Here is a 72,089-nt window from a genome sequence, read left to right on the forward strand (position 1 = left end):
GCAAAGGCATCTAAAGGGTTTGGCCTGGGTAAACATCAGTTCACTTCATTAAACCTCTGCACAATTCAACATGAAGACACTTCCAGTGTGGGAGAGTTGGAAAATCAGAAAAATGGGAGGGCTGGAGGTAGGAGGTGACACAGAAAGCTGAATTGAAAACCTGAAGACCAGTTTGTGCTATCAGTAATTTTACCTTGGGCTGGCAGTTTCTCACTTTGGTGAGAACTCAGAGTTACCTTAGACTTAAAAAGAAAATGGAATCTCTACTCAGCGAGCCAGCACTCTTTTCTGTTTTCCCTAACCACCACCTATGTGGGTTAGACCACACAGCTTGTGCACGACTCTGAATAGAAACAGTAGATGGGCTCCTACCCATTGTTAAGCCAACAAATAACTGTAAATCCAGGAACAGCACACAGAAGCAGTGGATGCTTTGTCTCATTAAGTTTATACATTACTAAATAAAGTGTATTTTTCACAACTTTTTAAAATGCTCTTTAATGAGGTATACATATGACTGTGTATATCTGCGCATTGTTGCACACAAATGGTAATACAAAACCACACATACAGGCAGAAATAGACACATAGAGTTCCTTTTAACTGAAAAACGCATGAAAATTTCAGAGCTTGAGAACAGAACTTCTTTTTTTGGATTGGGCTGGACACTCTAGTTCAGTGTTTTGGTTCAGCAGAAGACAGAAGTGAGAGTCTGAAGGTCCATTGAACTACTATCCAACAGAAACAAATACAATGTCATGATCTGTGAGTTTGGTAGAGCATATCTTAATGTGGTGTGCATAATACCCCAGCAGATGATGTGGCTCCATCCTTGGCCTTTTGCTGGTCTCTGCAGCCTCACACAGAAGTATAATTCTCATTACATGGCTGACATCTAAGAAAAACCTCTTGCATCCCTTAATAAAATAATCTGACCATTTTAAACGTGCAGGCTCTGTCATGAACATACCTCAGTCAAATATGCAAAGCAATAGCATTTGATGAAAGGTCATCTCTTTTCCAGGCTATTTCAAGACTACCAAAGATGACTGCTAGAGCCAGCTACAGTGCTGAATGATGCAAGTGTTGACACAATTCCTTACACCTCTCAAGATTATTTGAGATGGTTGTCCAAAGAATAAGAATGCTAACATTTACCACAAACCTGAGCTCACTGTGGTTTTTGCTTGCCTAAACTCTATTTCTGATATGAGGCTTCCTGTGCTAGTCTTGTAACTTACTGCTGCTGAGTCTTGCTTGCAGTACTGTTCTTACTAATTGTGTACTGCAAAGTCATTCCTAACAATTGCCCATTTTAAGTGGCACCTTCTAATTCAAACTCCTAAACTTTGCACAACTAAGCACTGCAGATTGCTGAATTAGTGAAAGGTTGTAGATTTGCCTATCTCTGTGAGATAATGAAACCTCAAAATAGTGCTTGTAAAATAACAGCTCACTAGCTGTTTATGAGATACGTAAATTACCACTTACGGTTCATTCTGCAGATTAGCACATTCTTCATGTTATTTGTTTCAGCTTTTGCTAGGAGGCCTGTAAGAATTCAGTACTTTAGAAGTACAAGTAGTATATTAACTACATCACTAATCTGGTGTTTCTGTTTTCAAATCCTCCCTACAGCACAAAGACCAAATTTTGAGGAAGCCCTGCATGTGCTGGAACTGAAGGAGTGAGAGCTTGACTTCAGTATTCCTACGTGTGATGAACCATAACTGTACAACCCCACAAACAGATTTTGGTGCCAGTCATTAAGCATTTAGGGTGAGGCTTTTTGAGTAAGCATCATGATTAGGTCACCTAAGTAGGAAATCAGCTAGGGCACTAGATTTCCTAGAGCAGGTTATCAGCATGACTGCTGAGGACCACAACAAGCAGGCAGGGAGCTGCTAACAGCAGACATGAGCCTGCTATCTCTTACCATTTTGTTTAGTTACAAGAAATTGAAATTTGCTGTATTAAGGGGCCCATATGTTTCCAGTACTAATGTCTGGATTAAAAATAATCTAAAGCAGTTCTAACATCCTGCTAGTTCCTTTCCTAATTTTTTTCCCCCAAAAGGAAATTAATAATTAGCAGAGTTCACAGCTGTGTGCAAATGGCTTGTTCTTCCTCTCACAGCCTGAAGAGTTTCAGAGAATGATGAAGGTTTTGCTCATAACAATGAAGGCCCAATTCAGTTCCCTAAACAGATGTCTTAAGAGTGTCTTGGACAATCCCGTGGAATTTATAGGTAAAACAGAGGATCCACAGAAAGCCTGTGCCTTCCTGGAGCAGTGGCTGGAGGCTGTGTGGGATAACACAGGATATCTCAGAAGGCCATAGAGGACCACGTTTAGGCAAACTGACTGCCTAGTGTTGGCCCTGGACCCTCTGCTACCTGAGCACTAGGGCTCCTTTAGTGTGCCTAAAGTCAGTACTGTGCAGGGTAAGAGCGTCCAAACTGGTAGCAATGACCCAAGGCCTGTGTCTAAAACACTGAGCAGCCACTGCTCTGATGGCAGGATACTGAGCACCCCCAAAAATAGACAATTGAAGATGCACAAAATTAATGACTTAGAGAAGTGCCTAATTTTAGAACACCTTGACAATTCAGGGAAATTTGGACACTATTGTATTCTGAATATAATTCCCTAATGCATAAATGCCAACTGGATGAATAATAATCCTAAAATCTTTGGCTCCCATTTTTATATTCAGAGGGGTGGACTGTACTTCTTGTATACCTTTAATGTTTCTTCTGAACATGCCTAAACCTGAAATATTCTTAAAGCACCTGCAGAAACAGGAATTGCTGTACTTGATGGTAATATATTTTTCTCTATCACTATATGGGCTATGATTTCATATGTTTTGAACCACTTTGTTCTGTGTGATCTAACTGCTGGATAACAGCTACTTTCCTCTCCACAGACATGATAGCTTGTAAGTGGTTTTGATGTTGAGAAACACATTGACCTCTCCCAGCCCTAGACATTTGCAAGCCTCCAAATCCCAACTGTTTTTCCCTACACCATGCTAACAACAGGAAGTAAAAAGGAGAATTGTGATGATAATGTGTTCACTATTCTTATTGCTTCTTTCATCTGGACTGAGATCAGGAGGCAAAACACAGGGAGAAGATAACAGGATATAAATTATGATATATTTATTGCTTTGTCAAATTTGAGCCAGATTTTCAAAGGCCTTGTTTTATTAGAATTTGTCTATTTCACTTGAAGTAGCATAAGTAAATTACTTTTTGCACCTGTTGAACATTTCCATTTGAAATTGCACAAAAATTTTAGCTGTTTCAAGCTTCATCTGTAGCATAAGCCCTCAGCCCCCAGGGCTACCAGCCCTGCCCCAGCGATGCTGCAGTGGGACCAGTGTCCAGCTCCCCACAGCCCAGCCCTGCTGGCCACGGGCCCTGCTGAGCTTGGCCCACCCCTGGGCCCACACCCCTGCCTGGCTTTGGCTTGCCCCCATCCCCAGGGAGGGATGTTGTGGCTGGAGATCCTGGCTGGGGGTGGGATGGGCTGGCACAGGTTGTGAGGACTTGACAAAACCAGGAGCCAGGATAGGCAGGAACTGCCCTGACTCATGGACCTCACGCCCGGGGAAGGGTTAGGGTTATTTTTTACCCATGGTTTATCGGTCAGTAAAAACATTTTGTGAGATGGGCAGGACAACGGCTGTAACATAGTACTCTGAAACTAGGGAAATATGCAAGGAAGTTAAAGGCACAACTGTCCAGTGAGCTTGTGCAGTAGTTCCATGTATTTTACAAATGCTGCAGGCTTTGGAGTCAGAGATCAGCTCCCCCAGGGTGGTCCCAGGGCTTGGCTGCCAGAGCCAGGGAGGCAGGTCTGTTTTTATGAGCAGATGACACCAAGAGGAAGCCAGCAACTATCTCATCTTTCCTGACAACTGGCAGTTGGAGCTTGTGTTCCCTTTAAATGAGTCTTCTGAGGAAATGTGATGACTGACCGAAGGTTTTATTTGTTTAGCGTGCCAAAGAGGGAAGGCTTTGGAGCCCAGCAGCGTGGATAACTGCATGCTCTTCTGTAGGATCACTTTTAACCCTAACATCTGGAAGTCTACTGTAAGCATTGTCTCCTGCTAGAACTATTTCTTTGATGACATGACAGTGTCAGTAGCTTTTGGACTGCAGTTGATGACTCCTGGTTCCGATGGATATGTTCCTCCCTGTTGCAGATCTTCTAGCTTCCATGCCACAGGAACGTTGGGCTATTCTATGAGGCAGAGAGGGTTTCTGCTCTCCTACATCCCTGTCCTATGTCTCTGTATCTTGAACAAATGAAATTACATAGAGCCATGTCTGAATTCATTCATTTCATGCTCTGTTTAGCCATAATGAGAAAAAAAGCATCACACAATAATCTGATATTGAGTATATTGCACCTTGAAGCCCTCAGTTCAGGGAAGGTACTTACAATCTTCCTTTTAAAGGTCATATTGGGACTTCCCTGCTTTTTGAAAGGTGTGAAAAGCAGAACAATGTCTTCTAGTATCCATCTGCATGAAAGCTTAGCTTGAGGGACAGTCATGGGGAGTGTGAGGCCCAGGACTCACTGTCTGTGCTCTTTCAGACAATTCCAAATAGGAGCCTGACTGTAATCATTGGTCTGTGGTGCAGGAGCTGAAATTGGGAGGGAGGGAGGACTGGACACCTCTATGTAAAAAATAATCCATAATTCTTTAGCTTTGCCTCTTATGCCCCCTCCCAAGAGATAGAAAGGGAGGTGGTGACCCTATAGCTTGGAGATCATGGCACTCACCGAGGTGGAAGAATACTGGGTCTCATGGCCTTGGTTTAAAGGCTGCACATGGCCTTGGTTTAAAGGCTGCACTTGTGGTTTTTTGTATCATTGAGTATTTCTAGGCCTAGCCTATATTGGAGCAACTATTGACACATTCTTGCTGGCTAATAGGCTGTAGGCCTCTCTTTGATGCATGCTGAGAATGGTTAAGCATTACAACCCTTTCCAGAGAGGTGAAAGATGTTTTTTCATTTCCACTATTCTGAAAAATGCAATAATTTTATCAGAGCCTTTCTAGGATTAATGGCTTAGTTGCAGGCATTTCAATTTGCAAAATAAATAACATCTCATCAATGAAAATGAGCAAAACACAAAAAGGACTGTATAAAAAATCCCAAACAAACAGAGCTCTGGAAGCTGGTATTAATAGGAACAAAGACAGAAAGATAGTGAATAATTCATGCAATTGTTTTGGAAAATATTTTTTTAAAGAAACTTAATATCTGAGGAAAAGGTTTATTCCTTAGTCTTTTGTTTGTTGACTGCTTAGAGGCAGAGGTATAAGGAAGAGAAGTGAAGAAATGAAAAACTCATAAATGTGCATGTGTTTGTCCAGAGGGAATCCTTTAAAAACTACTATAACATCCATCTAGCTGAATTGTGACATAGCATTCATCTCTGTCATGTTTGAATCACATTTATTACAGTCTTTCTGAGTCAGAAAACAATTAGGAGATGGAAATGCTCAGATGTAGGATCCAAGCCCCTCAGTGCAGGGCCAACTTTCCCACATGATAAAAAATCGCAGGGATAAAGTAACAAGGTAGACCACAGGCAAACTCTGAACCCTGTTGCCCTCCTGTAAGCGGCACTTGGCTAAAGCTGCTGTTGTGGCATCACATCCCCTTTTGTAAATTTACTTTCAGTGACCACATTATTTTCTTTGAAAAGCACGATTTTATTATAGGTGTTTTGTATGGATTTTGATTTTCCTGATGTACCTGAACAATGAGAAAGAGGCAGGAAGGGAGAAGGTTGTTTGTCTAATCAGTTTAGGTATCCAGTAGTGTGCTTCATCCACGCAACCTCTATACCTGTTGTAGAAAGATAAGCATTTCAGAAGGATATTCATCCCGTGGTTTCTAGGCCTTTGTTCCTCTTTCTGCTAACTACACATGAAACTTAGACGACCATCTTATACTAGATGCATAAAGTTGAATGAGATGAATCCAGGTCTTTGTTAATACCAGATTGCAAGTTATAAACTTAAAGTTTCTCAAAACTCAAAGTCTCACTTGGTGAGAATGTGTCTTAGTTTCACTTTAAATATATTTGATTTTCAGTTGAATTAAGATGCATAGAGAATTTTTTTCTGTCCTCGCAGGATCCTTATTAATTAATTGTTCCAATAAAAGAGGTTTGCTGCTCTATGATTTATAACCTGGGATTGCTCATATATATATATATATTTATATGTATTTCTGAGAGGATTTCCCCACAGCCTGTGGCCAGAACGTTAGTCGCTGATCTTTTGTGCATCACTAATATGTGCTCAGGTTTTTAGTCAAATACTGCAAGATCAGAAATTGGCTCTGTATTTCTAATGGAGTGTGGGGAACGGGAGTTGTTGTTAATTGCTATGCTGGAGGTAAGACAGAACCACAGAATATAGATTCCTTTAGCTCTGATGTAAATATTGGTCAACCTTTTAAAATTTTCCAATATTGCATAGGATATGATTTGTCATATTAAATCTTACTGTGAATCTGTCCAGTTCTGTACTCTGAATTTTTCAGTAGTCAGATGATTTTAAAAAAAAGGCTTTAAGATAAAGGCAAACCTGTCCAGGCAACACGAGAGTTGGAGGGAAGAGTTCAGGCTGCAGGAAGAAAGAGGTATCAGGAAGTCTGTCATGCATGGCTGGGCGCTTCAAAGCTTGTTCATAATTAAGAACCACTGAACTTCCAAAACACAGAGTTCTTTCATATTACTGGTCAGCACATAATAAATTAACAGCCTGGGTTTGAAAGAATCCTTCATAAAAGTTGGTCTTCAAAGTCATTCAGCCAATAAAATTAACTGCAGCTTTTAAAGCCATGCTTTAGAACCAGCATTTAAAGTCTTGCTTTAGAAAACATGTCTGCAAAACTCTGCACGGTCATCTCAAAGCAATATGCCTCTAAAATAGCATGTGCAGCTAGGTAAATAGTGGGTTTATGAACACTTTCTGCAGGCAGTTGATAATTAGGAAAGTAGTCACAGCATCTGACTTTTGCGACTTAATTTGGCTCAGTATTTCAGCTACCTAATCCCCACAGACTTTCTGCGTACTTAACAGAAGAAGAGATGTTCTCCTAAGTGCCATCTGGAGCTTCTACCTTGTCTCCTGTCTTCAGCTACCTTTTGAAGAATCTCTTCCTCCATTGCCTAGAGAAAAGCTGGAGAAACCAGCCATAACACAGCTGAACTAAATTCAGCACTTAAAGATGACATCTATGCATGAGCTTTTAATACTCATTTGAAGCAGAGTATTCATACTGTGATCTCGTTATTTTCTTCTGTTCTTCCTGTTTTATGTTGCCCAAGCTACTTAGACCAAGAGTGTTTGATTACTCCATTAAAGTTGTCATTATATTCCATTTTCAGACTGTCTCTTTATGATACTAATTTGTATAACTGATTTGTTATTATTTAATAAGTTTATTGTACTTTAAAGCATACTATATTACCGTGTGAATTTGTATATTAATCAGGCATGTTTTTGCTTTTAATGATCTGTACATTACAAAATGCTTCATAACAGCTAGCTGTGGCATTGCTTGTTAACAATTCATTACTAATTTTTTTTGTAAAACATGTTCTAAAATAAGTGATTAATGATTTTATATGCACCTAGTAGTTATTTTATAAATATTAATAGAGAACATGCTCATACACATGTGCATACACACTTCCTATAACATTGTATTGTGTACTTAATGGTCCCTTATCAAGCTATCATCAGTTAAATTTATGGTTATTATGCTGTCATGTTTGGTGAGAATATAAAACAAAAATTATTTTAGGAAATTGTCATTCACTGAAAGTGGCATAGAAATCCATCCAATTTTTCACATAAACTGTGACAAATAGTTCTTGATTTACAGCAAAAATCCCTCTAATCTACTTCACAGAGCGAAAAGGAGCATATAACAAGTAACCCAGGCTACAAAGAAAAAAGACAGCCCTGGTATTGATTCACTCATTAGAAGAACCTTTGATAACCTGGTTTGGCCAATGGTCTTGTATCTCCTTCCCATGGGTTGTAGAATTTGTGACAGAAATACCATCAGTTAATGAAGTGGCTGTTAGTTATCTGCAGTACGGTACAAACAAAACCCCAGCGAGTATCATCTTGACAGTCTAAACTGCAGAACAGATGTGATCTACAGTGTGTCCCACTGCCCCAGACTGTCAGATGCCAGTACAAGGACACGGACAGGAACAGGCAGCAGCCTCCTCCCTACCTGTTTGCCTGGGTTTCCTCCTCATGAGACCCAAGCAGGGGCTAGGAGCAAGAAAGGGAAAAATGCCAGCCCACACCTTATCCAGGAGCTGGTTCATGGTTTATATGTAGACTTTGTCATGTAAATAGGGAAAATATATAAAACTAGGAGGAAACAGCTGCATGAAAGGAGCTAAACAATTTCTCCAGTGTAGAGTAGGACATTAACAGATCTGGGAGCGCTATCCTGAACACGAGCCTCAGACCTTTGGCTCATCTCAGCCAAGCAGGATTACTGCCATTAGACTGGCATGCACAGTAGCACAAATCTTAATCCCACAAGGTTATATAGCTAAGAGTTGAATGTTGGGTGATTCACAGTAAAGGTCTTTTCTGTCAAACTCAAAAGCACCTTGACTAACATTTTCTAGAGTGATTTTTGCAGCACTTTCCAGATTCCCTACCATTAAAAGGGGACAGAATAGGTGATGGTGGAAGTTGAAAGTATAAAGTAACAGTTAATGTTTTCATTCTGCTGCGGGGTGCAGATCTCCAAAAGCTGCTCAGCCAGAAAGCTGTGCAGATGTTGATTCCATAGAATGGGTGATGGACAACAGGAGGGAGCAGAAGTTCCTTTGTATTTTGTGTAACAGGCAGTGAGGTCAGACTTAAGTACATGAATTCTGAACTATTTTGCTGTTGTTGTTTTTCAGTGTGGTAAAATTTTAGCACTCTGATCACACAAAAAACATTTTAATAATTTAATATATTATGCTTTTTTTAAAATCAGACATTCTATTACATTTCATACAACCATATTGCATAAATTGGTAATATTGTGAAGAAGTAAGGCATCTATTATCAGATCATAGAGAAAAAAATAAATAACCAAGCAAAGAGAATTAAAAATGTCATAAAAATTATTAACGGCATTATTAATAACCAGGACCTTGTCACAACACATTATAACATTTCCTTTAGAGACATTAAAATGTGTCATGGAGAATGGACAAGATGACCTAATAGATCTTTTCTATCTCCTTTCTCACATAATCACGTCAATCAACACTATAGAGTCATAGTAATTCATACCTCCTATCACTTCCAGACTACATTATTGTAACCCGGTCCTGTTACATAGATCTAAAAACTGCAACATCACTGAGTTTGTTTTGCCTGGAGGCACTGTCAACAGAGTTGCAGTAAATGTGGGGACCTGTTTTTTTTAAATATTAATGGCAGAAATAGTTGGCCTGACCTTGCCTTAAGGGTTCAGGTGACATAGACATCTATTTTTACTGGACTTTGTCTCTGTTTAAAGCTGTGCAGGAGTCAGAAAAGCCCACACTGTGGACACTATCCATATAGTATTATTCTGATTTCCTAGGCTAATCACCATTCCTGGGTGGAAATAATGAACAAATACATCAGAAAACATAGTCAACATTTTCACTTAATGGTTATAATTTTGAAATACTGTTTTTCCTAGCAGATACTGCATTTTAAGATATATATATCTTTGGTGATTCCACTGTATAAATTTGTTTTTTAAGTTTCACCATTCTGTTTAAATGCTATCAATCATAAGTTTAATTACATTTCAATTCAAAAGTATAGCAGGTTCCTGGAGTGCGTGGAAGAGAACTGTCTGACACAGCTGTCAGTGAGGCATCCAGGGAAGATGCCCTCTGGACCTAGTGTTTGCAAACAGGGAAGGACTGGTGGGGGATGTGCTGCTTGGAGGGTACCTTGGGCATCATGATCCTGAGATGTTTGAGTTTCACGTCTGAGAGAAGTCAGGAGGGGGTCAGCAGAACTGCTACCTGGCTCTTCCAGAGGGCCAATATTGGCCTGTTTAGGAGCCGGGTTGACAGAGTCCCTTGGGAGGCAGCCCTGAAGGGCCAAGGGGTCCAGGAAGGCTGGACATTCTTCCAGAAGGAAATCTTCAAGGCGCAGGAGCAGGCTGTTCCCGTGTGTTGAAAGACAAGCCTGCAGGGAAGAAGACCATTGTGGCTGAACAGAGAGCTTTGGCTGGAATTCAGGGAAAAAAGGAGAGCTGACCACCTTTGGAAGAAGGGGCAGGCAGCTCTGGAGGACTACCAACGATGTTGTTAGGTTATGTGGGGAGAAAATTAGAAAAGTGAAAGCCCAGCTAGAACTCAGGATGGTTGCTCCTGTAACAGATAACAAAAAACCACATTTACAAATATTATAGAAACAAAAGGAGGGCCAAGGATGATCTGCATCCTTTATTGGATGGGGCAGGGAACATTGCCACAGAACGTGAGGAGAAGGCTGATGTACTTAATGCCTTCTTTGCCTCAGTCTTTAATAGTAAGGCCAGGTCCCCTCTGGGTACTCAGCCCCTTGAGCTGGAAGACAGGGACGAGGAGCAGAATGCAGTCCCCACAGTCCAGGAGGAAACAGTCAGTGACCTGCTGCTCCACTTGGACACACACAGGTCTGTGGGGCCGGATGGGATCCACCCGAGGGAACTGAGGGAGCTGGTGGAGGAGCTCACCAAGCCACTGTCCATCATTTATCAACAGCCCTGGCAAACTGGAGAGATCCCCAAAGACTGGAGGTTATCCAGTGTGACACCTGTAGAGGAATGAAGGCAGGTTAATTAACATTGGTAATATCCAGCTGTGGGCTGGCTTCAGGGGCGGGGGGTTGGCTGAAGTGGATAACGTGCAGCTGTGGCTGGTTCCTGCTAAGTAGTAAAATAGCTCTATGGGGTAGGGAAAAAGAGCACTGGAGGAAGAGAGACCTGGAAGAAGCAGAGGGAGGAAAGAGAGTGCCCTGGGTGTAGGAGAGCCCCCAGGAGAAGCAGGGAGACAAAGGGGGCCTGGATGCGGAGAGGCTGGCTGGAAGAGGTGCCCGGAGGAGAGAGAATCCAGGTGGAGCAGAGGCAAGAAGCAGGGCGGACTGGCCTGAAGAGGATGAAGAAACAGCATGGACAGTTGATGAACTTTTGAATCCTTACAGGGGATTGGTGGCCATGCTGGGGCAAGGTGTGGGAGGTACTTATTATACCAGTTAACCTGGTAGGGGATGGTAAAAGCCTTGTTGCAGCCAGCTAGTTTGGATAGTGCTGTGACAGACACTAATATACAAGAAGGGCAGGAAGGAGGATCCAGGGAGCTACAGGCCTGTCAGCCTGACCTCGGTGTCGGGGAGGGTTATGGAGCAGGTCATCCTGAGTGCCACCACACAGCACGTGCAGGACAGCCAGGGGATCAGGCCCAGCCAGCATGGGCTGATGAAAGGCAAGTCTTGCTTGATGACCCTGATCTCCTTCTACGACAAGTTGTCCCACCTAGTTTATGGAGGAAAGGCTGTGTCTGTTGTCTACCTGGACCTTGGTAAAGCCTTTGGCAGAATTTCTAATATTTAGATTCCTGCCATCTTTTTTTTTTTTAAATATGGATTTTGTTTTTCTACTCCCGTGTTTCAGTTAAGAATAGACATAAAAGTTTTTGACTTTAAGAGCTTGAGGAAAACTATGGCTGGTGGAGAGAAGAGTAAGCTTTTCAAAGCACAAGAGTTCTTAGTCTTTTTCGGTGCACCTGGTGCATGTTTTGGTACACAATATTTTTCATGCAGACAAACTATATCAAGCTTCTTGCAAATTTTCCCTATTTTAGTGATGCTGAAGATTCTGAAATGTCAGCATTTTACAGAGAAATAGCTGAATCAGGCCAGAATATTTTGATTAGCTAAAATATACAGCAAGCAAAATTTGAAGTCAGGTATTTGAAGGAATTTGTGAGCAAACTAATCCTATGTGTATACACTTCAATTCCCATGAATGCAACCCTGAGGAAAAAAAAAAATATCTCCCAAACCTCCAAAAATTTCTTTACACGTGACAAAGTACCTGAAAATCTATTATGCGAAATGAAAGAGTTTATGATAATGTGTCTATATGAAGTACTTTCCCATAGTAAGCGATACTTGTTCCAATGTGGTAGCTGAAGAAATTTTCCGTTAGTCTCTGGTCAGTATTGTGTCTTCTAGTGTTACCATTAACAGCTGCAAATGACAATACACTGCTAAAATTTAGACTATTTAATTGCAGCATGCATTGAAATATTCCTAGTAGGTTTTGTTATGCAGGAAATAGCTATGTCATCTTATAACTTCATAATAGAAAAAAGCCCCAACAGTCATAGCAATGTTATTTCTATGGTTTGAGGCACGATCACAGAGAAATCTGTGCCCTTTTTTAAACAAACGGCAGTTTTCTTGGTTAAAAAAGGAGGAAATTTCTTATTTGGAATACACTGAGCTTTCCTTCAGAATGGGTTCATTTCAGGCATGGATAAGTCCTGAAAAGCATGTTCCATTTCTTGACAAAATTAAATTATTAATATGGCTGAATATGGATTGTATTAGGGTACAGTTTTTTTAGTTCTTCACAATCACCTTGTTACTTTTTTTTTTTTTCAGCAACACAAAAATTTAAGTTCTATTCTTAGAAGCCATACTAGAATGATTTTTATGGCCTCTTCTGTTTGCATGTTGTCTTACATATGACAGTCTACCAAGAAACACTACAAAAAATCTTGTATGAACCTACAGTGACCATTATGGCAATGGCTTTCTTCTCCTCTGTAGGAGTGGGCCTTGAAAAACGGAAGTATAAAAGTCCTACTCAGGCTAAGCCTTAGAGCAAGGTCACTGTGACCCTTCTGAACTGCTTGGTCCTGACCTAATGGAACTAGGGAAATCAAAAGATAATAGTGGCACAAGGACAACCAACCATAGGAGATTTAAACCAGAAACTGTGGCTTCTAGCTATCTAAGCAAAGATAAGAGTTTGATGCGTTACGGCCAGACCCTAAACTCTACTACCTACAATGGGATTCACTGATAAGTAGATGCCTAAGTACAAAGAGGGGTGGCAGTGGTCTCCATTCCAGCCACTGCCCCGCTCAGAGATGTCCAGATTTATTCAGCACCACCAAGGCTTGCCTGTCCCTAATCTTACATATGTATGTATAGAGAGGTTCCAGTCTAAGGAACCCATCACCAAAGTGCTGCTTTTACTCTGCTGTAACCCAGTGAGAAGGCAGGAGGGCATCTAAACCCTCAGCCCTGTGAAGTTCTGGGTCTACGCAGGGCAGTGACGGGCTCAGCACGAGGCACAGCAGCCAGAGGAACTGCCTGGCAGAACTCACAGGAAGAAGCCAGATGTGAGGGATTTGAGCCTTGGAGCTTTCTCCTTTTGGGGGTCATTGCAGTGTAGATCATCTTCTTCCCCTGGATCCAGTGATCCCATGCTTAGCTTGCCGAGTCAGGGCTTGGTCACCTTGCAATGCTCAGGTCGTAGCAAAAGGGACAAAGCAGAAGGCACAGGATTCTGTACTGGTTGTAGCACACTCCCAAAATAAGAGAGAACTGCGTGCCAGTCCCTTTTTCCTGGACTAGTATGGTTTGTATTGGTTTTAAAAACATATTTCAGGTAGCAGGAATAAACCCAGCAGTTTCTAATCTCGCTGTTACAATCCTCTAACTCGTAACTGTGTCTAGCAGCTAACAGTGCCCAGAACATTTTTCTGATACCATGTACATAGAGAAGTTCGTGTCCATGGTATTTATACAGTGATGTGGCTTTGTCTAAAATGCCAAAGGAAATAGTCCATGGTCTGAACTCAATCAAAGTTTAGAAACTGGGAAAGTAAAGCTATGGCATGCCTGGGACTGGTTGAACAACTGAAGTAGTGCAGGTGACCAAATTCCATCATGCAGAGCGCTCCCTGCCGCTTTTTAACTACCTTGTATACATATAGCCAGGGAGCCATAGCTTTGGTAGTTGCAAAAATGTATACCTCATCCGGGTGAAGTAAACAGGCTCAAAATAGTGATTACTGTTTATAATTAACAAAAAAACCTTATTTTTTTTTGTCGAGTAACAAACCTGAATATTTCTAGGATCATTCTTATTTCTGGTTTGTTTCTTTAGAGACATATATACAATAGATTAATTGAATATAAAATGGCCTGTATGAATAAAATAGTTAGGAGTTCAGCCTTATTAAAAAAAGAAAAAGGTTGTATATCCCTGAAAGCCACTAGGGTTCTGTCTTTAACAGGTCATATTTTAGAGGTTGTCAGGTAAAAAGAAATCCAGACAAAAATGCATGAGGTTTTCAGGGAGTTCTTTATACCTAATTCTCTTTTATTTCAAAGTTGAGAAGGATCCAATGAAGCATCATTTTGATGTCTAGATCTAAATACTTTTAGTAATCTGATTCCTTAGCACTTCCAAATTACTTGTTCATTGCCTATTAACTCTTAAAATTACAAATAACTTTTACATTCAAGTCTTTCCTAACATCATTTATTCAGAAAGAAATCAACCCTGACATGTCATACCTGTTAAAAAAAAACAACCCTAATTCATTTAATATCATGGTCTGTTTGTTGAAAATAATGGTCATCTTTCATTAATTTCTCTTCAGTTTCTTATTTTCTGTCTATACCTGTAGAACATTTTGTGCAGTGGCTATTTAGTTGTATCCTTTAGAAAAGAGAAGTTTAATCCTCTCTGTATGAAATTAGCTATACTAATGCTTGGATAATTGTAATCTTTCAAATACACTTAAAGCTGTGTTTTAATAATCTATAGGAAATTAATTTTTAAACCTGCCACCTACTAACTCTGACACTTCTAAGTCAAATTTCTGTACTGCTTTGTTGCTTTTAGGCAATTCTTCACTTGCCAGGTTTGGTATCAGCCATAGAAAGCTGTATTGAGTCACTGCTCATTTGAGTGTTAAAATTCAATTTACAGTTGCACAGATGTTCTGAGATCCTTTGAATTTAATGAGGATGACTCACACAGATGAGTAAAGAGGATGGGCTTTGAGTCCTCTAATGCTTTCTGAGATCAATGCATTCCAGATGAAAATCATTCAGCTCAATCCATGCTATCATCCTGCACTGCCCATTATCTTTGTCCTCTTTCCTTGTCATGCTGCTTAAAATAGGTGTATTTTGAAATGAACAGGTTTTAGTGACCATTACCTGACTTGCAATAATGACATGACATTTCCTGCCTTATTTCTACATCCCCCTACTAATGGTCTGTATCAGTCCTTGAAAAGTTTTGTTGCATGAAGTTATCCTTCACATAGAGGTGACAGTATATTATTTCTTTTAGTAAAATTAGATTATTCTCAAATTTAGAGTTAACAATTTTATTTTTTAAAGAACAATTAAAAGTAGTTTTAAGTAGATCCTGTTTGTGCATATGAATTTGAAACACTGCAAAATATTAGGACAAACATACTATTCACATCAGTAGTGCAATCTCACATGTATCTGTGATGTACCACCACATAATCAGAAAAGCTACTGCTGAGTATGAGTTATGGGAAGGAGTTGAGAAACTGCGTGACAGTGATTGAAAAATTTGGAATTGCTTGGAAAGCAGAATAATAAAGGAAGATAAACTAAAGTATATCAAATTACATTAAATGATAAATTTTGAAAGAAGTCAGATCAAGACTTTGTCTCCCCATTGAATTATGGAGAGATAAAGCATAGTTTTAGTGAAATCTGAAGAGCAATTAGAATAGAAAGGGATGCAATTAGGACACAAAGTAACCATGCTCCTTGGAACTCATTGTCTTAGGATGTTTTTAAGGCTGAGAATTTCACAAGCAGTGAAAAAGAACCAAGTATCACAAGAATTTTGAGAGCTGTACTACAAAGTTTTGGGAAAGAAAGTTCTGCTTCAGGGTTTAATCCAAATTTTAGCTGTCATGCTGAAGAGAAGTGGAAGGATTAGGATATACTTTCATTACCCTCAGTCTATACCTCTAAACATCTGGTACTGGTTATTGTCAGAGACCAGATCTTGGACTAGCTGGGCCTTCATGTTTGAAAGAGAATAGCAAATCCAATGTCCAGTTTCATAATAGCAGTTTCTGGATACTGTGAGCTGCCTCAGAACACCTTTGTCATGATGATCCATCTGTCTCATCCCTGCCCGGGCGAAAAATGTTCTCTCTGGAGGCGCCTTAATAGCAAAGCTGTGTAGTTCTGCTGCCAGGAGAGGCAGATGCAACCAAGGAAATGTACAGCAAACCCCAGTGCAAGCTGGACCATACAAGTAGGAAAGGGCAGAGCAGGGCAAGATGGATCTCTCTTCTGTCCCTTCTCTTTTAAGGGACCTTCGTATTTCAAAGATAAGTCTGTCTGTGTGTGGCAGGGGGTGGGGGGCACTGGTACTTTGTAACTTCGTATAACCTTGGGAAACAGTTTTATTATAATTATACTCTCAAAAATCAGCTTATATTCCATTCTCATTTTGACAGGGGGTATCCTTTGCTGCATAACATTATCTGCTGCCTGGCATATTCAAAACGGTATAAAGTGAGCTGAAATCAGCCCATACCAAGACCAAACAAGGCGATACCTATAACCACAATAAGGATGACTCCACTTATTAAAATCTCCCCAGAAAGGATTCACTAAGGGGCACCTTCATAGTGTATGGATTAAGGCCCCCTTTTCCTATCTACAGTTTTGCATTGCCAACATTTATTGCAGTGTCTTATTCTTGCCGGTTTCATTCTGGCTGGTGTCCAAGGGAGTCTAAAAATAAGTTTTAGCTGGCTGTATTTCAGCCTCAGGTTGATGAAGGATTTATCGATATTCCAGTTTGTGCCACAACTTATTGTCACTGTGGTGTGATGTGTATGTGTGAGAGAGAGAGACAGAAAAAAGAGATTCCCCCCACCATCTTTCACATGCTGAGGAAACCTTGCTGCTTTTTGTTCTGTCTCAGAATCCCTCATGAACTGTCTTTCTTATTATGGCTTCACTGCAAGCAAGTAGGTTAGAGAGTCGTTTCTGCCACCCAGCTGAATTTGTGCTCAGATATTTTGGCAAAGAGTGCATAAGACACCCTCAAATCATGCAGAGATGCACAGAATGTGCCCAACAAGGGTGTGGTGAGTTTTGATCATTTTACAGCATCTTACAGTTGCACCCCAGAGTCTGAACTGAGGAAGAAGCAAAATTGGCTCCACCACAGGTCAAAGCTGTTGTGGAAGGCATTTACATTGGTAGGTGGCTCTGCTTGTTGCCTGGGAGCCCAGCATCCTTGTTGCTCTTTGAAGCATGGGAGCATGCAGTTCCCAGAAGCATTCCTCCTCTTCCCCTATGGCAAGCAGGTACAAGTCATGCCACTTCAGTATGCCCTGTGCTGTTTCTGTGAGCCTCCTCTTTTTTGTTGCCCTCTACACAAAAGCATAGGCACATGGCTGTTCAAATAAGGCTTTACACTCAACCTAATGGGTGTATTAACCAGATACACGAGAATAAAGACTATTGAGCCTCTTTAAAATATGAATATTAAATATGTTGGTCCTATAGTGGCCATGGTTCTCTAGATCATGGAGCTAAATAGAAACCTGACTTATGGTAATATTTAATTTAGGATTTCTTACACTACTAAAAAGAAAAAGCATATATGAAAGTATGCTTAGTATACTGTACTAAGAAGGTTGTTAGAGATTTTAACTCTAGTCCACAATCCGTTTGTGAATTTCATATAACAGTGTGAAGAAAAATGAATTAATGATTGTGTTTATGTTTACTAAAAAGAATAATGCTTTATTAAACAAGAGAAAAGACACTCACTGGGGAGGAAAAGTCAATTTTGGGTTCATTGTTGTTGTTTTTTAATGCTACAGAATTTGTTTTTTTAATGCTACAGAATTTTTATGCTGTAAGCAACCTCATTTATTTTCCTCATTGGGACCAAAAGTGATAGTGTTCTAAATTCTGTTTGTTGTTATATTCTCATGTGTTCTCCTTTTTTCTAGGGCTTTGATAATGTGAATCATTCTTGGCTCATATAGTCTGAGTATTTCAAGCCTGAAAGTTACTGCCTCCTGAATTCAAAAGAACATCAGATGCACTCAGCACATTTCAGAAAGCATCGAGTCCATCTCAGGGTTGGCATCAACGGTTTTTCATTTGATATTTTGATTCTGGATTTCACTGGGTTGTGTGATCACATATTAATGTGGACATGTTCTTGTTGATGCTTACCCGTATAAAAGCTAGGCAGTTACTCTTCAAATACTTTGGGTATTTTCTAACATTTTAAATACAGTATCTATGCTAGCAACTTAACCAGTTCCAGGGCCTAGACATTATCTGCATACTCACAGCCTATTTCCCAGCATGACTTTGACCTGGGCCAACTAGTTTTCCTCTGAACAATTCCCAGGAGCCAGCACAGGCTCGGGACTATTTCCAGTAGGCTGCCTGAAGGCAGTTACCCTCTTTGGAAGCATAGCACGGGCATGTCTGGGACATGCTGCTGGTCTCAGAGCCAAAGAAAGGGTCCTGACACTGTTAAATTTAGCAGTATAGATGTAGTGTCTGTGACCAAGAGCATAAAAACCACATGGCATGCTAATCCTAACCTAATAGCTCAGACAATTGCTTGGGAAGGTTCCAGGCAAAGTGCAGGCTGTTACCTTCGCATTAAAAAAATAATAATTGCATGATATTTGATAAATTTACCACTTCCCCTTTATGTGCTTGACCCACTAGCCTGTAAATTCAGATTAACTCTTGCTGCCCTCTGTCTGTCCCCATGACTACAGTATTTGAATTTCAGCAGTGTGTGCTTAGTGCCTTGCGGAGATGTTAGTTGGGGTCCTGGAAAGAGGAGAGCTGCGTCAGCAGGGCACGGTGCCCAGACTGATTAGTTCTGCCATGTTGATGCAGCTATGCTGCTTCCTGTTCCACAGTGAGGACATTTGGAGATATACGAGATTTTGTTGCATTGCATAGACATAAGGACAAACAGGCTGCTACTAAAAAATGCAAATGTGCACAGCATGGAAAATAAAGTTATACATATCCCAGTTTTACATTTGAACTCACTGTGCTTATGTTTCAGACTACAAAGGGAGAGTCAGAAATGGCTGTTGCACACAGTTCAGCTTGCCTAAATCACTGAAATTTATCGCAAAACAATATATTTTGCGTCTACCATAATGTGCCCATTTGCTCTGTCTGCCAGGATTTCTCACACTGATGACCGTTAGTGCTCACCTTCATATATGGATTATAGATCATAAGGGAGATGGAGGCTCAGGTCTGTATTTCCAAAGAAGACATCTAATTTTCATTCTGTGATCCCCTAAAGTACAGATGCTATAATTTGAGTTGAAGATACTGGGAACTCTGGCTGAAATTTGTCTCCCTGACAACGTTGGCCTATCAAGTCAGGAGGTAAGGACCAGCCTATGTGTCCCAGCAGCAGATGAAGCCAGTGTGCCACTTGCTTTTGAATGCCTGGTGTGCCATTTTGCTGCAGCTGTGCTTGAGATAGCCACTCTCAGTCTTGAGGCCTGGCTGGACTGTGGGACCTTTCCTTGTAGTACTAAATCCTGCGCTTTCTGTCTTGGCTTTGGACCTTTTCAGTGACTGTCATTTGACAGAAATGCAATCAATTGAATGACATGTAACCTGAAAGAAGGGAAAAATATGTTTAAACTATTGCTGTCTCTGCTGTCAAACCTTAAGTGGATTGCTTCAAATTCATTGTGAATTCTACAAAATACTTAAATCATACCTTATCTGGTTTTGATCTTTTAAGGTGGTGACTAGATAATTTCTTATGGTCATTTTATTTGCATTTTAGAAGGTTTCTGTAGAATCTGACACCTCTTTTAGCTAGAATTCAGACACAAAACATGCTTGGGCATTGGGTTGTGGGGAAAGGAGGGTTAGAAGAAGGAAGACATCAGATGCTGATATTGTAGAAACTTCCTTTGCTGGCAGTAGGTCCATGCTAGAAGATTTTCTGCTTCTTCAGACACTTATTCCCACCTTCGCAGGGTATTTCTTGCCAAACCAGCTGCTATTCTAATTATAGCAATCTTTTACTGTTTTTTTTTCCCCACTAAAAATTATGACTAGATGTGTTTACTAGGAAAAATTAGCAACCTTACTTCAACTTTTGCCATCCTAAACTATGCAATTAGCTCCAGCTTTCTTTCCAGCCCATCTCTAGGCACAGGTTTTAGCCTGCTCATATACTCCCAAACTGTGCCCAGCCTCATGGATCCTTCAAGTTCTAACAGACTCAGATACCTCAATCTGGACACTCCACCACCATGCTTGAAGAAATTTTTGATTTGACTCTTTCCCAAATCCATGTGGTATTTTAGTGGCTGACCTGGTAGCAGGATAGGGCAGTACTTCTGAGTTGCTCTCCCTTTGCTTCTGAACCTTGCTTGCTTTTCTCATCTGTTATCCTCTACTCCTTAAAATAAACTCAGGACCATAAGACCATGTAGTGACTCAGATTTATGATACATGGTGAGTTCCATTTAACTCAGATAGCTGAGCACAGCTGGAACAATGCAATGGGACTAGATATGTTTGTGAGCATTCACAGAAGGAGAATTGTTTTAAAAATGGATGAAGAAGTTATATTATATTGCATATGGCCTGTCAGGATTAATTTTTAGAGAATCTGTCAAAACCCTCACATTATTTCAAAGAACTCAGGGAAATAGCATGAGTGGGAGAGGGAGGGGAGTAAAAAGAAATCAAATTGTCTATTCCACACAGTATTGCAGATCCAGCATAAAAGCTGTATTATAGTCTCCCATCCTGAGACTCCAGATAATTCCATTAACCTCCAAACTGTTTTTGTCTCTGGAATTTTCATTTGAGATAACCTGCACTGAGATTTTACAGTTCACTGATTATTAGAAGTCAGAGCTGTTACAATATTACGTTTGAGTGACATAACTTCATTTGCAGCATATGCTAGCTATACCCCCAAACCGTTGTCCTGATGCCAGTAGCAAGATTAAGGTACTAAGGGCTGGTGAAGCTTTTATTGAAGAAACAGTACTAGAAATGGATCCATCCGTTTGCTGTATGTAGGCATAATTTAGCTATTAAAAAGAATCTAAAACAAAAAAGAGAATAAGATTCTGATCTTAATTAAAATGAAGTAACTCCAAAGCAGCTTCAGCATACAAACAAATGGTCTGAATTTACATTTCTATTAAGTGAGATGAGAATCTGGATTAGTAAATATGAATTTATTTTGACATTTGATCTAATATTTGCTGTCATCTGTGGATTTTTTTTTCAGCAGAAAAATGTACCCTGTTGTGAAACAGTCACCATGAGACCTTGCTCCTTAGAGACATCTGCTCAGAGACATCTCACTTTATTCTTGTGATGATTAAGTGGGAAACAGGAACCCCAAGGTGAGCATACTGAGCATATGTTTTCCCCAGGGAAATGTGTAATCATCAGAATGGCTGAGATCCGAGTCTCTGAACCATTAGCTAACACAAGAAAAAAATTTTCTTAAAAATCTCTTCCCATCTTCTCACACTTACTTCCCACCCCCCCCCCCCCACCCCCCCACCCCCCGGCTGTAGTTAGCGGGCACTGTATTCCTTCAAAGCTCTTAGGCTGCTAGTGGATTACTTTATAAAGGTAATGTGACTATGCTGCACAGTAGAGCTGGATTGATTGGCATGAAACATAAACCTATCAAAAGAGAAAATCAAGCAGGCCGATAGCTCCGCTGTCAAGGCAGATTTATCTTTCATTGCAGCCTTGGCGGTCCCACTGCCTGAGATTACAATGATCTTGAGTTAGTGTGAAAATTTTCCATTAAAATTTGTTCTGAATAAGAACTGAATTTTTGAAACCCCACAACATTTTTCGATCTCTTTGAAAATGTTGGGGACTGTCTATTCACCCTATGCCCAGTAAAATCCCTCCAGTGTTTCTCGAACATCCCTGTCAATATTGTTATGTATTTTGTACATGATTTTCAAAGCTCCTTATTCAGCTTTCACACTAGTGTAACAATACTGATATTATGCTCTCTTGACTTACGTCCCACAATGAAATAGGCACTGTACTCCAAATTTGTCCTTAAGAACATTCCCTCTGGCTTCCATCTGTTACAGATAAGCTCTGGGATTTTCACTTTGCTATTTTGCAGAGGTACCATACCTACAGACTCTCTAGGTTATACATACTGCTTTTCATCTGCACATTAGGATTTTCTAAAGGAATTACGTCAGGCTCTGTATATATAGATTGCTTCAACCGCTCTCAAGCTTCCAGAAATGCTTAAAATGACCACTGGCCACCCATCACTTGCCTGAAACTGCAATGGCAACACTGGGCCACCACTCAAGACCAAAGTCATGGTTCTCCACTTAATGCTGCAGGGGGGGGATGCAAAAATATGTCAAGGCTGTGAATGAAAATCAGATCCAAAAGTCAAATATCTTTAAAGGAATCTTCCATCTGACCAGTCTTACACATTATTTAAATTCCCAGTATCACTTCCAGTTGGGTAAAAGTGGATAACTACAACCAAAACAACCAAACTCAGAGCAGAGGATACATGTGGAAGCATGCACACCAGCTATGTATAATCCACTGGAGACTCTGGTACCCTGGTACCTTCTAACCATCAGTTTATTAATGTGAGCGGCTGATGTTCTCCTTGTCTGGAGAAGTCAAAGTCTGTAGCAGGGACACCTTGTCAGGGTAACAGCTGTTTAAATTACCTATAGTACTACCTTGAAAGAATCAAAGTAGCTCGGCAAACAGCTACTATTGTTTCATTTTTCACAAGTATTAAAATTGAGATGTTATAGAATAACATTTGCTTCTCCCCCATATTGCCTTGGCTTGACTTTAGTCTAGGCAGTAGGTTTGGGTGCCTGCAAATAACAATTTCATATGGGTAAAATAGAATTTCCACAAAGATTTTACTAAGTAATTTCTAAGCAGCTTCGCTTCCCCCCCCCCCCCCCCCCCCCCCAAGTGCCTATTATTTTAAAACATTCTGTATTTAGTCTCCTCTACTGCTAAGACCATCAGGAAGACATGCTGGCAGTCCATTGTGGTGTCAGAGAAGGAGGTAACTTGAGCTCTTAACATTAAAATACTGGCTGCTTTCTAGGCAGATTTAATGTACAGTGAAATGTAAAGTGTGGATCATAGTGTTTTGCACTTAACCCCATGCCAGGACAAAATTCAAGATCCATCACTTGAAGGCATGCACATATAGACCTACCTACTAACACAAAAGGTGTAATGTAATTTGGTTGGTTATGGTAATGAGGGAGGAGATGCTGAATTTTGAGTTGGTGTCATGCCTTCTATATAATGCTTGGCATATTTCGAAACTGAAAAAACCCTTGAAGTTAAGAAAAGGGAAAGCAGTGGATTTTTGTAATCATAAAACCCCAACAAATGCAAACAAACAAACCCCCAGAAAACAAACAAAAAAATACCCAGTAATTCTTTATCAGCCTTCAGCAACTCTTAGATATAGCAAGGAAAATCAAGAAGACGGAAGATCCGATGCAGACAGAAAATAGCAGGTTCAGGAGATGGAGGTGACAATTTCTCTTGAATTTATCAAATCTCAGTTTACTCTATTCAGAGTCTCATTTTGAAAGCCAAAGATCACATCTGCTTCTCAACCATAGTGGGATTTAAATTGCTTCAGTTGCCTTCCAAACCTAAGAGAAAGCTTGTGTTTCAGACAAGTTCTGAAAATAAGCAGTAGATAATATTTCTGAGCAGTTTTTCTAAACTGTTCTCACATCTGTATATTTGTTAGAAGTCATTAGGAACCTAGTTAGGCAAGAGATATACTATTCCCCTGCAGCGTCTGCTATCCACATCAATAAATCTGTGGTTAGGTATGACCAATGTGTCAGAGTCTCAGCTGGTGTATGTGCAGTGGTATAGCTGCATGGACTCTAGTGAAGCTGTAATAATTTATACCAGCTGAGAATCTAAACGTAGCATTCCATGTTTTTTAAACATCTCCACATATCTTGCTTTTGGATGGGCCTTTTACCATAAAGCGCACACTGCTGAAGATCCACAAACCTTATTGTTCTTGGTATTTTTGCTTATGTGGCCTTTGTTATATTTTTATTATTGTCTGCAAATCATTTAGGGTGTGAAATTTTTGTCTAAGCATTTATCATACTAATGCAGGAAAGTAACATAAAATCTGCATCCACCTACGGTCCAGTCTTCTTGGTGATGAGATAGAACAAGACAGGTGGAAATCTCAAGAAAAAGGAATGACAAAGGCCAAGATCAACGATGCTTGAAACTAACTTTTGTCATCTAGTCATAAACCTTCAATTTTTATGGGTTAGGAAAACATATCTCTGTTTAAAAACAACTTCCTTGGGCTCTGCCTTTCTGCAATTAGAATAGATTTCTTCCTTATTGCCCTCTTTTGTGTTGTCACGCCTGGAAGAAATTCAGAGTTGTGCTGGCCTGTTTCCCCCCTCAACAAATTTGTTAGAACTGACCTTTCTGTCATTCTTCAGAATTCTTTCTAGCTTTTGTCTGATCTCAGTTTGTATAAATGGCTACTCAGACTACTCAAAGCAGGGCAGTCAATCACATGTATAAGTAACACACCCGGTCCTTCCAGAGAAGTACCTGTGACCACTGAGACAGCCTCGCAGCAGTTGCAGTTCCAAAACTGTGATTACTGTAACTTGCAACAATTTTCTTGTACTGAGAAGGGACATTATTAGGGACAGGTCTTGAATAATGCAAGTGACATAGGTTTTGGGAAGCACTGCTGGTAGAACCTTTGCCCTCTGAAGATATCAGTCATATAAGGGTGGGGTTTTTTAACTGTTAAATTTTATGTCATACCTTCCAAAATAGATGCTACGTGCAGTATTTTAATATAATTCCTTCTAGGCAGCAGAGACAGTCTTCTCTATCTCCTTCTAGTCAATATATTCATTACATACTTGAGTGCAGTTCTGTTTAAAATTAAGAGGCAATGCATTTCTCATATGGTGTTCAAGCCTCTCCACCACTGTTGGGCTCATGTTTTCCAGGGAATCTCTCTACTGAATGACTGCATATAGGGTTTATGATAACTGCATGAATCTCTCTACTGAATGACTGCATATAGGGTTTATGATAACTGCATGACTATATAGGTCTAGGATCTTACACTCTTGAATGCCTTCTTGTTCAGGAGAAAATTCACTGACTGATTTTGAAGATGTTGATATACTGAACTATTATTAATATCCTATTAGTAGTTAACATATCTTTGTACCTGATTACATAGTTCATCTCAATTTTCTTGCTGTTACAGTGACAAGTTCTGATTTCAATTTCCAACTCAAGACATAATTCTGCAAGAACTTGATTGCTTTGATCTGATACAGTGCAGCATATAAATACCTGCCCAGCTTAGGTATGCAAGGAGCTCATTAAAATACATGGGATACTCACATATTTAAACTGAAAATGAAAATTTAATTAACCAACTTGGAACTTTGGCCACCCACGTCTAAATTCTGCCATACTTGAGAGACGATAGACAGGAATGTAGAAAATATGATGTCCAAACAGATGGAGAAATGTCTACTCAGAAAACAGAGGTTGGAGGCAAGCCTTTAAAGACATAGAGACCATTAAAAAAAAAAAAAAAAAAAGACGACAGTAAACTGTTCTCCATTTCTACAGGGTGTATGACAGGGCTTACAACTGCAGAAATATTTAGGTCAGATATTAGGAAACCTTTCTGCACAGGAGAGAGTGAGGCACTGGAATTGTCGTGGCAGCCTGTGGAATTTCAATTAAATGAGGTTTTGGAGAAACAGGTTAAAGAACTGTCAGATATGAGTGGCTGAGGTATGACTGATGCTGGCCTGAGACAACAGCGTAGGTTAGGCAACCTCTGAGTACTCTTTAGAACTTATTTTATGTATTTTTGTCTGTAATAATTTGAAAAATCAAAGTTAGATGCCTACATTTTTCAATCCATCTGCCTTTTTCCTCCTCTGCAAAGAGGAATGCAAGCATTTGCCCAGCCACTGAGGCATGCTGTGAGGGTAAATGCAATAAAGATTGTTAGACCATCAGATGCAATGGCACTAAGTAGGGAGCTGGAAAAAAGCTATCACAGGCTAAAAAACTTCAGTAGATTTGGCCAGAGTGCTTGGACTGAAACTCTGTTATCAGCATCCCTTGGGCTGCCAGCTTTCAGTGACAGCAGAATTTAAACACTCATTTCATTGACTGCTGACTCAGTTCTATGTGAATTGAATAGACAGCTCCTAGATCAAGAAGCAAAATGTAAAAGGTCCCAATTCTGCAATTACTTATGCATGAAGCTTAATCTACTTGATAGAACTGTTAAGTGTGACTATTCTGATGCATAAAGATAATGATGAATGTAACTGCATCACAAAAGCCTCTCCAGGTTGTGCCGAAAGCATTCTGCAGTTAGGTGATAGTTTTTGATCCACAAAACCTGGCTTATTTATCTTTTTCATAAAAAAATCCCCCAAAGAGAACTGCATACTCTGTGGAGCAGACACATGTGGATAGACTTCTGGAGTATGTTACAGCACCTTCACAGATCCTGTAACACTGGAAAATTCAGATAATTGCTCTATATCATGATGACTCTTAAAGCTCCACATTCTTATATGTTTTGATACTTGGGATGTAAAACTATGACACCTGTTTCTTCGCTCACAATATTAACTTGTCAAAGCTAAGAGGTTTTTGTCTGTTAAAATTCTTGCAGCTGATAAACTGCATAGACTTCATGTTATTTGATAATGGGCTAATTTGGTCAGCCAGGAAAAGTACCATTTGAATACATCTGTTTGCATTAAATAGATGAACTGTGGAATTTATCTGTCCTTCGTGAGACATCTAGAAGTTAGATGGCTATGTTTGAATGAGTCACTCATAGGCAAGGGACATAAATGAGGGTAGTCAATGGAGTGTTCAGCTCATCCTAAGACAGGTCAGATGAAATAGTCTGTCTCATTGAAAAGCTCATATTGGATTTTCAAAGAAGTACAGCCACAGAGTTGTCTATGTTTTGCAAATTGCCATCAAAAGGTATAAAAAGTAAAAGAAAATGTTTTATATATGGAGCTGCCAGATATTAACTTTGTCCTTTGAAATTCTTGAAGAAGGGATTAGCCTATGAATATATTTGTGTAGGGGTTCCACTGTGTTTACTACTGACCTGGTCTCTCTGCAGCGTTTCAATATACAGGGTAGTATAGCCACCTCTGCAAATGCACATCAGACATGTAAGTGTACACATCTGTCAGGGTGCATACAAGTATGATGAGCTTTTTTGTAAGAGGCTGCACATTAATGTTTCTGAACTTAGACTTTTAAGGGAAATAACATTGTAAGATTTGCATGCAGATGACCTTAGACAAAAATTCAGACCAGGTAGTTGTTAATGGACACATTTAAAGCCAAGCCAGTTTTGGTCCCAGTGTCTACTGCAGGTTTTTAGAGATGGAGGAGATGAAAGAAGTTGGCTTTAATGAGGGTCTTGTCTGGAAAATATCAACTACCCTTCTGCTTCCAGGTTCTGACAGGCTTAAAATGTTATCCTTCTTTCAATTCCCATTTCATCACAAGGCAGTGCCTGTCAGTTGTATCCTTGCATGTACCAATTTCAGGCAGCAATTACAGATTTTATGAAAGCTGAAGAGAATTTGAGAAGAAAGGTCTATCACTTCACTATAGTCTCTATAGGATGTTGATCTTTATCTTACTGATTATTTTTTTCTTATGAAAGACAAAATACACGCATAGCATTTATAGAATAGAACCATAAGCAAGTTGGGAGGGATAAGGATAGCAACTTTCAAATACAGTTTCATAAATTTAAAATATAGAAGTTATCAACAATGTTGACCCCTGGATCTCAATTTTATGCTTTGCTTAACATCTACAGTGCACTGACACTTAATCTATAATGTAGTTTATTATTTCTGTAAAATAAAAATCCTTTCTATTTGGTAGGCTGCATTGCTAAATGAAGTGAGAAAGAATAGCTAATTTAAAATATTTTTTAAAGATTAGGCCAGTGATTAAGTGAATAAATACAATATGAGTTACATAATTATATAATAATTTAGAAAATCCGTACTTACTGCTTTCAACTTTTTCAAGATACCTGCATCAGCTACTGAAGTCTGGAGTTTTTATGTCAGAAATTCAATCCTATACTTAAAACATTTTAATTATGGAATTTGTTATAAGCACATGTTGTTACCAAGTATATAATTTTAAAGTCATTACAGTATATAATTACAATATAGTTAGTACATCCAGATTCCAAAAATACACATTCTAGAGGTAAGATTGAGATTAAGTAATTACACAGGAAGTTAATGTACAGTCTATATTAATTAGCATTATTTACTTGCATAATATATGATGTAGTTTCTTTGAATTTTAATTTCACTATACAATATAATATGTGTATCTGAATTATCACTGTTATCATTGTTAGTAATAAATTGCTTGAAGATGTTCTTCTTAGCCTGGTGATGTTCATTGTGCCATAGGTACAGTGCTCAGCATGTCTCAGTTTTCTTTTTTTCCAGTATAATTACTTCAGTCTGACTCCACTGCCTAGTTTCAACCTCTGTTAAGGTCTTGATGATGAAAAATTTCAAAGACTATGTGCGTAATCCCACTTACAATAGGTCTCTTTGAATTTAACTTCTTTCCTACTATGAGAAATAGTGAAGCTTATTTTGCTTATTCCTAGGGAATGAAGCCATAGGCAATGTCCGAACTACCGTGTCTCTGCTGATACTGCAAAAAGCATTTGCTGCCAAAGGCACCCTGTGCTGTCAATGCCAACTTCAAATACCTCTAGTACGGGGTATAGTCAATGCACACCTGCTTCTAGTTGCTCAGCCACCACTGAGCACCAGATGTAACATTTTTGCACCCTTTGCTTATGGATCCCTAAATCAAATGGAAATTTCAAATAAAAAGATGGCAGTGGATGTGCAATGAATCCAGTGTAATCTCCATGCATGACATAAGGATGCTGTAGTGGTTGCAATAGAGAGGTCTGCGGATGGGGCATGATTCCAGCTGCATTGTTCCAAGCTCCAGAACATCATATAGGTCTAGCATGGAACAAACATCACAGAGCTTTGTCCAAATATGTAGCAGTCATTTGCCTAAACATTTCAGATGTCTAGAAATCTCAGAAAAATGTGCCACACCTGCAGGAGAAAGGGTAAAATCTCCTTACTGCTCCTGACTTTCTTCCCCAGCAGCAGCCTGGCAGATGCTCACCTTACAAGTAAAGATATTTGCAAAGTCGATTGCTGTTTCTGCTTCGTTCAGTTATAATTTATGCTTCTGTGTAACTACAGTCCAGAATCTCAGCTGTCATCTGAAAAATACTGAACTTCATGATTTTGTGGTTGAGCACAAGGTTCAAAATACAAAGTGAATGTAACCCACCTCTTGACAGCTGCTAAAACCCTTAGGCAATCTGAAGGGATAGTATGGGGGTTGCGAGAATGATTTAACATGATATTAGCTAGTAAGATCAATGATATCTGAAATGGTCATATGGATAACAGTAATTCTGTGTCTTAATTTTTAAGCAAAATATCAAATTAATTGTCTTTGATACAGGCAGAAGCAGGTCTTGGCATGGGTGAAGGGACTGCTGGTTGCTGCAAAGGATGGTTATACTGAAGATGAAAAAGTTCAATCTGCTTTTCTTTATGTTTTTTAAAACTATACCTGTTCTTGTGTGGTACACAGGGCCTGGTGTAGCAGAAATTCAGTCAATGAAATAATTTCCATTGATTTCAGTGGGTGTTGGACTGGTGCCCAAAAGAGAGACAGAACACATTTTCTCTCACAACAATAATATCATCTGCTTTCACAGCACCGAAATATCTAATCACCTCCTCAATACTTTTTGGGGGAAACAAATCTAAACCAAACCAAACCCACCAAAAATCTTCCTTTCCTTGTTCACATATTCCCTCAATGGCTTAGTATGCTTTAGTTTAAAAACCTGCAGATTCCTGGGAAAAGTTTGGTGCAAAAAGCAGTGTTCAAACATAACAACCAATGACACAGGGATACTTTGTTGATTATCACGGATAAGGCCAAGGGAAGAACATGGTTCCAGCATTCCTGATGAACCAGTACAAGCTCTGGCACATCTCTTAAAGCTAATGTTTGACAAATGGCATGCAGCTTTGTGCATGTTTACTGCCACTTGCAATAAAATACATGTTGGATCATATATATATCTATATATCTATCTATATATCTATCTATATATGCATATTGTAAATGGGAAGACATGTAGCTACCATAACTTGGCAACTGGTATGTGACTTTGTTTCCTTTTTCATAAGAAGCATCAGTATTTGCAAACAGTAAGCAATGTGTTGTGGACAGTGATGAAGAAAATTTTTCTCCTGAACTGAGATTCACTATGTAAAGGCCTAGGTGACTTGTGTAGCTACAGTTTCATCTGTATCACTCTTTCATCTTTCTTCTCACTGTCATTGTATAGAAGACTAACCCATAGCAACTTGTGCTGTTTGAAGTCTAAGCCCCATGGTACAGTTTTTTATTTTCATAGTACCGTGAGATCCTGAGTCTTACTGTCAAATTATGAATACAAAATATTTTGGGATATTGATAAACAGATTCCTATATAGATACAAATAATCTGTTTCATGTATCATGCCTCTGAAGTCCTTTTTTATTTTCATTCAAGAAATCCTTTCTGGGAGCAGGTATAAATTAGGATCCTGCCTTCAGCCTTTTCTTACCAGGGTCTTTCTCTAAGCATGTAATTAGCTGCAGATGAAACTGCAGCTATTTAAGTGTTTAAGTACCTGATTGCTCCTGGAAACCAGATACTCACATGTCTAAATTACAGTAATTTTCCCCTACTCCTGCGGGTTCAGTCTCTGGCCCAAAAGTAATTTGGATCACTCCTGTGTCAGCATAAGCAGTAGGAGATGCCTATTCACTGCATTTTTCATAATAGGGCAGGGGTGGTACAGCCCTTTTTTGTAACTTTGCAGACATCAATTTTATGGCATAGCATTTCTTAGTATTTTTATACTTTTAAAGCCCAGAGGAGACATGAAGTTTTCCAAGCATGTCACTGGACTTACTGTAGCAGTAAGGCATCCAAGATAGAGAGGGAAATCTGTGCTAAGGCTACAGCTATGGCTTTTCTAAAGAGAAAAAGAGGAAGGGGGGGGGTGGGGTGTGTAGAAATCAGCTAGATACTTTCTTTCAAAATACATCTACCGTGAAAAGCAGGTCTCTCCCAAGAGCATTAGGAAGGGTGTCCAGTGAAGAAATATTAAGTTGGTTGCTACTGTTCAGGGATTCTTCGATGTAGAGATTCAGGTGTTATTAAAATAAAATGAACTGCTGGCAGAGCTGCAAAATCACTAGCTGAATAATCCATTAAGAATGGTTTTAGCATTGCTGGGGGAGGGAGGTGGTGGTGGAGCTGACAGGCTCAAAAGAGGGCCTTTCCAACATACTATATTTATCTTACATAATCACTGAATTTTTGATTCACTGTGGTTTAATTCAGAAGCTCTATTTCCATTATCACTTACCCTACTAACACAGCCCATTGATTTTACTGGCACCTCTGTTCTCTCTTGTCCTCCTGCATCTGTTTTCCAGGAAAGCAGTGTCACAGCTACCCACTCTCCGGAGCTGCTGGCCAGCCCTAGCCTGTGCTCCCCTTACACAGCCTCAGACCCGAGCAGCGTGCTCACTATACACCGTGGTCCTGAGGCTGCTACAGCCCAAAACCTTTTCATTTTTCCAGGACGCTACACTTTTATGTTGTCCAGCTGCCACTGGACTCTGGCCCGCTGGCTTACTCCAACAGTTATTACTGTGCCATACACTGGCACTTTGAGTGTGCACGCTAATCAAAATGTGTTGCAGCCTGCCAAAAAGCTAAGAGACAGTTTTTTCTTTCATATGGTCTCCCCATAATATAAGCTCTATACCTTCTATAATATATATACACATTGTATATGTTCATAACATACACATAAAGCATATGTATCTATTTATTCTCTCAGATATTTATTCAGAAAAGCAAATCCAGGTATGTGTTCGGGCAACATGCAGTGCCAAAATGATCACCTCCATGACTGCTCTTTAGCAGGAATCATCCCTATATTAAATGTATATAGATATCCCCTCCGGTGTGTTTACACACTTTTTTTTTTTTATACATACGCATGTGTTGGATATATATAAAATATATATAAACCATACATATTTTATACAGAAGTTAATAGTGTTTACACATGTATGAATAAGCCAGTGGAATTATATAGTGTAAAATAGGACTGAATTGTTAACATTTGGGTAGTGATAATACACAATACCTTGAATCTGTAAGACAATAAATACAAAGCTTCTTTCTCAAATAGAAAACAACAGCCTGCCTTTAAAATGGGAATATCCTTGCCATGCAACCTGTCTGGCCAAGTGAAACCACAAATCCAGAGTTGTGATCTACCACCCTTTTCTGTGCCTGGAGAGGGAAGAGAAACATTGCATCGCAACACTAAGCAAAGCCTCTGCTGACTTTTCCTGTTTCACTGACTGAAGAAAAATGAAATTCTATAGTTATTTTCCAGGCAGAATTGCCTGTAAGTATGCACAGGAGAAAGGCCATATTTGAACTTACAGCCACTGTACATAGGTCAGAAACCCTGTATAAAGAGCAGCTTCATGTTAAGCATCTTAATTCCTCCTTCCCTCATCCTTAGGCTTTTTCTGAAAGAACCTGAAGATCTGATTAACCTCTGACTACACTAAGAAATTTAGTCTTTTAAGGTCCTTAAAGATACTGCAAAGAAGTCTCTAGACTGAGAAGTAAATGAATTTCAAACAAACCAATGGTCTATCAGCCTCTGTTGGCTAGTCTTTATTAATTTTCTCTAAACTCTAAATTAGCCCAAGTGGTTTAGTCTGCAGATTGATTTAACCTTAGCTGAAAGCAATGAAGAATTTTCCATTCATTTTAGAGATTGCTGGATCCGACTTTACTCCTTTTGTTTCTGAACCAAACCTTAATGTTGTCAGTAAAGTGCCTTTTATGCAGTTTAATGGGCTTGCAGTCATTCCAGTAGTTCCCTATCAAAAAAAAAAAAAAAAAAAAGTAAAATTACTTATTTCCTTAGTCTTTTTCCAACCAGCGTGGTTTTGGCTTCTTTTTCTTCATTGCTGCCCCTCCCAGTTCAAATTAGTTTGCTCATAGAAAATGCCAGCACTGAGACAAAGGCTCTAATAAACACAGAGACTCAACAATGCTCTGAGATCTGGTCCTCTCAGGATACATGAGAGGGAAGATAGCAGAGAAAGCTTGTTCTGTTTCATAGCTACATAAAAGACATCAGTCCCTAAGGTTATTTCAGCACTGCATTCAGGCAGTACGATGTAGGCACTCACTTCACTGTAGCCAGCATGTGTCACTACCAGGGAGGCTGCAGCATCACTGGCCTCAGTATAGGCTGAACGAGGAAGCTTGTCGATGCAGACACTGCTTCACTGCTATTATACTGAGCTAGCTAAATTGTAGCTCATCTGATATGCCTCTGTGTGCTGGTGTAACACCCTCATTCCAGGCTAGGTGCAGGTTTCAGCTATGAATTTGTACTTTTTAGGCTTTGATTTACAGGGCATTGAAGTCAGTTGAGACATTCCCCTTTGCAAGCACCTTCCTATGCTTAGCTTACAGCTCATCAGCCTGCTTAAATGCTTACCTCCCTTAAAGCACCTGAGTGTCATGAGTCAAGTGGAAAGGGATTTCTTGTGCACTCTTAAGATTTGCTTTGGCAAAACAGCCTTAACAATGTCTAAATTTAGACCAAATATTGATTACTAAAATAAAACTAAGCTGTGGGTGTTGTCTGAGGCAAAGTATTAGTACCTTCTGCAAATGAACATTTGGATACTTATTAAAATTTTGTGGTTTGTGAGAATAGTATTACAGCCACAATGGTGTCTCCTTTTCCATATTAAATAGACTTCAAAAATGTTTCACAATAAAAGATCTTATAAGTGCCACTTAACAAATGATGCTGAATACTCAGGGGAAAAAAAGCAATTTTTTTTCATTTTTTTAAAAGCAACAGTCTATATTTTGCTCTCACTTTACAGCCAGAGGTTGCGTTGTTCTGTGTGTTAGAGAGCTCAGTATGTCCCCTAGCAATAGCAGTTTGTTCCCTAGATAGTGAATTATGCACCAAAATTGGTGTGTATTATATCACTTTGATACTTACACAAAGAATCATTCCTTAGCAATAGGAGATTTTCTGAAGCTCAAGATTCTTTAATTATTTCAGGATGAAATCACCATTACGAATTTCCTTAAATGTGGTTGGTTGGGTTGGTTTGGTTTTGGCCAGGTTTTAAAACAAAGCTTTAACAAATGTGACCATTTCCAATAGAAAGGTTATCATCTGAAGAGGGTGTTATCGATGGCTATTCTCGTTTGCAGCACTTGCACTCTCCACGGCTCTCTGCAGCTGACTGCACTGACGTCATCTCCAGCACTATCGACACATTCTTTTGTGTGGTGTGAATGAAAAAGTAAATTGATCCCAGTGGGGACTGTGCTCACAATGAAGAGAAAAAAGCTGCCACTCTGCCAGCTATAGATGGCATCAGACGTCTGTTAGTATAGTCCTTGTCTTGGTACTCAGATTAGGCAGGACACCAGTTAGGGAATTCTCTTCATGCCCCCCAAAAATGCTATGTTTTGGGGGAGCTAAACTTGACACATGGAAGATAATAATTATTTAAATAGCAAAGGATGTAAACCAAAGCACCTCCTATCCTATCCTGCACATGAAGTAATTTCAGAAAGGACATATATTGTTATGCCAGATTTATGAATGAGACCTAGTCTCCTTGGGTTTATGGAACAAAGGCAGGGAATAAGGAGGAATAAAGAAATGATCACCAAATCTCTGACATGTGAAAAAATACCCATTCTGAAGTGTTGAAATCATCCGTGCTAAACAAATTATGCCTGCCAGGCATCTGGCCTTACATCTCCTCAATTCTAGTCCTGAAGTCTGTTTGTTACAGAAGCATTGTTTCTATAGCATGAAAAGGCAGAATTTAAAATCTTATATTGATTGAAGTTTGGGGTTAGTTTTTGTTTTAGCTATTTTTAGTATGAGCATTTGTCTCAAAGAGAAGAAAAAGGAGGTATTTTCTAAGCTTTCCCACATTTTGTGTTTATTTACAGCATGTATTTGCTTCTCCCCCCACCACTATCAGTTACTATATGTATAATGTCTAATATTTTTATCCTTTCAAAATCCCTGCAAGATAGGTCAGTACCCTCCTTCATTTAACAGTGGTGCAAACACCTGGGTGTGAGAAAAGTGTTGTGGTTTAACTCTAGCCAGCCAGGGGAATGGGGGAGAGATTCAAAAGGGTAAAAGTGAGAAAACTCATGGGTTCAGATAAAAACAGTTTAATAAGTCAAGCAAAAGCTGCATGTGCAGGTAAAGCAAAGCAAGGAATTCATTCACCACTTCCCAGTGGCAGGCAGCTGTTCAGCCATCTCCAGGGAAGCAGGGCTCCATCATGTGTAATGGTTACTTGGGAAGAAAAAATACTGTAACTCTGAACGTCCCCCCTTCCTTCTTCTTCCCTCAGCTTTATATAGCTGAGCACAATGCCGTATGGTTTGGAATATCCTTTGGGTCAGCTGGGGTCAGCTGTCTTGGCTGTGTTTCCTCCCAATTTCTTGTGCACCCCCAGCCTCCTCGCTGGTGGGTGAGGTGAGGAGCTGAAAAGACCTTGATTCCATGTAAGCACTGCTCAGCGATTGCTCAAACATCCCTGTATCATCAACATTATTTTCAGCACAAATCCAAAGCATAGTCTTACGCTAGCTATTATGAAGAAAATTAACTCTACTCCACTCAAAACCAGTGCAGAAGGATTAGAGGAACAAATGGTGGCATGACTCAAATGCCCTAGAAAACCTGGCAGGAAAAGAAATCAAAAGCTGAAATGGTATCCCAGAAGAGAACTATTCCATGTCCTCTCCCATCACACAACAGCTACCGCAGGGTCTCTATCCCTCATCCTTATGCAAAGAGGACTCTGGTTACGCTGCAGTTTAATACTGTCAATAGTTATACACTATCTGGTGTGCATCTGCTGTGCTTTGGCCACTTGATTTGCAGGACGTTTTTTTCGCTATTATCCAGTAGTGTGTGAATGCCACGAATGACTTGTCCTGGCAGACTTGGTGGATCTTGTTGTAAGGTAGAGCTAAAAACATCTTATCTTTTCTCTACAATACTGATAACATGGGAAAGCTGAGCTATACGTGGTTTCTGGAGTGCCAACATTGCACTTTTAGCCATGATGTTCATATTCCGGAATCAGACAAGTAACACTCCATCATAGCAATGGGTAGTTATACACAGACGTATTCTGTTAGAAAGATGACTTGTGCAGAAAGGCACCACAGATTGTGCTGTACCATAACCCCCTTTGAAACTACGAATTCTGCTCAAGTCCCACTTTATAGAGAGGTTTGTAGAGAAATTACTTTCTACCTATTGTCCAGACTGATTAATCTCTACAGAAAGATATGCTGTAGGTAATGTGAACCACATTCCCATAACCTGACTTAATTATGGATGGAACCCATAACTTCCCTTTAGTAAAGGAAGGTTAATGAGCTGGGTAACTCAAATAGGCTTTGGATAACTTAATTTCCTTCAGGGGCACATAGAGTTTCATTGCGAGGCAGAGCTGCTCATGTGATTGCTCTGTGCACATCTGGTTCTAGATGTAATTTCCTTACCCCCAAAAAAGAAAAAAAGTTTCAATTTCAAAGTTATCTGAGAAGAAAATAAAGCCTTTTATCTCAAAGTAAAAGGATAACTGCAGGGTAGCATCTGTAGGCTCCAAAAAGCCTAGCTCAAGATGATGATGCTGTTTCCTGCCATGGAGCTTAATTCAGTGGAGCTTATTAAGCAGTTTGATTTCAGTGTTCATGTGCTTGAGACCATTTCCATCTTCTAGATCATAGACTCCAGAAAAGTAAGGAAGAGTCATTTTTATTATCCTATTTTATATTTGAAGAGTAATTTTTAATTTTTATTATCCCATTTTAGTATTTGAAGAGGTATAAAAACAGGCTCATGCCAAGGGCAGATTATTATCACTGCCATTTTTTTACTCTTTAAAATATTTATGCATTGCAGGTATGGGATTTTTCCTATAGGTTTTCCATATACTTTTTATCACAAAGTGACCCAGCCAAAATAGGGACTTCTGAGCATTAGCTGCATAAAAATCAGGGATAAATAAAGTAATTTTAAAGCTCCAATAAGAATTTTGTGGGTTTTTTTCCTTTTTTATTACTCTGTTGAGTGTTACTATAAATCTTTCTCAGTGTAAAAGTGGAAATAATTTTTTCTTGGAAATTTCTTCTAAGTTGTATTTTTCAGGCTCCATGTTAAAAAAGATGCTTTAGGGGCCACAGAAAATCTATCTTATTTCGACACGCTTGGAAGTAAGTATTTATAGGTTCATTACAAAATATTTTTTTTGAAAATCAAATTAATTTTTTCTACTAAAATATTAACATTTAAAAAGATTGAAAACCAAGTCCAATGTCATATTTTGTTCAGTCAAAACAGATAAGTGATTTAAATGTCTTACTTCTTAGTTTTCCTTTTTTTTCCTCCCCTTTCTTTTTGCTTTTGTTTCTTTTGATGGGGGAAAAAAGTGGGGGGAAATCATTCTATTTCCCATTGAACAGACAATCTGTTGTCTGCCCTGCTTTACTCCCATGGGAAGAACAGAACAGATGTATAAAAAGGACTAATGTTATATAACAGATAAGTTTAACAGACTGCTAAACTGTTCAGTAACTACTCTCATTTTACCCATCCTGTGCCCATACAGATGAGACACAAGCCTGAAGTACGTGTGCTGTCAGTCTGAGTACCCTTGAGCAGGGGGTTCCAGAGTGCTGAGGCACCATCTGGCCGTGATACACATCTGTCAACAGATTAATACTGGGAAACTGGACAGCATTGGAGCTGTTATGTGTTGTTGCATGGAAGTATGATTTTGTGCTGGAAACTAGATATTAGGCATGATTGCTTGGATGCCCTTATCAATTAATGTCAAAAAATACACTAAAAGACTAAGATGACACAAACTCAACCAATTTATTTTTTTCATAGAAACAAAGAGGTAAATTGTCTGAGTGCAATGCACTCTAACTCTGCTGGATTGAGTGAGGGGCTCATGCATAGCCATTGTGTTCGGTGAGTAGAGGAAAAAAAAGAAGCAGCGTGGATGTAGGCCTGCTGTTTCCACCCCTCGTTACTTGATTTAACTGTTGCCCTTGCGTAGGGTGGCAGAAGAGGAGAGACTAAGATTTGAGAGGCAAGGGGTTCAGAGATATGGAAACATGCTTGGCACTTACGGAGCAGGGAGGGGTTTCTGCAGAAGTCTTGCTCCTTTCCTCCACCTTCTTACGGCTCTGCTGTTTTTATCTGCAGGATGTGGTGTGCCTCACCTTTTCTCCCAGGCTGGAAATCCCTCAGTCTTGGTCAGACCAGAGAATAAATGATTCTTGAGATTCAGAGGGTTTCACAAGAGCAGACAGGAGGTCTTTCACGGTGAGGGGGAAATAAGTTGTTAAATCTGCTGGTCACAAGTTGCGTTATTGACTGACCTGACAAATATGGTTCACCCTTTAACTAGTGAACGGGCACAGCATGAATATTGTAAATTCCCTCCTTTGACCTCCACATTATATTTTGGAAGATTATTTTTTCTCTTCACCTAGTTACGTTTCCTGTCTCCCTGGTGAGTTGAGAAGACTGCCTGTGAGCACCAGGTGTGGGTTTTTTGGGAAGAAGCAACTTGGGAATGTTAACTTACTAAGTAATGTTTAGTACATTTGACCAGCAAGGCACCATTTGATTAAAGCCCCATTTCCCTCCCCCCCATCTTGATCTAAGGAGTATACAAAGTGGTTGTACAATGAAAAGGTTTGTTACCTATTACCAGTGACAATCTGTCTTCGTTTGGTGGCTCTGGTTGTAAGGTGCCCCTGGAGGAAATAGGAGCAGTAAAACTCTGGATCTTCCACAGCAAGTCTGCCTTCTTCCTTGGAAGCAGATTTCTAGTTCATGAAGGAAACTTCCTTCCCTTAAAGATGCACAATGCTTCAAACTTGGCTTGGAGGTCAATAGTCTTATGTAAACAGACAATACATTATTTTCTTATATATCACTGGCCACTTTATCACTAAGCTCCTACAGATGAAGCTAGTTTGAATCTCCATGTCGTTTCCTGTAAAGCAAGAGGTAGGTTAGGTCACTGCCTGAAATCTATCATGGAAATTGAAGCTAAGCCAACAACCAACCTTCACAATGTTCCTGTCCTGGGAAAGTAAAACATGTCAGCGGAGGAGTTTAACAGATTTGTTGTCATGAATATAATTTTGAAACAGAAGGCAAGCTCATCTCATAGCGCAATTTGGGAACCCCATGATTAATGCTGCTATTCAGCCAGCATGGGTGCTTTATCCTCACATACCACAGCATCCCATTGCTGGGCTGATGCAGGGGACACCTGGCTAAAAGCAGTCTGCCCGGTCTTAGGCATTACACGAGCCTGCAGCACACAGACTGTTTACATTGATATAGCTGTGACCTGTGGAAAAGACAAATACTAAGAACCTCCTCTCTCCAGGTACCACTCTGAGCTCCCATCAGCTTTCTCTGCCACATCATTGTTCACTAGATTTCATTGTGTCCCCTTCTTCAGGAATTGTCCCCACCTCTGCCTTGACTGGTATCTCCTGCTCCTGGTAGCCTATACTGCTCTTCTTTTGCTCCTGTATAGGGGATTTCTATATGGTTTGAGTTTTCTGTAGAAATCATTTGCTGTGGTGATGCTGGCTGCTAATTATTTATTTCCTCCTTCCCCCCCTCCTTTTTTCTCAAAATAAAATATCTCTATGAGGGGTTTCTAAAATTAATAATTACTGGTGATAAGTGAGGCCAAAAGGCAATTCATTGCATAAAGAATTTATTTCTAATTTAATTGAGTTGGTTCATTACATATCTAAGTCATATAATTCCAGTAGCACAGAAAGCAGTGACAGATACTAAAAAAATATTAAGCAGGACTTGGGGAAAACTCCCATGGCTGGAAAACACACTCAGGAGCATGGTAGAAGTCAGGGAAGCCTTTGTCACTCACCCAGAGTAATACTGTGGAGGCAAAAAGCTGAGAAGTGATTTAAATTATGACATTATGACAAAGTAAGCAAAATTTCCTTATGTTAAGTCTGGGAAAAAGAGAGAACAAGTGAAAGAGGAAATACGGAGTGGGAGGGAATTTGCTTTATCTTGTATTGCCCAGCTGGTGACGTTCCTAGCTATGTGCTGAGGTCTGGAAGAGATGCCCAGGTCACTGATTTCCTACCCAGCATGTGACAGTTGTACTGTAGAGCTCTCTTCTCATTGCTCTTCCAATATTTGTTCTGTTCTTTAACTCCTCCAGAGCTATTGCTTCACAGTATAAAATGACAGATCCGTTCTTGAGGGCTTAATGATACAAATAGTTAAAAATACCAATGGATGTCCTTAGCCTCATGAAACAAGCCCTCTTCTCTTCAAAGAATTGTTTTCATCATATGTTCATGTGTTTTCCATTCAATCAATATATGTATTTCCATTCAATTAATATATGTATGTTCATATATTGATACATATGCTCATTTATTTTCCATTCATTCAATTCTATCAATGGGTATCAATAATGACACTCATCATCCTCATTATTCTTGAAAAGACTTTCACTATATAGTAAAAATAAGCATGGTTGTACCATAAAAAAGGGCAGCATAAGGAAGGCATACAGAAACAGTGCTCAGAGAATCACAGCAACAGCAATATGTGAAAAAAATCATAGAATTATTTGAAATTTAGGAGAGCTCATATACCCATTAAAAGGAAACAATCAAGCCTAAAGCATTAATAACCTATGTATTAGAAGAATGCCAGTTTTGCTTCTCATATATATGTTCCCAAAGCCTTATTAGGAAATGAAATTCTGTAGTCCTTAACTGAATTTTTATTCACTCCTCACTCAGACAAAACTCTAATCAACTTCAGTCAAGACCTTGCCCCAGCATGCTAGATGAGCTGTGTCATGTTTTACTACCATCAGATGATAATAAAGAGTTACTGCTATGAAATATAATGAGGTAAAGGACCTCTTATACTGAGTGATTTAATAACACTTTGTGCATATATTGTGTCAGCCGAGCAAGGATCTCAAAGTGCTTTAGAAACATGAGCGAATGCATTTTAAGAACAAGGTCTGTGATGAAGTAAATGAAACTTTATTTTAGCTTTCCTGATAAAAAGGCACCATCAGATTATACGGATGAAACATGTTTCTTAAACCAAGGTATCCAAAGTCCAGCCGTTTCTACATGTGCTTCTACATAAAGCTCTGCTTCAGTGTGGGCACATGCTTACAGGCTTCACTCAAGGTTTCCTGATGCCTAGTTTCCTTTTGCCTTGATTGGGAAGCTATTTTGTCTTAGAAATATTCCATACACAGAATTTTCTCTGTCCCCCATATTCCTTCAAAGGTCACATTCAGTTGAATGTCTTGCTTGGTTGATTCATTCATTCTTAGCACTGGTATATAGGGAGGAAAACCCCCTTTCTAGCAATGCAGGCTGAGCATCCACACAGGGTGGGTAATGCTGGCCTCTTTTTCAGAACTACCAAAGTACTCTCACTGTATTTCAGTAAGTTAATTTCAAGTAAAAATAATGCAGAAGGAAATGTAGCAGAGGTATTGAGTTATTCCTACCGTGACTTGTTGATTCCTTCGTATTATTTTTATTGTTCTTTAGGCAGAAGATAAAAATATCTGAGTCAGGAGCCTTCTGCTCACAGTGGAAATGTTCAAAATGTAATCATAAAATTCTATTACACTGTCATTGCCTTTTCAGACCTTCTAGTCAGAGGAGCTTACTTACCATCAGAGATCAGAGATCACTGCCTGCTACAGCCACAGATTCACAATGAATGAAAGAACACATTAGTATTTGCTGAAGGCTAAAGCCAAGGCTTTGCTTTATTATATATTACAGCAAGGTGCCCTAGGTGCACAGCTGTAATAGTAATAAGAAGCTATCAGAGATGTGGTATCGCTTCTGGGTAATAACGAGATACCAGTCCCTACAAAGTATGTTTGAGATGGAAAAGATCTACTATTTCAGAGAATCTGTATCCATGCTGTGGTGAGATAATGTATCTTTCTGCCTAATCTTTTGTGGTGTCAACTTTCATTCAGGTGATTGTTAATCTCTCTGACTCCTACTCAGTCATTTTCATGGTTTCATCTGACCTTCAGTCCCATCCAGCATTGGTATGTACCATATGTACCAAAAGCCTCTACAGAGAATGGCCCACATACAATGCTTTTTTTTGTTTGATGATCAAAACATGGCCTAATATATGACACAAAATTTCATCTGATACAGCCAGTCCATTTGTCTTTTCCATGGCTTCTAAGCAGTTGGCAACTGTGACTCCATTGTGTTGTCTTCCTTTTGGTCTTCTCTCTCTTTTTTTTTTTTCACCGCCAGGTCTTCCAGAGTTAACATCTCTTCTTCCCTCCTCCTGTCCTTTACTGAACTTCTTGCAGCAGTCTTTCTTGTTTACCCCAGGATCTACCACAGTCAGAACTTTGTTTCCTCTGTTATTGGATCCTGAACATCTCCAGAGAAAATATATTTAATCTGCCTTCTTCCAGTGCCACCGACTAAGGCACAAAACATTTTAACTTCTTCCTCACTGAGCTCCAAGTCCACAACCTATGCCTTCTGCTGGTGTCTGCATTTTGATTCAATCAGCTATACTGAAAATCATGTTGATGTGAGTCTATGTTACACAAATAACTGTGGAGAAACCCAGAGGTGTTTGGCTGGGTGTAAAAGACAGTATTTTATTGAGCATTGAGATGTAAATTATAAAATTCACAATAGATCTACTTCTACATTATATAAAGGTTGACGCTTGCAAAATTAAAGTGTCTTTAGAAGCAGAATCTAACATCACAACCCTCATTTTCCTAATACTTCTGTAACAGCGTGGTGGTTTTGGCTGGGATAGAGTTAGCTTTCTTCACAGTAGCTAGTGTAAGACGATGCTTTGGATTTATGCTGAAAACTGTTCATAACACAGGGATGTTTTAGTATTGCAGCTGAGCAGCACTTCCATGGGGGCAAGGCCTTTTCTGCTCCTCACCCCACCCACCAGCGAGGAGGCTGGGGGTGCACAAGAAATTGGGAGGAAACACAGCCAAGACAGCTGACCCCAGCTGACCCAAAGGATATTCCAAACCATACGGCATTGTGCTCAGCTATATAAAGCTGAGGGAAGAAGAAGGAAGGGGGGACGTTCAGAGTTACAGCATTTTTTCTTCCCAAGTAACCATTACACATGATGGAGCTCTGCTTCCCTGGAGATGGCTGAACAGCTGCCTGCCACTGGGAAGTGGTGAATGAATTCCTTGCTTTGCTTTACCTGCACATGCAGCTTTTGCTTGACTTATTAAACTGTTTTTATCTGAACCCATGAGTTTTCTCACTTTTACCCTTTTGAATCTCTCCCCCATTCCCCTGGGGAGGCTGTGTGACGCTTAGTTGCTGGCTGGGTTAAACCACGACAGTTTGGGTAAAAGTTTACTTTTTGTGTGTGCATGTGTCTGCTGTTATTATTTTATAACAATATAGCATTCATTTAATGTTAAAATGATGTTTGAAATTCCCTTTAACAGTTCAGAGTGTTTTGCTGTCAAGCAGGACCTGATATAGATTTCTATTCTCTCTGTTTCCTGAAAGGAACCTTCCAGTCCCAGAGTGACCCTCTGGTAGCTATTCTGAGCACTGGTGAGTCATTCATTAGAGCTTTTGAGTCATAGATGGTATCAGTTTCACACAGACAACAGATTCACAACTGTACTTGCTATGTAAAAAACAAAAGTAGCAATGGAAGATAAATTACTTTGGCAAAACTTCTCTATTTTCTTGCTTTTCCACATCCTAATTTCCTATCTTCTGGAGCCTGTAGGCATTCATTACTGAAATGTATTGTGTCACCTGCAAACTTTATTTTGATCAGCTTGATAAAAAAATATCAAATTTATTGGGCTTTGTTATGCTGTCGCTAGAACAGTTTTCTCCAGGCAAAGGATGTTTTACAATGCCATTGAATGAGAATTTATTCCCTTGAGAGATTATAGTGAATTGTCAAAGGCATAAGAGAAACACAGAATTTGGTAGAACTAATTCTAGGACAAACTTCTATCTACCCTAGAGTTACAAAAGAAGTTAAGGTAAGTCTATTTGTTAGGAGAATCTTAAGCAATGAATGAATGACATTTTTATTCATTTCAGTTCATTTTTGATTCACCTGCAAGTGGCAGCCCTTTCTATTTTTCTTTAGTGAGATGAACAAAAAAAGACTCATTACAATGGAAATGAAATGTAAAAATCCTTCTTTGGGAGCAAATTTTTCCATTCTTCAGTGCAACCTTCATTTAACATCCAGAGTATCCTACCTTTAATGATGTCATTTGCTCTTTTAGGATGAAAAACTCTCTTCCCTTTCCCTCCTGTCCTGGTTTCTCTAATTAACAGATTGGCATCTACACCAAAGAAGGAATTTCCTACATGTTTTCTTAGAGGCTTCAGCTTCAGCCTCCTCAGAGATTCTGGTTTTAGAAAACAAAATTTTCATTTTAAAAGGGCAGACTGTTGTGGGTGGTGGGGGATAAAAAAGGATTAAAGAATGTGATTACTGCAGGTCTGCAACAGTGGAACATAACAACGGCTGATGGACAGGTGCTCACTCTTATGGTTTCTGGTACAGTGTCATACTTGGCTCTCTGTGTGCTGGGGTTGCAGGTGGTTGTGGTTTCAAAAGGGCTGTGGGAACAGAGCTGAAATGAATTGTTCTTTTGGTGGGTGGTGCTCTCTGTAGCCTGCTTGTAGCAAGATACTTGCCATTGCATCCAGTTTTCAGCTGTTCTTGGAAGCTTCCACAGAATATTTTCTCCAAGAAAATTCAGTTTTTAAAAAAATCAAATTATTTTAGAATATGCTGGCATTATCTCAATTTTTTACTTTTGCACTGGGAAAAACTTCCATTCTGTTAATATTCTGTTAATGTTTGTTGTTCAAGGTGAATCAGAATTCTTTAATTGTCTAAATTAGTTCGGCAAACCACTAAGCTAGATGTTCCTGTTGTAACACATTCGTAGCAGAAGTAATTGTTCTGACCCAAATTTTTCCTGATTAGCAGCCTTCCCAGGAAATTGTATTTTCCAGAAATCTTTGCAACAAATTTCACTCTGAGATACATGGTCCATAGGAAATGCATGTTGCCTACTTGCACATGAGGGGAATAGTTCAGCTAAAGAAAATTTAGTCACTGGCTTCCTGAACTACAAGGAAATGCAGTCTAATGTTAAAACCACTTGTGAAAGATTTTTTACTTATTTTAACAATACAAAACTTCTGGAAAGTTTAAAAGCTTCTTTTCATCAGAAGTGTTAAAATACAGTATTCTTGACAATTCAAATGTGATAATTTTCAGTGTGCATATACACATATTTATATATATATTCCCATTGTACAGAAATACGGAAATACAAACTACTTTACACCATTTGTAATGTGGAGAAAATGATGAAGTGTCAGGATGACTGATGGAGTGGAAATTCAATATTTTTTTTAGCAAAATTGCAATATTTCAGAATTTCTGAATAGCGCTTTCTTGATTTAGGATACTTGTTCTTTAGTAATACCAGTAGTCACACAAGTAGGTGAAGCAGTAAAAATGATTAAGGTGCTTAATAAGCTGTTCGTTCAGGTGACAAAATTTTGGAAGCACTGATTTATGTCTTCATTTTCATTCCCTCTTGAAATTATTTACAAGCTCAAAGCACAGTCCATATAGCTGGGAACTTCAGAACCTTACTTTCTCTGAGGATCTCCTCAGCTTGCTGAACACCTCTGAGTAGTTCATGAAACTTGAGGGATTTAAAAAAATATTTACAAGCCTATTGCAATATTGGCAAGAATAGTCCTATTTTTCAGAGAAAAAAAAAAAAAAAAAAAGAACTTTTCCTAGGACTGTGAACAAAGTACTGAGAATGAGTAGCTACTACTGAATATTTATGTCTGCAGTTTCACCTTAACAGTACTGGTTTTGGTTATAAAGTAGCAGCAGCACTCCTTAGAAAATAAAGCCCTCATTCTAAAATATGACCATCTTTAACTTCTACGTTGATTTAATGAGCATTTGCTTTGCTGTGGTGCAAATGCAGATAAGCCATTAATTTAAATATTTGACCCTTGGACTGTAAGCTTATCTTTCTCATTATACCCTCAGAATATTTTTCCCCAGCCTAAAGCTTTGTTTTCAGGAAATGTAAGCAAACCTCTCTTAGCAAATTCAGAACTGGGACATCACATTGGCTGGATTAAGGTCTGGCTGGAGAGGAAAGTTGGAATGAGCACCTGATAGAAATTACACTTTGAAAAAGCTGCACGTCCTTGAAAATAAGGAGCATTAGATTGGTTGTATGCCAGATTTAGTCTCTTTATGGACTTTGGTAGGAGCTGCATTCAGTCATATGTAAGCAAAGTTGAAGGGTGGTGTTCAGAGGAGATTTAGCTCAGTTTCTTGAAAACCTGAAGCTGAAGAAAAAGCTGGGTTTACACAACAGGAGGCAAATTCTGCCTTAACCAGCTCACATACAAGTATTTTGAGGTTTAAAACCCACTTGTTCAAAACATGTCTGATTGAAATGGATGCAGAAGTTCTCTGTGTCAGAGGAAACTATTGACTTCTATGCAAAAAAATTGTATTTTATACTAATTCCAAAACCCAGTTGTGAAAAAGAATCTTTCCACTGATTACAAAGGATTTTTTCAGACTCCAAATGAAAATTTAAGTCTGACAAATGTTGGCTCCAGTTTTCTGTCCCATGTAGAGAGAATTAAGAAGGTAAATCTTATTTCCCTTCTGAAAAACCATTTTAATTAATTAACTAAAGTTTTAAAATATGAGACTAGTGTATAAAGGTCTGCCCAGATTTATCATGATGTAAAAAGCAACAACTAATGTTACGAACAGGAGAAGGAAATAGGTGAGACGAAACAAAGAGAATGCAAAATTAGTGCTATGCATGACTTTACTTCCTCAGCTTCAGTCGGAACAGCCAGATTAGACATTATTCATATCTATGAATATTCTTAGGGAAGAGAAGGTGCAGAAAAAATTTATGAGAGATGACAGAGGCAAGAAGAAAACCTCTGTTCCAGCTTTTCTAAAACACACATGCTCTTATGCACGTGTGCGTGCACACACACACACTTATACAGTGTCAATCTATTTCTTCTGTAACGGAAATCTGAAAAGTCTTCTGCAAACATTCCTACTTTCTGCCAATTTGTTATTACTAAAATTGTCTTGTATCCAACCCATCTGGCTTAATATGATGACAGAGAATAAAGTAATCTAGAAGTTTAGAATCATTAAATTATCTCTAATCACTCCACCTTTTGAACCTCTAGGTTCAAATCCTAGCAGGATTTAAAAAAATATAAAATTATCACTGAACAAACAAGAGAACTCACTTGATAAGACAATGAGCACAGACTGCATGTGAAGAAGCAAATTTTGTAGCCTATTAGATATTCATTATTATAAATATATTCAGTGATTCAGAAACCCATTAAAATCTTAGCCTGTTTTGCCTTCATTCTCCATAATTTAAAGTCCAATCTGCACTTGCTTTATGGAAGGTCAAAGAAGCTCTGAAGTAAAAAATACCTTTTCAAAATTCCTGTAACTCCTAAACTAATGAAGCAAAAAAGGTTAAAAGAAAATGGTAAACAGTTGAAAATATGCTTGTGTTTGTTAACAGATAAACATAATGCAGTCAAAATGAACTTGTCCTAAAGCAGATAATCTTCATCAACCCTGTGTCCTGACAGGGATGGTTCTGCCTATAGTAAATGAGATAATCTGTCCTCTGTGGGTAGATTTATTTTAGACTAAAGTTCACATTTATCATGATGGAAGTACTTGAGCTACAATATGTAAAGTCATGGCAGAAATTTTTACTTTAGCAGGTGTTTCAGAACTATATTTTGGTTCAAAAATAAAAAAGACCCCAAAACCTAGAACTTAATATTAATAATATTTTCTCTTTCTCCTGGTTTGTAAAATGACAGGTTAATATAATAAAATAATCCCCACCTACCACCACGTTGTAATTGCATGCAGTCCATTGAATTTGTCAGCTAACTTGTGCACAATTTTAAGTTCCTATGAAAGCAGTACTTGTAAGGGGAATCCCTGAGTTGCTCGTATATGCAAGGAAGACTGTTTAAAGGCAGGCAAAATGAATCTGTCTCCTGAGGTATTTGGGTTTTTATTTTTTATGAAGTATAAAGAAAGGTTTGCTGCTATTTGAAGAATACCTTTTCATTAGACATACAAAATTTAAGATTGTGGTAAGGAGCTTAAGAGTGGCAGAGTAGACAGGTCTGTCTAGTTTTTGTCACTCCTTTAAAGAATTTGTCTAACTCAGGTCTGTCTAGTTTTTGTCATTCATTTAAAGAATTTCTCTTGATCCATGTCTCATTTTTTTGCTTCTCTCTCTAGAAGAATCTCCTCTGGAATCTCCTCCTTGACCATATGCTCTTCACCTGCCCTTCAAGACATACTAAGTTTTATTAAAGACCTTTATATAAGTAAGACTATAAGTATATATAAGTTAGTTACTTTTTCCATGGCCAGGAAAAGAAATTTATGTCAGTGTAGGACAGAAGGATGCCCTGTGCAGTCTGTGGGCAGTCCTTCCCTGTCTGAACTTGCTATGAGACTCAAGAGGACAGAGCCATGCCAGCAAGCCAGGGCACTCTGGTGAGTGGGACACCCTGAGGCCATCAGACACTGTACTGCTTTCCCGCAGCTGTGGCATTTGGGTGATTCAGTTTAGACTTTCCATACAGCATTACACTTCCTGCAAGGGCTTGTTGAGATGTTGGGCTTTCCAGAGCAATACAGTATTTTATTAGGGAATCCTTGCTCACTGCAGCAACAAAGAAGAAAGGCAGAACTACTTAAGGGAAAACTCAAGCTACAAAAGCTACAAAAAAGGAGGCCATGGATTTATATTAGTCAGATCTACTGACTCCGGTTTTTATTTTCATGCACTTAGCCACTTATACTGAATAAATCATGCTTACCTTCTAAGCTGAGGACATTCAAGTATGAACTGCTGTTGTATTTTATAAATAAGCTGAGAGGAAGGTCATGGATTGCCTCAGGAACAGAACCTAAGACCTCATGCAATAAGTTTTAATCTTAACAAATCATCCATATGGCCTCTCAGATTTAATATGCTTTTCATAGTAAATCTCTAACTACTAACCCACAATTTTATTCTGCAGTCAAGGATAACAACCAAGACTCCTGATCTCTAGCACGTGACTGATGTTTAGGCAGAAGTTATGTGATCCAGGTTGAACATGTGTGTCAAGATCTCTTCTCCCAACTGAGTGTGATAGAATAAAGGGTCTCTGGTATTCAAATACACTTAACCTGTTAATGAAAATGTCATAATTGAGTAGATATATTATTTTTATTGTTTTAATTTAAATTCTATTTCACTTTATTTGCTGTTGGTCATGTCATGAGAAATTATACCAGAACACATACTTCTGCTACAAGAATCTTTATTGTACAAAAATTACTGAAAAGCCAACATTATTTCACTGCCTTTCTTTGGCTTGGCAATTTATTCACTGAAGTTTAATAAATACATTTCAAGAAAGAAAAAAAAGATCACTAGCAAAAAAACATTTAGTGACACTAAAGGTGCACCAGACATATCCTGTAAATTCAAAACCTGTGAAATAAGATTTTAAGAGAGAAGTTTTCTGAACTCCTTATCACTTTTTCATTGTCTGAAATACTGTCAGCAACATTCCCCCAAACCACATGAACTTTCTACTTTCATCTGCAACAAACATCAAAAAGAAACATGTATTCCAGCTCACAGACTGGTTTATATAGCTCCTCAGGGTCTCAGGCTTTCTAAGCCATAACGCTTCCTGAGTGCACAGAACAAGTGTGAGTCAGATAGACCCATCTGTTGATAGAAAGAGCATGTGAGGTCAGCCTTAAGTCTACGGAGTGTGAGTTTGATCAAGTTCTTGTTTATGCTAGTAGAAGGTTTCCAGTAAATGATACAAATCCCACCTCTAGCCCATTTGCCAGTACACATTTGCTCACTGCAATATTATCTTCTGGAGAAGTTCTTATTTTTAAATAACATGAATACATTCTTTTTTAAAAATATATATTCTTTTTTGAATTCAGTAATTCACTCTTAAATATTGCTGGCACCACAGGAAGTGATAGAGGCTGATGAGGCAGTGGATGTGCCTGACAAAATTGACTGTACTTATGACTTAGGCAGAATAGAGATGTAGAGATGTTATACTAATACTAAATATTAGCTTAAACATCTGTTGCCATTCCCATATTTATACCTAAAGATATCTGGATGAATCAATACACTCTCAGAGGGTGTTGAAATGCCACTAGAATGAGAAGCATGCTAGGCTATCTCAAGCTTTTAAAGTATTAGACAATTCTCACAATGTGTAACGAACTTGAAGTAAGAGTCATAAGTAAAATCCTCAATAAAATACAACTGCATCCACATGAGATATGAAGGAACTGATTTTCTTTTACTGTGTGTCATGCATAGTTACTGAGGATTCAGTTTTGGAGGTACTAAATGCTTTGCCTTAAGAGAAGCATATTCATATGAAGCCTTTTTGCTGTGCTAATGTAAAAATAAGACAAAAATTGTGAGTAATAGCTAGTTTTAGGGGAAAAGAACCACCTACCAGTAATACCATATTGTAGTAGTAATAAAATAGGACTGAAAGGCAATGAAGTTGATAGAGATGGAGAATATTTTCCCTATGTAGGGAGACTAAATTGAATGTACCTCTTCATCTTGGAAAGGGCAACTTAGAGGAATATGACAATTGCATAAATTTATGAATAGTATGGAGAACAAGGAAGACGTTGGATTTATTGCAGTACAGGAACTCAGGAGGACACATACACAATAAAGTTATCAGGTAGTGAGTTTAAGATAAACAGAAGGAAACACTTTTCTGTATTTTTGCATAACTACACTGTGAGGTCATTTCCATGAGATGCTGTGAATGCCAAAAATATAAATGGTTTTAAACAGGGTTTAGAGAAATTCGTGGGAATATATCCATAAGTAACCCAGATGCAATGTCTGGCTCAGGAAATGTTTAAACTGATTGCTGCTGAAGCTGAGAGGATAGACGAGAGTCAGAGATTTTATACATGTTTTTTCCATTTTTTCCTGTGTATTTGCTATTGGCCAGAGACTCCCAAATTCATCCCAGCATAGAAGGAAGAAGGTTCATGACAAGGAAAAACAAAAAATACTGTCTTTTAACTGGAGATGTTTTGAGATGGACTTTGAATGTTTACAGATTCTATAGAAAATGTAATATACACTTAGAACAGAACTTTGAAATTAACAGACATTTTTTCCCTTTTGTCTGCTTCAATAGAAAATCTGAATTGTGCCCAGCTCTGCTCCATAATTTTCCCTTAGCACTGCCATGGAAGCAGTCTTGCTTTCCTTCATAGCCTGGTGGCCAAGATGCTCGAGGTCCCTGAAGGGAGGGACGTGATGATGCTCAGCATCCTCTAGTGTTTCAGCTGCAAGACAATTCCAGTATCTTATGAAAGGGAATGTGAGAAAAGGCCATTTGAAGAAGAATGCCTATTTCGTTAAAAGAAGGAATGCCATCAATTACCCTTGACATTAGCCATGGACACCTATGTGTCTAGTCCAAGAACTCAGACTACCTATAGCAAATCATAATTTGGGCTCCTTCTGTAGCAGATAGAGAGAAATGTTAAGGATAGGCAGAGTGGCTCAATTCTCTTTATTTTCCCATTGATAATAGAGGGTTCACAAATAATTAGTTTACAACTAATTCACAAGTTTCTATATAGCTAAAGTTAGGGTAAATGTGACCAATAAGGTCCCATTTCCCAAGTGAACTCCCTTGTCAATACTAGGGGATTTTTGTCACTGAATTCTGTGACAAATCCAAGGGATGAATCTCCCTAAACAGTCTGATGTCTCATTTTGTTTTCTCCTAAATAGAATTTTCTTTCCGAAGCAAATTATGCTTTAGTCAAAAGTAGTGAACTTACAGCCCTAAGAAGCCTTTTATTAATGATGAACTAGATATAAAATAAACAGTTGCAAATTAATTCCTATCTGCTATTACTTTTTCAGGGTCTATTTGTGTACGTGCCATCATCATCGTAATAGCTGCTTGGTGAGTGTGCTGCATCCCTACATTTGCATATAAACTGAGGTTAACAATAGAGTTTCCAGTTAGTGCCAAGCGAATTGGTGTTCTTGTAATGTTAAACACTTCTGCAGCGGTCTGAGACCACACATCTCATTTCATGTGGGATATTGAACAATTAACATCTTTCAGTCACTTCACCAGCAGAACTGAATATGAAGTGACAACTTAAGAATCTCACCATGAGCGAGCCATGATCTACTCAGCCCTTGTGTGTATGTATTTTAGACATAACTTAATGTAACAGAGGATTTTGCATGAGAAGAAACTATGTAGTGTTTTACAGCATGCCTCAATTGCAAATTTGATATTGAGTAGCGTGTTTGTTAATGGGGAATTTAAGGTAATAATTGGAAAGGCTACTGAAATCTAAAAAGGCTACTGAAAATTGTTTAGTTTGAGAACAGACAGCAGGTCAAATCTCAGTTTACACACTATTCAATATAGGAGTTTATCACATAAATTAATTCACCACAGGAAGGATAATATATTCTCAGTGCTTTCAGTCTCTATCCATACGTTTTCTGTATAATGGTGCTAAGATAAGTCTGAAAGGCTTTCCAGAAATCTGGAGGCAATATTGCAAAAAGCTCACATAATACTTATTGTCATTCTATGAATTCCAGAAGCTAAAAAACAATTATATATATCTACGGAAAACCTAGGCAGACTAGCATCTGTATTTGCCTTTGAAAAGTCTGTCCCTCTTTGCTACCTCGCTACCTCCTCTGATTGCAAGATACTGCTCAAGTGCAGACCAGTGGCATTTTTAATTATGTCTTGCTTTTGGTCTCATAGCAAGAAAGAAAGAAGAAACTCTTTAAAGGCTCAAATACAGCATATCCTGAAGGAATCTTGCTGTCATCCACTATTTCTATATTTAATAGCTGATATACTTAAATAATAATATAGAATTGCATCTGATACAATTCTTTTCAATAAAGGTGTTGTCATTAGCTTTTAGAATAACCTGTAATAGAGAAACTGAGGCATTTGTGTGGGAAGGGACTTTCCTAAGTTCTACAGTGGTTCTATGCTAAACCAAAGCTGTAATTTCTGCCCCCCCCCCCCCCCCCCCAAATAGTTCTGTCTTCTCTTGACTCCTGACTTCTTCCTTCTTGTCTTCAAACTATTGTTTCTTATTCTGAGACACATATGTATAGCACACTTATTTGTTCTTTATCTTTTGAATCCTGATTTAGAGTTCTCTGTCTCACAAAGAAGGTGCTGACAAATTTCATCATGTTATTTCAAAGGCAAAGAAATACTAGACTCTGTTTTCCTCTGTAGCAGCCTGAAGTCTCACAATGAAACATTGCTTCCTCCAGCTTTTGAAGGAAAATTAAAAGAAGCTCTTGCCCTGCAGTTATTGGCAGCTGCTGCAGTGGTTAATTATCTATATTTCAGGCTCAGATTTACTGTACAGCTTAATCAGCATTTCTCTAGGCTTGTGTAATCTAGGAACGGTTTTATGAAGCATGGCAAAAGTGTACATATAGGGTCACACAAAACCACAGTGGATGAATTCACCATTTTAAAAACATTATCATCATTCTAAAGCCCTGAGGGGAAACAGAAATCTCTGTCATCTGCTGTGGAAAAGACACAGATACTTTCAAACTTGCAGGTTTAGCTTAGCTTGGAATTGCACTGAGGTGTGTGCACTGGCGAGCAAGTTGCCTCTCCCGTTTGCTCCTGGGGGAGGTCTGGGCTCTGACGGCACCCTTGCTGCATGTACATTAGCTCGCTAGTTCTCTTTGGGGAACAAACAAAGTATATTCTGCCATGAAACCGGCATATAGTTTTAGCAATGGTTTGGTCCAGAGGCTGTTTCTCATGGGTAGTTCATAACACCTACGTATCAGGTTTGCTTGCTCACACATTTTCACCCCTCCTCCAGCACACCAGCATTCCTGCAGGACCACAACATATGTGTGGCCATCCTCACAATTTCGCTAGCCCCAGCCTGAGGCATGCATGATAATATCACAGTATATAATCATAGAATCATAGAATCATTTAGGTTAAAAAAGACCTTTAAGATTAAGTCCAACCATTAACCCAGGACTTCCAAGTCCCACTAAACCATGTCCCTAAGCACTGCATCTATGCATTTTTTAAACACCTCCAGGGATAGTGATTCCACCACTTCCCTGGGCAGCCTGTTCCAATGCTTGACCACCCTTTCAGTGAAGAAAAGTTTTCCTAATATCCAATCTAAACCTCCCCTGGTGTAACTTGAGGCCATTTCCTCTTGTCTTATCACTAGTTATCTGGGAGAAGAGCCTGACCCCCACCAGCCTCCAGCCTCTTTTCAGGCAGTTGTAGAGAGCAATAAGGTCCTCTCCTGAGCCTTCTTTTCTCCAGACTAAACAACCCTAGTTCCCTCAGCTGCTCCTCATCAGACTTGTGCTCCAGACCCTTCTCCAGCCCCATTGTCCTCCTGTGGACACGCTCCAGCCCCTCCAAATCCCTCTTGCAGTGAGGAGTCCAAAGCTGAACACAGGATTTGAGGTGCAGCCTCACCGGTGCCCAGTACAGGGGTACGGTCACTGCCCTGGTCCTGCTGGCCACACTGTGTCTGACACAAGCCAGGGTGCTGTTGGCCATCTTGGCCACCTGGACACACTGCTGGCTCATATTCAGTCATCCACCCACCAGCACCACCAGGCCCTTTCCCACCAGGCACTTTCTAGCTGCTCTTCCCCAAGCCTGTAACATTGCCAGGAGTTGTTGTGACCCATGTGCAGGACCTGGCACTTCTCCTTGTTGAACCTCATACAATTGGCCTTGGCGTATTAGTCCAGCCTGTCCAGACTCCTCTACAAAGCCTTCTTGCCCTCAAGCAGATCAACACTCCCCCCAGCTTGGTGTCATCTGCAAACTTACTGAGGGTGCACTCAATACCCTCATCCAGATCATTGATAAAAATACTAAACAGGACTGACACCAACACTGAGCCCTGGGGAACACCACTAGTGATGGGTCAGCATCTGGATATAACTCTATTCACCACCACCACGGTGCTCAGCCATCCAGCCAGCTTGTAACCCAGCATAAAGTACACCCGTCCAAGACATGAGCAGCCATTTTCTCCAGGACAATGCTGTGGGAGATGGTGCCAAAGGCTTTACCAAGGCCCAGGCAGATACGGCCTTTCCTTCATCCTTCAAGGTGGGTCATCTTGTCATAGAAGGAGATCAGGTTCATCAAGCAGGACCTGCCTTTCATAAACCTATGCTGGTTGGACCTGATCCCTGGCTGTCCTACATGACAGCAGGCAGGATGATCTGCTCCATAACCTTCCCTGGCACCGAGGTCAGGCTGACAGGCCTGTAGTTCCCTGGATGCTCCTTCTTGCCCTTGTTGTAGATGGATGTCACAGTGGCTAACCTCCAGCCTTCTGGGATATCTAGAGTTTGCCAGGACTGTTGATAAATGATGGACAGTGGCTTGGTGAGCTCCTCCACCAGCTCCCTCAGTTCCCTCGGGTGGATCCCATCCAGCCCCACAGACCTGTGTGTGTCCAAGCGGAGCAGCGGGTCACTGACTGTTTCCTCCTGGACTGTGGGGACTGCATTCTGCTCCTCGTCCCTGTCTTCCAGCTCAGGGGGCTGAGTACCCAGAGGGGACCTGGCCTTACTATTAAAGACTGAGGCAAAGAAGGCATTAAGTACCTCAGCCTTCTCCTCACGTTCTGTGGCAATGTTCCCTGCCCCATCCAATAAAGGATGCAGATCATCCTTGGCCCTCCTTTTGTTTCTATAATGTTTGTAAAAATGTATTTTGTTATCTTTTCTGGCAGTGGCCAACCTGAGTTCTAGCTGGGCTTTTGTCTCTGTAATCTTTGCCCTGCATAACCTTGTGACATCCTTACATTCCTCCAGAGCTGGCTGCCCCTTCTTCCAAAGGTGGTAAACTCTCCCTGTTTCCCTGAGTTCCATCCGAAGCTCTCTGTTCAGCCAGGCCAGTCTTCTTCTCTATAGGCTTGCCTTTTGACAAAAAAAAAAAACACCAACCAAACCCACTCTGGTTAATTATGACATAGTACTTGCATTATTCGAGGCATTTCAAAATTAAATATAAGAAAACAGATCAGTAATTCTGCCTCAGGGCTACAGATTTACTTTTCTGGTAGTAAACTAAATAACACAAAGATGAGTCCAAGTGTTGCCCTGGTTTTGCACCTCAGTCTTGTGTGTTAAAGTAGTAGAACAGTCACCTGCACAGTTTTCATTTAGGCCATCTAGTGCTATTCTAAACTACTGTTCAGCAAAGTTCAGAAATACATCCAGGCTCTGTTCCCAATACATAGTCTGGAGGCTCCCACATTTTCATAGCAGAAAAGATCTGAAAATGAAGCATGTAGCCAGACCTCAGGGCCAGGGAATGGGCTTTTGTATGGTTTAGGTTGCTGGACTGTATCTAGACGTGCAATGTGAGATGCACAGAAGACGCTGGTTAAATTGCCAGTCAGATCCAGACTGGTGATGTGGACACAAGCCACCCCGAGCCAGCAGGCATTCATGCCAGACATTACTGTGCCAACCAAATGGCTTTAGCAGTGTAGATATAACCTAAGTTGTCCAGGCTGCTTAAGTGTATAGGCAGAACAGTCTGGATGAGATTTTCGAGGAGAAATCTTGGCTGTATCCTATGCATTATTGTGAATTAGGTGCTTCACATGCCTGCTCCAAGGACAGGTTTAGCAGTTTGTGCAGCCTCTCTTTATCCTGCCTGCACTTTGCAAGACTCAAGCAGGTTCCAGTGGGAGTTGCTGATGTTGCCTGCAGCAGTGGAAGGTAAGGTCTGTAGGGAGCCAGAAAGGAAGCTGCAGAAAGGGCCTACTGCAGTGGTGAGAACTACTGTAGCAATGAGGTGCATAGTAATAGCTACAGCAGTAGGATTCACACAGGTCTCACATGGCTGTGGGTCTAGAGAAAGAGACCCCCTCAGGCTCCCTGGAGACTGTTAATAACTCCATATCCATAGACTAAACGGCATGGGTTAGCATCCTGTGAAGGTAAAATCCTCACTAAACATACATGACACAAGTAAGAAGGCCTTGCTAGCATGGAGACTGCAGTCATTGAGCAGCTGGCTCAATGCGTTTTATTTGTATGTGAGAAATATCAACATAAAGCTGTGACGATTGCAATTTGCACGTATATTTGCACCCAAGCAAAGCTGGAAAGCTACAGATCAGGTTGTATAGATTTTGGTTTAGTATCAGAAGCCTGACATTGTATACATCTGATGTTCCGTAACAGCCCTTGAGGTACATAATTACTGAATCTGGGCATCAGATGTCCTTTTCAAAAAATGTCAAAGTTTTGATGTTTCCCACAGAATAGAAATGGATTTTCATTAAACCACTAATAGTTTTCTCTCATTAGGTCGAAATGTTGTGTTTCACAATTTCACTTAACTTCATTTTGGCATATTAAGTAAGATACACTGTGCATTATTTTAATTATAATGCATCTGACTTTAGTAATTAGCTATGATATGCAATTTGCAATGAAAAGGAAACAAATAATAAATTGAAATTAAATATAAAAAGGTTCCAAATAATATTTTTTCGAATGCTGCATGTTGTTATTTATTTTTCTGGTTCTGATGAAACTGTAGTTTGATAGTAAACTATTCTTGTGAATATTTTCCCCATTCTTATTACAAACATAATAAATTTGAAATGAACTAGTAAGAATATATGACATAGAAAACATTCAAATCTTCACAATGTCTCAACTCAATTCTTCTTACATTTGTGGGGAGAAGCAATTTGATGCAGAACTGAGGAGTTACCTGGAGGTGAAGTGACTTAGCACGGAGTAGCACATAACCTGGAAGAAGACAGGAGTGCTGACAGTTAACTTCCCTTCCCGCTTGTTTAACTCAGAGCTCAACAGCAGGTACAGGATGTTCTGAGGTAATGCAAAAACTCATTAGTTCTCTATAAGGAAAGTTTGCCCTGGAGTTCACAGCTATTATCCTTGAAGCTAATGATGTGAGTTCAAATACTATGCAGCTTCAGTGCAGCATGTTTCTGCATTTACTGTGTCACCTCAGCTGAACCCTTTTGGCTCTGAGAGCCTTGCTGCAGCCCATCAGCAAAATTACAGGTTATGGCAAACAAATGCTTCAAGTTCTTGGGTAATTTCTGGATTAATCAATGGAAATTTTTACAGCTACAGCATTTTTCTGCTGAAAGGATAATTATTTTTCCTATTTTGCCTTGAAATGAATGAATGAGTAACACAGACTCCAAGACTAGAGTATAAACACATATTTCTATAACTTCATGTGCTCAAAATTTTATTCAGTCACATGATGGCTGTTCATTGAATTCCCCAGTCTCTTACAGAATTTGCAATTACTTTTGGCACTGGACAACAGGTAGTATGTTCCTTGCTTGCAGGTGCAATATGTTAAGCAACATTCGTAACACTTTTCCCCACAAGAATCATTTATTTGGATGGTAATTCCCCCACTTTGTTCTGCTTACACATTTATGGTAGAAATCTATGAAACCTGGATGTATATGATGTAATTATGGATATAAGAGGCAGATGTATATGCAATGGACCAGATTTTGAGAGTCTTGTGCTTGGCTGTGAAAGCTGACTTGTTACGTGGCCTTCATCGGATGCTGCTGGCTAGTGCTAAGCTCTTCATTAAATGTAAAGCACAAGAAGAACAGGACAGTGCTGGCTTATATTTATCTCTCCTTTGACTAGTCCTGTAGGGCAGCGTACCTCACTGAGTCTTCCTGAGTGGCACATGATCCCTTCACCATTCCTTCTGGGGCAGCCCGGCTTCACTTTGTCCCATACAGCAGGCTGACCCCAGTGATCCCTGTATGGCTCCTATCTATGTGAAAAAGACTCTTCTTCTCACCTTTCTGCAGCAGGGCCCTACCCTGACCTAAGCATTCCCTTTGTCTGAGAAGGGTATTTACTAACAGTAGTAAACTGAGGCTGTGTCTCAGGAACGTAGGCGATAAATCAAGAGGACTGGAAGCACTGCCAGTTTAGGGAATTATGAAGAGGAAGTATCAGTGGCTAATCTAATTGGTTATAGCCCTTTTGTCATCATCAATATATAAATCTTACAGCAGGTCATAGCTGGTGCTAAACTCACAGGCAAAGGAGGACACAGTGGGGCAGAATCTGTGGTTTGATCCAACTGTCTCCTACTAAGGAGACAAATCCCAAAGTGAGAGATCCTCAATGAAGCCTAAATGCCAGCTAGACCAGGTTTTAGCTGAATTATTAAAATGAGCTGTCTGGCTATTAGATGAAGGATCTCACTGTGATGTTGCCATGCCACCTAAGGCTACAACCACTGACTATGCAGTGGCTTTTCTTGATAAACATGGTTTATAATTCCATTGTTTCCACCCCTGTAATCTGCTTCTACCAAAAGTGCTGTCAAAATGGAACCAGATTGCAGCAGTGTATCTTTGCAAGTACTGATGTCTTGATCACTGACCTTATTTTGATTTTTAAGATGGGATTGCTGCCGAGGACAATCAGAAAAATGTGAAACCTTCAGGTTTCAGGCTTCTTTGGTGCCCATGTTTCATGGGGATGCAGTAAAACTCTTCTTACAGTGACCTGTCAGATCCACAACTTGGTTCAAAGTTTCATGCCATCATGTTGACAGGGAGACTAAAAGGCACGAAGCATGATGGCGTAAGCTGCTATCCAAATGATCACATCTCCTGAGCATCATCTAGCACTGATTCTGAAACTATCCCTATATCAAGTAATTTTTCTCCATGAAACTGAGATGGTTGTTGTAATTTAAATTTAGAGGCTGTTACAATGAAAGCCCTAATTTACTCCAGAATAGCAATTTGACAGGTGTACGCTGTTTCCCATGTAATGACAAGAGCCACTAGCTATAGTCCATCAGACTGAGTCAATGAGGCAACTCAGTTGTGTATCTGAAGAATGAAAGCAGAGCGGTATTGAACTCAACAGCTGGACTGGCAGCTACCTCATCCTGTTTATATATCAGTCTCTGATGATAGGAAGCAGTGGTAATGACGGGCCACAGACCTGATGGCCTCCCTGGAAAGTAGAAAATTGCAACGTGTATTTGTCATCAACAAGGACAAAATTTTTTGTTCCATGACAGAGTTCTAACTTTGCAGCAAAATAAGATGACATATCAAAATCCTTTCAATAATGCAGAGCAGCCAAAACCTCAGCTCACTGGCTTCTCTACATACATGGAGAAAGTCCAGGACGGTGCATACACAGAATGTGGTCCACACTTTCCATCTTTGATGCCAATTATGTTGAGATAACCTCTTTTCCAGCTCTGGTTATTGTTATTGCCTCATCAGTCTATGACTCAGTAACCTCACCAGAACTTCAATTATATTTTACATGTATTCACAGCATACATCATGTCCATAAAAAAACCTTCCTGGTCCTCATAGATGAAACGAGATGGGCTGGTACCACAGAAAGTGACAAATGTAGGGACCATGTTGTACTGAGGAATTTACATAGCAAATGAAAAAACCCAAAGCTGCTTAATTAAATGGTTTCTGCTGAAAAATCATTTAAATGTAATAATATGGGATCACATTAATTTTTAATGAATTTGCAGGATCTTAGTAGTTCCATATTACAGAAATTGTGTAGAAGTTATAATGGAAAAGATCATATTATTCTTTGTACTTTAATGTAATGAAAATTCTGTATAAAATTAAAAAAAAAGTTTATGTTTTGTGAAATTTGATAGTAATGGTGTTCAGTAACTTATGAAAACAGCAAGAGCAGCTACACAGTTACAAATTGTAATATGCAACTAATTATGCACAAGTTTTTAAAATCAACATAAATTTCATGTACTGTAGTGGCAACACTCAAATTTCACGGTGGAGATTTTTCTTGTTTTGAACTACAAAATCTTCTTTTGAGTTGTGTGCATATTCATTTGCAAGTCAGGTGAAAAACATGATGTAGACGCGTACAGAAAACTTGTAATTCTGCATTTTCCAGTACAGAGTGAGGATCATCAGAGCAGAAACAAGGAACGAGACACTGCAAGTGCCATGTGTTGGGGTGGTGGGAGTCCATAGTGTGATCTTTAGCCAATCTTATTCTGGCCCGCTTCTGTTAGCTGTTTAATTGAGGCATCATCTCAAGTGAACATAGGAGCTAATAGCTAAATTCAAATGTTACAAGACTCTCATGGCTATAAGGGCAGTTACTGCTTCCTTGCAGCTTTGGTAGCCTGCTATATCATTAACAGCATGCATCTGCACCAGTGCTGAGGAAAGGGTTGTTACCCAGCCCCTCACAGGGGGCTACTAATCCCAGTCCAATCAGACTCTTGCAAATGGGAGGATGAGGGACATTTTATTCAGCCATAGACTTTTCCCAGACAGCTTCAGAAAGAGATAAGGAGCAGTCTCAGTAGCTGCCACGTTAATTCTGGGTGCTTCTCAACCTTTCTAGCTGAGATACTCTGCAGTATGTGTATATTTAGAGATATTGTGTTCCCAAATACAGATCCATGCCTTCTCGCCCCCCCCACCCCCCATGAATATAAAATAAAATAAAATAAAATAAAATAAAATAAAATAATAAAAATAGTGGATGATCCAGGTTATCTATTTTGTGCTTAGGTAATATATAAGGACAGCACCCATGGGACATGTCTCAGATGGCATTGAGCTCTTGCTGATTTCTATTCCACCATACATTTCCTCATCACAAGGTGATGCCAGAATAGCTCAAGTACCTGCAGCTCTAAGGGCGTCGTAACGATGCAGAGGAATCTCTTTGCCTGTGCTTTCGTCTACCTGATGCACTACTGCAGTAAGAACAGCATTATGAAGGCTTATATCTGCTGTATGTTTATTCTATTTTTTTCTTTTTTTTTTGTTTATTCATGACAGTGACTCAGAAATTATGCAGTGTTCTAATTATCACAATTGTGTCCAAAAGAAGCATTTCTATTACCAGTACCTCAATTTCAGTATTTGGACCACAGGATACCATTTAGCTGCAGCTGTTGAAATTGGCTGAATTTTTATAATACCAACTGCTGAAGCTATAGTATGGTTATGTTAATCCTACCATTTATATTAGCACAAAAGTAATTGAATACTAGAGCTGCTAAATTTGCATTACAAAATCATTTCAGTAAAATAATAGCAAGTATGAATCTTTATTCTTATGGCATCAAATAAAACTGGCCTTTTGTGCGTAAGATTTATTCAAAATAGAATTAAGCATGAACAGTTCTACAGGGAATTCCTGCCCTTTTTTCACATGAGTTTTAAGCAGCTTTTTCTAAGGCAGGAATCAACATGGATAATATTACAATTCAGATGGGCAAAATAAACAAGTACAATTTCCTTTAATCACCTATGAATATGCATAAACAAAATATGTCCTCTGTGGTTTAGATATCAGAGGCTTATTGATAGTGTAGGCAAGCTTTGAAAAAAACCAAACTCAGTGAAATTCAATCAGCTGAGAATAGTCAATCAAAAACCACATCCTTCATCCCAAGTAGATTAAGTGGCAAGATGATTTAGGTATCATGTAAGTATTCCATAAAGCCCCAAAGATTTGTTGGTTGTTTTCAACCTCAGTTAAGACAGCATCCTGGGTAACTGTTACAATAGTCCTGAGCAAACAATGAAACCCAGAGAACGACATGTTTATTTTCAAATATTTATAGAGTGACTGTGATAACTTTGTCAAAGGAAGAACAAATCCATCTGAAATGGTATTAAACAGCAAAAAAAAACCTGTACAAGAGACTCCTTGGTGTAAAGAGCTTAAAGACTAATTGCAGGCACTGTACAATGAACAAAAGGAAACAAGACATGTCAAACACGATGGGATAACAAAGACCAAGAATCACGCTTTCAAGGTCACATAGTTAGCAAATGTTAACAGATGCATGATACCTCTACACATATATTATTAAGGAGAGTCTGATTCTCCCTTGGACATAGGTTTCTTTACTCTACCAGAACAGCAAAGGAAGCTTTATTAGAAATAACATTTAACTCCTGAATGGGTTAAGGGTCCATTTGCCCATCCGAGCAAATCACTATATCAAGAATTTGCAGATCACCTGAGTTGCAGTATCTATCTACATGTGCTTATCAAATCTAGATTCATACAACTTAAATAAGGGCAAATGGGAAAGCTGAAATAGAGCTATGATACCCCTCATTTGCTAAGAAAATGCACAAATCCCAAAATGGCTACTCAGCTGTCAAGAAGTAACTTGTAAAGAAAAAATAACAGAGCCCATGTTCAAATCTTGAGATAATCTTGTAGGGAAGGTACAGGAGAAGCAGCCATGACAATAGTTTGGTGAAAAAGGATTATGGAGATATTCTGTGTGTGAGGGAGGACGCTTCTAGATCCAAGGAAATTGGTATTATTGATGGAGCAGTGATTGCACACAGTAAAAGCTAAGGTATTTAGGATACCTGGGCATGCTGAATATAATAACCATGGTAACTTCTCACTTGGAACAGGGAGAGGTAATAAAGGAACTCAGAGAGCCTAGTACTGGTCTCCATTGACTTCTTTGGGAGCTATGAAGTTATCAACAGTTACACAAAAGCAATAAAAATTATTGTCCAAAGAATCGTAGTAGTATGTTTTATACATTTTTATACTAATATCAATTACCATCCAAGCATACAGTGATAAGAAATCAGGCTTAGTGTTCATAAAAAGCTTGAAATCTTCAGATGAGAGGCACTGAAAAAGCCACACATTTGGTAGTAAAATTTTGGTAGGTAAGACTCAGGTTTTTCCTTCTCTCCAGTGTTACTATCTATAAGACAAAATTGGAGACAAAATGCTAGTCTGTGCCTTTTTTGATTTTTAAGTGCAATCCAACCCTGCTATCGCTTTTCGGTTGGAATTCACATATGAGCCAAAGAATAATAATTTTACTTGGCATGTGTGATATTGTCCAGCTATTTTTACAAGAATGCTGTAACATTCACAGCTGTATGTTTCAGTCTCATAATACACTTCTTGCTTGGTTACATGATAATTATTTCATACTCTGTGCTGTTAAAGGAAACTAGGGTCACTAGCTTCCCATCTAACATTTCTGGTTCATGGTATTTTTCATTTGACAAATAGATTCACTGTGGATTCAGCAGAGTTTTTGAGCCTTTCTGTTTGCCGATACTTCTTTAAATTCCAGCTCCTTCTCCCTCCTTCTCCCCAGGCATTGCAGATTAGACATAAATAGACACCATTCTCATTCATGTCACTTGTGGTTATGACTGCCTTATGACTCCTGAACTGCTGGGAAAGTATACATTTTCCATAAACTTTTGCCTTCAGTATTTATCTGCTTGTCAATTTAACATTCATTTTTTTGATGTCAAGATATATTGTGTATAATTCTTTTAAAATTTCTGCTTGCATTTTTCTTCTATTGGTTCAGAAAATGTGAGTAAAAAGAAACTTAATAGAATAGAAATATTTTTCCCTTTTTATTGAAATTTGATTTTATTTTTCTGCTTTTCTTCCCAGTATTAATATATGTCACCATGTCAAAACTTCATCAGGTGCAAACAAGTACAATCCTGTTTAGCTGAATAAAAGATATTAATTTACAGCAGCTGAGGATATGGTCCAAAGGTTAGAATATAACTTTATTTTAGCGTATGTTTTTCTCTAATGTGGTTCTGACTGCTACATTACTATATTAGTATCTACTGCAAAAAAAAGAATATATGCCTTTGCTTTACTTTAGGACAAGAGGAATCATATGGGTAAAGAGCAAGCCCATGGTAATAACCCCGGGCCTGAGGAGTAACAGGTGCACAGTGCAGATAGCTGGACTACTTTAATCAAAATTAATAATTTAGCAAACCTGATTTCCCATCTTGCAGTCATAATGATTTTTTTCAGGGAACAATATTTTCTACTAATTTTTAGTGGCTACAAACAATTTTATACCATCCTCCTTTATCCTGCAGTCTGTATCTCATGCACTATTTTCTTCACAGGAGTTCACCTTTGTCTGAACACTGTCATGCACAGTGGTCATTATTTCAATGTGATCTGCCTTCTTTTGAATTTAGTCTCTTTGAGCTGTGTTTCTGAAAGTATTCTTCCAGATCTAATGGCAAAGTCAGAGCAGTCACACTGTTCTTAGACTTCTACCCTGATTATTTTTATGGAGATGCTGCGCAAGTCTTGATTGAATCTTTCATATCTAAATGGTTCTGTTAAAATTTGCAAGCTGAACTTATCCCACTGTAGAGATTGCATTGTGTTCACATTTGGCTTTGATTCAAGTTGTATCAGTCCCTATTAACTGATCTGGTAGTTAATATCGAAAACTTTTCAGTATGAAAAGTGCTTTTGTGATTCCTAAAACTCTGTGATATACTTGTCATGTAGTAAAAGTCTTGTACTCAGACTGAATATTTTTATTATTCCCACCTAAATCAGCTCTTATCTTTCTGAAAATACCTTGTGTTGCCCATCTAAAGGTAACCTTACAGCTGCTTATTTGTAGAAGCTCTACTACCTTAATGTGTGATTAGATAGGGACTTGGAATCTGCCTGGGAGGAAGGACATGACCAATCTAATTTCAGAAATTTGCCTTCTGTGTGTCTTGAAAATTTTTTAGATATGACCAGCTTGTCAGACACTTAAAAACTGCAGTTCACATACTTTCAGGAGTGAAAGCCTAAAACTTGCTGGTCTGTTTCCTTGAGGACATCTTTGCCACCAAAGGTGGGCACAGTAGGAAGGACTAGGAAGAGAGATTAAAGACAGAGATGAATGTTAGAAGAGTGTCAGATATGGGAGAAGGGTTATCATCAAGGGAATGGATGAAAAGCAGAGGGAAGAAGAGCAAACAACCCTGTCTCTGCTGGAAGTAATGTCTTCACAGTCCTGGATGGTACTTCACATTGTGTTATTGTCTAGCAAGTGTCTGTAGTATGTACAGGAAATAGAGGGTTATTTCCCCTGTGGAGACTGGGGCACTAAAGATGTCTGATCCTCCTATGTGATTTTTTCCCCCATAGGGCTTATGCTCTATTCAATCCATATGTCAAATTAAGGCACTGACCAGATACCTGCTGCACATCATTTTTTATCCTAATCACTGAGATCACATAGCTTCCCACATAATTAACACCAATATTGTTAGGATTCAGAGAAGTGGTGATGATTTCTTTCTTTAATTCACTGTATTATCCAAGGACTTTCAATGCTGTGGAAAAGAAAACAACTTCCTTTGCCATCAACTCCTCCCAGCCTGAAATGTAGATTTACTCCAGAATAGCATAGAGCTATAATTCAGGGCAATCGCCCAGGGTGTGAGACATCATATTCCAAGTTCCTGATTTAAACCAAGATGAACAGAACTTGAACCTTTGCCTATCTTACTATTTCCTGGGCTTCAGCGTGTTACAAATAAAATTCTTAACTAACTTTGACCAGTACAAGTTCCACTGAAACTGATATGCTTCTGTGGAGGTGTTTCAATATCACTGAGCACGAAAAAAACGCTGAGAAACTGTTGCTGACTTCTGCTTTGGAAAGCCACTAGAAATGACAGCGGAGGGAAGCAGAGTGTAAGTCATCTTTTACGTAGTCTGGAGGGTGATGGAACTTGAAAAAGGTGATAAAAATATGATGTTTCTATCACTTTTCAGAAGGCAGTAGGAGAAGAGTTTCAGAAGGAGAGAATTTCAATTAAACTTTTTTCTCATATTAACCTTAACATTCTCTTAAGTATTACTTCTTGGGTTTTTTTAGAACTACGCAGAAGCCTCATTGTGCAAGAACATTATAAACAATGACCTAAAGAAAACGCTGTCTAGGTTCAGACTAGACAGAATTAAGTATAGGTTGTGATCGAGGGAACAAAGCTGAGTTGTAATGTAGGGCTGCCATGTCACATGGGGAATAAAACAGAGTTGCATAGGTGAGTAATCTGCTCAATTAATGGCCTTCAAACAAGCTAATGACATCAATTTCCTTTACTGGACCTCTGTGCCTGTTGTAGAACTTGCTATATAAACCCCAAATAGATTCAATATAAAGAAACAACAGGTGGATTTCCTCTCATACTTATTTCCATCTGCTGTTAATGATAGCTGTCTTATTACTTATGCATATTCACTCTGCAGAATAAGGAAAAGCCTTATTTTGCTTTCTTGATTTTGCTGTATTGATTTTAACTGGAAAATATATGTGGCAGTTATGAAGTGCAGACTTTGACAGACAAATGATCGGTAATTTTCTTATGAAAGAAAAAATATGGGGAAATGAGCAGTAGGATGGATAGAAAATAATGTATTCTTTAAAGAAAAGAAGATCAGGAAAGGTATGGTGGTTTTTTCCTGTTTATTTAAAATAAATTGGGTTGCAGAATTTTTTTGTGACATTTTATTCCTTCTTCAGTTATGAACTAGTTCTCCAGCTACTGCTAATATCATTCTTATCCAAATGATGCAAATTTACATGACCTAAAGGTCTTGTTTATTAACTTTACATTCCTTCACAAGTCAAATTCATCTGCAACTGATATAGGTTTAGGATTCTTGGATCTTCAGCCCATCAAATTTAACAGAAATTTTCTGCTCAGCCTAGGACTTTTACACTGGTTTACAGGACACAGACTTTCTATGTCTTCTATGGAAGATAGGCAAATGTATTGACAAAAAACCAGCTTAATTCACACTATGCCATCAACATGACATAAATTTGGTGTGTTTTCTTCATGAAACAGTGGTAGACTAGATTTTGCCCCTTGATTATAGCTGTGAAAATGAAGAAGCTAGATCAGAATGTACTCTTGGATTCGTTCAGATGCTTATGAAGTAAGTATAGGTGGGTTATGTATTTCCATAATACAGTGGAAAAAGAAGAGGGTGGTTGGTTGTGTTTGTTGTTGGGTTTTTTTTGTGTTTTGTTTTTTTTTTTTTTTAAATAAATGCAGTTGCCAGGCAACAAAATGATGAAATAAAACTAAACACCTGATATTCCTTCATGTCATAAAACGTATTTCCTACAATGTACCATATGGTCTACCTGCCACTGATGCAATTCTACAATAAACAGAGCAGAAGTGTACGTTCGGTACAACTGTGTTAGAATGAGCAGGACTTACCATCCATATTTCCAGAGGAAAGGATGGGTGTTATTTCATACACACAGCAGCATTTCCCTTCTCTCTTTCATTTTCAAGTTACTTTGAGTTACTCAGCCAGATATACTCCAATCTTAAAACACAATCATATCTACTTTGTGGCAAAGAAGAAATCTTTAAATACATTTATATTTCTAAAAAACAGAATTCTTACTGATTCCTCAGGATTTCTGACAAGATAATGAACAATTTTATCCAAAATCAACAGCTGAGCTTCCAAACTAAGCACTTGTTTCATAAATCACCTTGCAGTGATGGTAGTTACCTATAAACAGAAGTTAATTCATATGAAGGTACAGTGTGATCTTAAGTGTTGCTCATCCTCCTCACAGTGAAACACAGGTGTATCTTAACAGAGTAAGAGGCTCTTAACGCTATGCAGAAAGTTGTAGAGCTATTAAAGAAGAGCTGTTACAGAGCAGCCAAGTTCCTCTCTTGTTATGTATTGCCATCTACTATTGAAAACCTTCACAAGACCCATGCTTCTTTCATTCTGCAAATATGAAAAAAACCCACCCAGATTGTATCTCAGATACCAGTGAATGAATATTTGACAAAATGACATCCAAGAGTGATCTCAGAATTATGCTGTTATTGACCTTGGAATTTTCTTCTATTCTAGTAATTATTGTAAAATAAAATTGACATTTTTTTGGAATGCACAATAGCCAACAAATATAATTTACATACACTTGCAGATGTTTCTGAGTATTCATTATGAAAGCAACTTTCTTTTCATACTTTTCTTAGAGCACGGAGATGTGCCTTCCCTTTGAATTACTACCAGGCTTTCCAAATTGTAGCTTGTAGGAGAAAGAAAATAGGAAAACTTTTTTTAACCAGTTTTCAGCTATGACCTTAGACTGCTTGAGACCTAAAATGTTATTGTTGGTTATACAGTAGCAAATGTTTTTGTCATCGTTTTATTAAATTTCATAACAAAGGAAAGGAATAGTGCATCAATGCTTTATGTTTTCTTTAAGGGAAAAGCTAACCTGGGTCACAAAGGGCCAATGGGAATATATACTATAGGCACCGTATTTATTCTACTTGCAAATGCCAAGTGATTGAACATCTGTAAAGACATATTCAACGAAAAACTTTCCCAGACCATTTGATAGCTTTTACATCTGTAGCAATGTACTGTGGGTCATAATAATAACTCTGCCTAAGTGGGACAAAAAAGCATTTCTGTTAGGATTTATTTCCATGGCTAACCTCTACAAAAAAACTATTCTGAATCACTAAAATAATAACTATAATCCAAATCTTAAAATGTCTTTTCTTCTTATACCTCTAGAAAAGTCCAGATTTATGCACAAAACCCTGTTTCAAGGTATCAGCTTCTTCAGAGGACTTTTTAAAACAAAAGTTAGAAAACCACATCATTTTTGTGGAATATATTTTGCAATTACTTAATACCTATGCAACACTGTCACAAAAGGCAGTAATGTCGTGGATTTTTAAAGTGAAATATTTAGTACTGCAAGTGAAGGCTAAATCTTAATAAATTTTTATTCCTTTTGAAGGATGCTACTGAACTTTATTTGGCTACATTCCACATTTTGCATATTCCTTGTTGTATCCTCTGTGTGCTGTCACTGGAGATAGACTCCAGTGGGAGTTCAGAAAGCACTGGGTGTTACTGTAAGATATAGAAATGAGTAGAACACTTTTTCCCGTATTAGGACACAATGCTTCTACCAAGGTAATTGCAGAAGATATTGTTTGAGCTTGAGTAATTAAGAAGTTTTACTTAATGCACATAGTTGCTTTCTGAAATAGAAGAAGCTATTCCCTTTTCACTGGAATAAGTTTCTACTGTAAATATATTGTAGGAACTATATTGCTTTTTGTCTTACATAGACACATGGTTCTTTCTCACTTTTAATTTTCAAACTAATTAGATGAAAAAAGATGAGAATAAAAATGTAAAGAATGGATTTGCTCTGGGTGGTTCCATCCTGTGTTGCTGGAGGGGTGGAGGGGGAACCCTAAAGAAATCATTACACCTGCACAGCATTGTCAGCATGAAGGACTACTTGAGTCACACAAGGCACATGAAAGCTCTTTTGCTTTGTTTTTAAACTCTACTCCGCACACCTGCTTATCCTTGACATACAGGACAGTTTCTGCAGTGTCTGGACTACTTATTTTGCAGGTCATAAAGCTTTATACAGAGATTTCATCATTAAACTCAATGATCTGTGAAGGAGCTTAAATTTAGAGACTCATCCAGGCTTGATTTCAGGACTCATGCAACTGCTGCTGCCTTTCCTTATCTTTATCCTTTATTTTCTGTTCATACTCTCCAATAAAAAAATCCTTACTGATAGTTGCAATTTATTTTAAAATAAAAGATGCATTACTTTCAGTTAAAGAAAGAAGAGTGTCTTAACTGATTCATGTCTGGTAGATTGACAAGGGTCTTTTTCTTGGACACAAAAAGCCAGATGAGTATAGCAGAGTGTATTCTCCTCATGGAGCTTTTTTTCAAATGCCTGTTGGAATCACTATGTCTCCTGCCAAAGACAAAGGATGTTCTCCAGATTTTACCTCCCCTGCTACTTAGTGTAACTTGAAGTATAAAGTAATGTAATCCAAAAACTCCTTCCCTCTAGAAAGTATTTTTCCTATTAGAGGTGAAATGTTGTTGGGCTAAAATACATGATGTTCTTGCTGGTTGCTTGAATAATTTCTACCTATTTTTTTCCATATATTATTAACCATGAAGTTAATTTTTAAATTAGATCTCTGTAATTATGGAATAGCCTTATTTTTTTAGGTGCAAGTCAGTCATACTTGTCTCCCTCTGCCAACAATACAGAAATGCACCTAAGACATATGATGTTCCCAAACATGCCTGTTTCTGTTGGTCATAGTCCCTGTGAGTTTTGGTCGGCTTGCTTCCACCTTTTGCAGTCTGATTAAATGCCTTGATTCAAGTAGGAAGAACTCTTGCCATAATGACATAAAAATGCCATTCCAGATGTGGTAATTTTATTCCATCAGGATAAAAAATAATCGTGTGATTGACTGCCTTGAAGGTCTACTACATTTTCCATATATTAGCAGATACAAACGCCTCTTTCCCTGAATATTCTGAAAGTAGAATGTATGTCCTTTTTTCTACAGCTTTGATGTAGAAATTGGGGAGAAAGGATGAAGTAATTG

The sequence above is a fragment of the Falco punctatus genome, assembly GCF_963210335.1.
Source record: "Falco punctatus genome assembly, chromosome: 5".
Lineage (NCBI taxonomy): Eukaryota > Metazoa > Chordata > Aves > Falconiformes > Falconidae > Falco > Falco punctatus.